This window comes from Simochromis diagramma, unplaced genomic scaffold (assembly GCF_900408965.1).
Source record: "Simochromis diagramma unplaced genomic scaffold, fSimDia1.1 OVJJ01000636.1, whole genome shotgun sequence".
NCBI classification, from domain to species: Eukaryota; Metazoa; Chordata; class Actinopteri; order Cichliformes; family Cichlidae; genus Simochromis; species Simochromis diagramma.
In genome coordinates, this window is record NW_024387022.1 from 24,196 (window position 1) to 96,284 (window position 72,089).

Sequence of the window (72,089 nt, forward strand, 5' to 3'; positions counted from 1 at the left end):
TCATAGACGCAAATGGAAAAAAATTACCCTTTGTACAATGCGATAAATGCCTCAAAGTTTTACCCTTTTGCAGTCACAAGACTGGAACCTCAGGTTTAAGGCGGCACTCATGTCCCATCCCATATTTTTGCAACACGTTTTCCATGTTAAAAGATAAATGTTGCATGTTGACAGATAAATGCATCTTGTTTAAGAAAAATAAATACAATCATTGCACAACCTGCAGTTTTATCTGTTATCTCTATTTTTTGGTGGTACCCCATTTAAATGTGAGATTTTGGAAACCAGATCTAAATTTAGCGGGAACGGTCGGGTCGGGTAGAAAATTATTCTAAGCGGGCAGCGGGTGAACAAAGACTGAATATACAGCGGGAGCGGTCGGGTGCGGTACAAAACCTTGCGGGAGCGGGCGGGAGCGGGACTAAAAAAACATTCCCGCGCAGACCTCTACTCTCCACCTCGTGGCACATGGTCACCTGCTCATCCTAGTGAGCTCCACCAGCAGCCCTTTCACACACTTTACACTGTCAAACACTGTGTGTGGACCTCAGCTAACAACAGGCTACATTTAAGTCTGGACTACATGCTTTTATATTGAGGAGATTTTTCACTGTTTTTATTCCATCAGCAGCTCAACATCATGAGCAGCTTTGACATAAAGACATCAAACTCAAGCTGACTTTAAACTACTTTTAATACAGGGGCACAAAAACAACTAACAGATTTATTATATATCAGGACAGAAAGTCATTTCATCTCAAAGGGAAACAGCTTTATTTGGAATAATCAGCACTATCAACTGGTTTGGGATCTCCACCAGTTTCATGTCTTTACAGCTTCTCCAACAAAGTTCCTGTAAAATCAGCATGTTTGTCTTTATTGGTTTGGTAGTGATTGATTATTCAGTCCCAATCTGCTGTCATCTAAAGAACAAAATGATGTTTCTATGAGTCAAAAAGCTCCAGATGTTGTCGGCTTCACAAAGAAAACAAAGATTAGGAACTTAAACACAAAGTGTTTGGAGCCAAAATGTTCCCAAGCTGCTCTTTTTGAAATGGCAGAGGTACAGTGGTGTCTAACAGCACACTGTGGAAGGCAAACATGTTATTGTTGGATGAAACTTCATGAATCCTTTGTAGATTTGAGCTGTTGGAGCCTTTCTTTTCTCTTCAGGTGTACAGATGCTGAGGAGGCAGGTGAAGCAGGTGGAGCTGTTGTGATGCTGGCAGAGGGTGTGTCTTAGTAACTCTGTGAGGCAGAACTGGATCCAACATTGTGGATGTGTTGATGTTGGAGCCATTAAGAGTCTCTGGCCACACTGTAGGATTTCCCTTTGATTCACTGCGGGGGCATTTTGGAGTCTGTCAGTGAAACTCTTCATATTTGTGTTTGACACCAGTTTATAGAAACAGAGAAATGTGTCATGCTTTTGTTCGGCCTCCACAAATACACACATTTGTTCATTGGTTGGACTTTTTGTAAGGAGACACATTGAAAACCATGTTAATAAGATCTTGTTGTTTCCTGTGGATCCGACACAGAGAGTGGACTTCAGACAGAAACCGTGGAAGAGATTTTAGAGGCCGTGTGTGGCAACAGGAGGTTTCTGTATGTTTGCTGATCTTACATGTGGAAAACAACACGTGATGTTTATGAAGTTCTACAATGATTGCAGCTGCCGTCATAGGTAACTCTCGCATTTAAGCTCATTTTATTAGATAGTTAAGTTTGAAACAATAAGTAGTTGAAATATTAAGAAATAATACATAAGAAATAAATAGTAATTCATGTTTGTTGATTAGATTTATATGTTTAAATGTGTTATTTATGCTAATTGTGCAATTATAGAGGAACCTTTTCTAAAGTTGTGTTGTGGCTAAGAGGGCATTTTTTGGCTGTCGCACTCAGCAAGCTAATTAAGAGACGAGCCACGAGGTTTGCACGTCTGCAGAAAGATAAATAAAGAGTGCCTTTTTTGGACGTCCCCACCACGTAAAAATGAAAGTTTATTCCCTTTGAGTGAGGCCAGTGAGGTAAATGTTTTGTTTATTATCGTTGTATGTAAATGCACGAGTGTTGCGTGGTATTCAAGTGCAATAGCCGCAGTGTGAGGTGTAACGTGTACTTTATTGATCATTTTGTTGGAATGTTTCGTTGTATATAATGCTTAAGGACTTTAGTAAGAATATTCATTTAAGTTTGTATTTCCTTTTAGTTCTGACGGCATTGTATCGGCTGTGGTTGGACATCATTACATGTTAAGACATGTGGAAGAATCCTCCTGTCCGAAATAAATGTCAGTTTAAACACAAAGAACAAGTTGAGCTTTATTAAGACTCGAGGGGAGTAACAATGATCATTGTTCTGACAGCATTTTGAGTGGGAACAGTTCAAAGTTATTTACTGATTGAAACAAGCTGAATGTTTCTGTGCACGATGAAGAAGATCAGCAGCAGCAGCTCAGCTGATCAATGAATTGACATCTATCAGTCGTTTCATGAGATGAAGTCATCAGCAGACATTTGTTCTAACTGTGTGATGAATGTCAGAACGTCAGGGCTCTGCTTTAGTCACTACTTGATGATCATTGGCTCATTGTTGAATCCAGTGGCCCAGTCTGACCTCTGACCCTTTGCTGCATGTCTTCTGTGTTATCTCCACTTTCATGTCTGATCTTCTGCTGTATCGTCCAAAATAAACATCTGAATCATTTCCAACACTTCAGCAGATCTTTAGTTTGGGCAGTACAGTACAAAATAACACATATTGTACTATACTGCCCACTTCCTGATCTTATTGGATCTGTGTGTGAGGTTGGTGAAGGAAACACATGTTTACTGAGTGAATCGCTGCCATTAGGAACTAGTTTTTCATATCACAGCCTACAAATCACACAGGACCATTTCTGCAAGTGAAAAGTCGTGATTGGAGGAAAATAATTGTATCGTTTGTGCGACTGTTGTTTGTAAATGAAGAATTGTCCCAACTACATGTGCTGCTGACCTTTGACCTTTTCTTTAGGTGCACAGAGGCCAGAGGAGTCTGTGGAAACATCCAGAACTGAGGCAGTGCTACAGATGTCTTCAAATAAAGTGGTGTATTATCCATGGATGCGTTCCATTCCTGTTTAGACCTGCTCGCTGTCAATGGGCTTCATTCCCAGTGTTGGGGAGTAACGGAGTACATGTACCGCCGTTACATATTTAAAATACAAAATATGAGTAACTGTATTCCGTTACAGTTACCGTCTAAAAAGGTGGTATTTAGAATACAGTTACTTTGTTGAAATAAATGGATTACGCAGCGTTACTTCCCTGTTTCATATTGTGGTGGGTCAGGACTGTTTGGGTTTTGTTTGACAGCTCTGTTCTGTTGTTCCGGGCGGCAGCATTACGGTTACCATGGTTACAGGGTGAGGCTCTCTCTCTGCGACTGTGTGTTTCCTGGGTGAGAGAGCGCCTTTTTGTTGTTGTTGTTGTGCTAAGCTAACAGGCAGGATGCTACAGGCATAGCCCTAACGAATGTAGCCTCATGGGCAGTGTAGTCCGTGCTGCAGGGAGAATGGACTGCCATACCCGTCTGTGAGCGCGAGGAGGGAGAAAAAGGAGAGTGGAAAACTACGAGTTGTCATCGAGCAGAAACGGGAGCAGGAAGCATGTAAATATAATAATAACCACTGCAGCCAAGAAGAGTGCCTGACGAGCCCAGTTGTAATGAGCTATTAAGACTCGACTGTACGCTGTGTTCGTGTTTTCCTCCGAAACAATAAGCTCCGTTGGAGCAGCCTTTCAACGCCTCTCTCTGTCTCTCGCTAGCAAACTTGACCCAGACAAAAAAGTAATTTTTCGGCTACGAGCCCGACACGGAACCTGACGTATTAGCCAGAGGTCCCTTTACTACGGTTCGGAGCTGCGGACCTTCAGTAATAGTAATAAATCACATTCATGTAGTTGTAAACAGCATGATAATATATTAAGTAATCCAAAGTATTCAGAATACATTACTCTCATTGAGTAACGTAACGGAATACGTTACAAAATACATTTTGGGGCATGTATTCTGTAATCTGTAGTGGAATACATTTTAAAAGTAACCTTCCCAACACTGTTCATTCCATTTCAGACTGCCGGTGGTCGGCTGGAATCTAAACTCAACATGGCTCCTGTGTTAGAAGAGCCTCTGATTTTAAAATATGCACATTTAATAGTTTCTTTCCAACACTATGGAGCTACCAGCCCAGTATATGTAGCCCACAGTAGATGGAGTTATCAAGCTGGACTGACAAACATCATGACTCATGTAATCCCTACATGTGGACCTTTCACAGATGGATCCAAGTGCAGATTCAACTCTGCATTACATTTGACTTCAGCTGTTACACACTTTCATTTTCTAGCTGTGTCACTTCTTGCTTTTTGGATCAGATAGTTTATCCATGTCCGCAAATGTTTGGCTGCATATTTTTATCATCTATATTTTCCAGTCTTCATACAGCCGATATTTCATGTGAACTCCAATATGCCACCTGCCATCACGTTTTCAGGGTTCATTCAGTGTTGGAAATGTAGGACAAACAGCAGCACATGTTCTCTAAATGTTTGCAGTCATTTTAAATGAAGCTGATACTACATGAGACATTTTCCACAGTTATGTCTTTGAACAGAACATGACGTTCTACTAGTCAAGGCCTCACCTTCACCCACTGATGCTGATCACACAGACCCACTAATAGAACTGCTTTACCAGGGTTTATGCAGCGTCACCATCAATGTCACATTTAATCAGACCACATTTACATTACAAGCCCACTACAACCATTATCAACATGTTAAATTACATTATACATCTGCACTGATTTAAAGCACCACTATTTTAACCTGATTCATTTCTCCACCTTAACAGTTCATTCCTCAAATGCAGCAAAATATTTGACCCTCAAAACAATGTACCAACAAATAATTTAATATTTATTTTCCAACTTTTACAAGTGAAATCAAACAAGTGTATTTAACAATGAAAACCAGAGTGGAAGCAGCTCATATAGAGTCCAACCCAGGCTAAAAGTAAGTTGAGTAGAGCAGCACCATCAAAGTGTCGGCTCTCTGAACACGGTGCAAGATCGCCATCTGCAGGACAAAACTAGTTTTTCTCGTCCTCCCCGTCAAAACTGACGCTGGAACATCATCATTGCATTATACAGTTTCCTCTCTAACTGGATGATGCTGTGAACAAGAACAGCTGTGGAACCATTGGCCATTTGCCGTAGTGTAGCTGAGTCAAAACAGCCCAAGTGCTGAGAGGGAAAACATGATGATTTATGTAAAGTCATAACTGGGTGCAGCAGCTGAGCTTTGACCTGTGAGCTGCAGCTTAAGCTTCTTTTATGGTTCAGTGTTTAATGTTTAAACTGTTTATGGCTGCACACACACCCACAGTCAGGTTGTATACATATTGAAATGTTATATGCAGTGTGGCAGCTGACCTTTGACCTTTAACCTGCGAGCTTCAGACTCATTGCTGGTGTGAGGTGTTTAATACTATTGAAGCTTGCAAACACACCCACATCCTCTGATTTGTTCTCAGGGTTGTTCAGTGTGTTGGAGTTGGAGCAGAAACCTGCTGCAGGTTAATTATTGATCAAACAATATCACACAAGGTGCAGCAGCTGACCTTTGAGCTGTGAGCTTCAGACTCTTTGCTGGTCTGAAGTGTTTAATGTGACTTCACCCTGCAGACACAGAGGACTGATGAAGCAGAAGATTGTCTCTGTTTCTACACAGACCTGGTCCAGACAGCAGAGCTGCAGAGTGAAGACATTCATGGGAAGAAGCTGAGTAAGTGCAACGTCCTCTTTGAATCCTGGATCAGGAAGTGAAGCCGGTGAATATTTGGTGTTTAAATAAGGTTTCTGTCTTTGACTCAGTCTGCTGTCACTTTGTTTCAGAGAGAAAAAGAGATTTCAGATTAACTGCATTATATGCTGAGTAACTAAATGCTGCTAGTCTGTGGTGTCACTCCCAGCAGCATCACATCATTTCTTTACTCTGACCTTTAACATCAGTTAACTTAGCTAGCAGAGCAGCTAGCAGTTAGAGTATGAACTCTGTGTCAGCAGTCAGCTTGGTGCTGGTGGTCACCTGGTTTCATGTTTGCTGATGATCCAGATGTGTCCACATAATTATTTATTTCTGTAAATTGAAAGACTTTACAGATAAACAACAGCAGCCCTCTGGCTGGACTCTAACCTGTGAGTTTCCTGTGACTGAAACCACAAGCTGACATTTTCCTTCTGAAGCAGCTGAATGGATGTTTGAGTTTACCTGCATACATGGTGCAAATAAACCCGCTTTAGATGGTTTGGAGGTGGAGCCCAAAGCAGCACAGGATTTTAATGTGATTGGTCACTTTGATGAGGTGGCTGTAACTCAGGTGGTCGAGCAGATCACCTGCTAACCAGAAGGTTGGTGGTTTAATGCCAGTCTGCATGATGTCCTTGGGCAAGATACTAACCCCATGTTGCTCTCCGATGCATCCATTACAGTGTGAATGTTAGACAGGAAGCACTTAGAAACATGGAAAAAGTGCTTGTGTGAACGTACAAGTTGTGTAAAGCTTGTGTTTGAAAAATAAAGTTTATTTATTATTATTTATTTTATAATAAAGTTATTTGCTGTGCAGCAGTGGAAATACTGACAACTATAGCTGGATTATTTCTTTTAACTATTTTAAACCAGAGGCTTCAGAGGCAGGTTCAGCAGCCTCTGCACTGCTGTGCCATCAGTCTGTTGGACAGTATTTGATAGATTTCATCAGGGAAAATGAAGGAACGTCAACAACTGGTCAGAAACACTTATGCTTTATACATCATGCTTTTCTTATGCAACATCCTCACATGAATCATGAAACTTGGACAACATTTAAAGTATCGTAGCTCTGTTGTTACATTTACTTACTGTTGTTTTAATGGTAATAGTCAAAGTGTGATCGGTGAATTGTGAACAGCAGAAAGGAGGAAAGCACTAATGCTGGCACAAGGGGCCACATGCCAGTGTACTCCAAGTGCCAGCCTGGGTAAATGGGGAGTGTTGCATTAGTAAGGGCATTCTGAACTAAAGCTTTACCAAATAAAATGCGTGGATCATAATGAATAAGACTGTCATGCTACTGATGGCTGAAAGAAAAGGAAGAGGAGGAAGGAGGCATGTTAGGAGTAGGGATGGGTATCGTTTAGGTTTTATCCGATACCGGTGCCAAACCGGTACTTTTGAAACGTGTCTGTGCTTAATCGGTGCTTGAACCGGTGCTTAAAGAATGGAGAACACAAACTTTGTCCTAAAACCTCTCATGTTTAGCTGTTTTTTTTGTAAAAAGACAACAATGTTAGCCTTTGTTGCAGCTATAGGGCATAAATGGTTTCACTCTATCAAACAAGAAGACAGACACATGTAACTACGACGGTGTTTGCTAGTTCACCTTACGTGCATTATTGTAATAACGTGGTTAGCCTACTCAACATAAATTACACACGAACAACATTAAGCTACTCACCCAGAGAAGAACGGCTGCTGCTGCCATCATCATCCTCATCATTTCTGCTACACTGGCAGGGCTAGGGGCCAGGACTCTCCTCTTCGGGTTCTTGGGGGATGTTGCTAACTCCGGGTCCGATAACAGGCACCACACCCGCAGTAGATGCGCTCGGTGTGAGGTCTCACAGCAAGCTATGAAATACGGTGCATTTCTCGGCTTTTAAAGAAACGCTATGTGTCGCCGGGTGTTTCATGGTAAACGGACTGATTCTTATATAGCGCTTTTCTACTCTCCCGGAGTGCTCAAAGCACTCTATACAACATGCCATATTCACCCAATCACACCCATTCTCACAAGCACTTTATCTTCACTCAGTGCTTTCTAAGTACATTCACACTCCGATGGATGCATCGGAGAGCAAGTTGGGGTTAGTATCTTGCCCAAGGATACTTGACACGCAAACTGGAGGAGCTTTGGATCGAACCATTAACCTTCCAAACAGTAGGTGACCAGCTCTATCTCCTGAGCTACAGCCTCCCTGTTTCATCAGATTTGAGGTGCTACCACCTTTGCACAGTATCACAGTATCACCTTAAAGCACTTGTTGCAGGCTGCTGAGTTTGCATCTTTTGCTGTGAAGTACAGCCAGACTTTGACCGCTTCGCCTTGGGCATTTTTAATCTGTAGCTCTGCTCTAAAAGAACATACGTACCTGGGCCCGCCAACTATCCTTGGAAAGGTAAAATGATTGGCTAGAGTCCAAAGTGTATGACATCTCAGGAAAAAAAAGCACCGAAATAAAGCACCGAAATGTGCACTGCTTTTCGGTCTGGTTACTACCGTTTATGACAGAAACGGTGCCATCATGGCACCGGATACCGGTACCCATCCCTAATAACGTCTTTAGAAAGGGATTAATGAGAATATTAATGGTGTGCAAAACTGTGCGGCCTTTAACAAGATTTCCTGTGTATTTAGCAGGTGAAGTTATGTCAGTTGACCACAGACTGTTTTCTTATTTCAGTAGAGGGAGTTTTACTAAACATGGACATGGTTAGAATTGGGACCTTAAAAATTGTAACAGTGCACTTAAGAGAAAACCTGTCAGGTGATGATGTTTTGTGTTTTGATGAGCTAATAATCAGCTCTCTTTTTCTCATTTTTGTTCTAAGAAGGCCTGCAAAATTGAATTAACAGCGCTGTAAATATTTTCGGGAGAACAAATATAAGGTGAGCTTTTCCAGATTACAATGGGCTGACCTGTGGGGACCTGATCAGGTTGTAAGTCCCTGTCTAAAATGAATGCAGCGAGTCAATCCAGTCCAAGAGCATAAAGAACTCTTTTCCTAAAAAACAAAAAACTAAAGAAAATAAAACAAATGAATGAGCTCATGTTGCTGAGGGTGGAGAATCTGATTATTTGCGCAGGAGTCTCCACTATCAGCAATATCTGGTGTGAATGCGTGTGATTGGACTGACGACGTGGACTAAAGGTTGGACTGACTGGACACTGAGATAAAGACTGGACCAAGGGTAGGATGAATAAATGTTGACAAACAATTCCCCACACTGGCAAGAGAAAGGGGATGCTTTGCTTTGCTTTGCTTTGCTTTTGCCATGAGCAGGAGGAGCGGAAGACTTAATTCTGGGGCTGCTGATGTTTGCTTTGAGAAAATTCTGTTTTATTGACTGGGTTTAGATTATGGTAGTACATTATATAGTGGGGAAAATACCAAATGCTAAAGGGGAGAAAATGTTGGATGTTACTCATGTTACTATTAACAAAAGCAGGCCACTGTAGAAGTCAATTAAATTTGATAGAGGAAAATAATTACAACCAAAGTAATATTTATGAGTCAAATAGGGGATCGCTAGACTTTTCATATAAAAATGCAGTTATAGAATAACAAAGACTGACCAAGTGACCAAGGTTTTTTTCCCTTTTAAACAGTAAATTATTAAAAGAGCTGGTACTGGAGGGAGACAGGAGCAAAGTAACGAAAGCATATATATTTTGGGTAAGTCTGAAAAAGTAAAATAAAATGTACCATTACATTAAGAGGAGCAGGAAACAAAAGGGAGAAAAGTCCTGACGGTGGATTACACTAGGTTGAAGCCTGAGAACCTGATTGAGCGTGTCACCAGCTTCAGTGACAGTAACCTCTGGCTGGACTGGGTGGCTCAAAATGCTAAAGAACAACATGTATCTGATTGTGTTGCCTGTGCTTCAGCTAGACCACGTTTGTTCAAGGAGCCCGCACCACTGTATCCAGAGGACAAGTGGGGCTATGACTGCATGTTGCGGTTGACTAGAGAAGCAGTGAGCACTGGCAACTGGACTATCTTGTCCAGCTTATTTCCCCTAATTCACAAGCAAACGCAAGTAGGACCATTCATGCCCAAGCGAAACAACTACACATGCTTTAAATTCTCAACGGATACGGTAAAGTACAAGTTGGGAGAAATTGACCCAAGTTGGTGCTCTGTCACAGTCACGGGGAGAACCACAAACAATGTAAGCCAAACGAACACTTTAATTGGAACATGGGCAAGAAGTGGGCTCTATTATTATTGTGGACGTAACACCCTTTTGGTTTGTGCCCATATGGGAAGTGAAGGGATGTGCGCAATGGTGCGACTCGGAGCTCCACTCATGCTAATTGGGAACAAAGTAAAAGCCATACCACAACGCAACACGGCCAGACGTAAGAGACACATTTTGTTAAAGAGAGGGACACAGGGGATACATGCTTATGACCCTAGAATGAACTCGCCTACCTGGACTGACTCAATAGGAGTGCCCAGGGGAGTTCCAGATGAGTATAAACTAGTGGACCAAATAGCTTCAGGATTTGAAAGTATGTTCATATGGATAACTCCAAATAAGAATGTTGATTGCATAAACTATGCCCATTATAATGTGCTGAGACTCTCTAACCTGACCAGAGATGCCATGGAGGGGTTCGCCGAACAGTTGGGTCCGACCTCGCTGATGGGAGTGCAAAATCGAATGGCCCTAGACATGTTGTTGGTGGAGAAAGGGGGCGTGTGTGCCATGTTTGGAGCAGTGTGTTGTACCTTTATCCCCAACAACACTGCTCCAGATGGCTCAGTAACCCGAGCTCTGGAGGGGCTGAAAACTCTGTCTAACACCATGCATGAGCACTCGGGAATTGACAATCCACTGGACAGCTGGATGACCTCAGTGTTTGGGAAATGGAAGGGGTTTTTCATGTCTGCAATGTTTTCCACTGACGCTTTTTAGGGATACTGGTCACCTGCGGTTGTTGTCTCATTCCTTGCGCCAGAGGACTGCTGGAAAAGGTAATAACGAGGGCAGTGGACCCCGGAACGGTGGTTCCGGTGGCCATGATGCCATTGATGGACTTAGAAGTGGCCAAATGGGCCGAGGAGTGACACAACACGAAGTGTGGTGACCTTTCTTTTTGAAAGGTCAAGAGAGGGAATGTGGGAATAAAGAAAATACTTTACTGCTACAATATAGCCTTCATCATTAACATTGCATTAAAATATTTATTAAAGCTACTGGCATTAGCCTAAAACTTTTATTAAAGGTGCAGCTATAATCATTGTATACACACATTGCATATTGTGATCATGAAAGAGTTGATGCTCAGTATATTCAAGGTCTTAAGCTTCGTTGGGCGCGATGTCCCGATGATCTATTGTGTAAGTGACTTGGATCAGCAGAAGGTTAAACTGCATACACGCTTACAAACACAAATGATTTAAACATAGGCCAGGCCGAGGCCTGGAATTCATTTAGCTTCTAACTGCAGTTGAGCTGCCTAGTAACAAGTGACAGAAGAAGAGTCAAGAAATTGTAAGTCCCCAGGAATCATCTGGAGATAGGGTTGGGCAATTGAAAGGTTTTATTTTGTTTAGCATAATCTCTTTTGTTATATTTTAGCCTTTTAACATGCAAGTAAACTTAATGGGATAAATTACGAATTATGTTGTGTTTTTTAGGAAACACGAAAAGGGGGAGAACTGTCATGTAATTATTATATTCTTAGTGCTTATTTTCTGATTATATTGTTTTATGTACTTTAATAATGAAGCTTTGTAAAGCAAGGCCACTTTTGACTCACAAACTAAGTGCTCAGCCAGACTGAAAAACAGGAAGTTAGTGTAGAAATATACAAGCATATTAATAAATACGGGAAGCCAGAAAGAAAAGAGGAACTTGTGCCATATAAGGAGTTGTTGAAACTGTGTGATGTGTAAAGTACCAAAATAACACCTATATGAGACACATCTTTAGATTCTAATGTTAGAGATCCTGCAACTGCCGAGACCTCTTCCCTCTGACCCCTCCCCAAACCCTCAAACCCTCCTACCCACCTCGACATACAAACTCTGTGTGGCTTCACGTGTTCTGTTGATGTTTACATGATCAAAATAACTTGAACACAAACACAAACAAACAAAGAGGAAGACCGCACTGGAAGGAAAAAACTACAAGTCCCAGCATCCTCTGTGTTTAGGGAGCAGCAGTGAAAGTGAAAGTATTGAGCCTCCGTTCAGAGCAGCAGCAGGAGGAGGAAGGTGGAGCTGAGGCAGGTGAGTGTTAACATGAATATGTTTCTTCTTATGACATAAAATAATTCCACGCTGTTTGTGTCTGTGGGTGAAATGTGAGGCCGGTCGGCTCCTCTGAGCGCTGGTTTCCTGTAAGCAGAGAGGAAGTGAGTTTAGCTGAGCCTCCGTTTAGTGTGAGAGAGCAGGAGGAGAGTGAGAGCTGTGCTGAGGCAGGGTGAGTGTTAACACCGCTCTGACATTACTGTGTCTCTGTGGCGGGAACAACAGGCTCCGTCAGTGGAGGCAAAAATAATCAGACTTTGGTTTTTCAAAGGAAACAACTTTATGTCGGAAGTTCCCGCACGCTCATTGGATAACGATGTGTCAATCTCAAGTTATTAGCCAATGAGCGTGCGCATTCACAGAAAGACCCGCCTTTATCACGGGACTTTAAAAACTACAATGGCGACAGAAACTCCGTGAGTGGAGTTCAGGGTGACGTTATGAAACTGTGACGTTTGAGCCACTTCCTGTTCTCAGTCCCAGCGTCCTGATCACCGAGGTTTCTGTTGCTCTGATATCTGATATTGATTATATTGGTAAACAGGCTGTAGCATAAACATCAGGTCTGTTCTGAAAACTGGCTTTATTTTTTCAAAGTAAGGGAATATCTGTGGTCTGATACCGCGGGCTCATGGGCTAAGGACTTGGACTGACAACACAGATGATTGTGTTGTTTCTTATAAAGGCTTGTGTGTGTGTGCCTTCCTGTGTGTGTCCTTGTGTCAGTGGAACTGAATCAGTGTGTTAGAGAAAGTGCTCCTCTGCTGTGCCGTCATCGTGTGGATGCTTCTTTTAAAGTTGGAACTCATGTTTTTATGATCTGCTTCATTTCATTGAACCTTTATTTCTAACCATGAAGTCCCTTTGAGGTTACAGCCTCCTGGTTAGGTTTAGGCTGTTATTGTGCTTCAGGCTGAAATATGAGGAGTAAGGAGTGGGGCTGGTTAGCCCTCATGACCCTCACCATAACACATACGTCACAGGACAGTGTTTACCACAGAAACTCCATGAAATGATCAATGAGAACTTTAGAAACCCGTCAGTGTGATGCTTCCAGTACAACAGCACCTCTGAGTGTTTGTGTTTACCTCTCAGACTAACTCCACCCTGACATCAAGAAGATGGAGGAAGAGGATGGAGCAGGATCTGCAGCATCCAGCTGTGTGTCTGTGAGGAGTGACCGGTCCAAAGAAAACCCTCCACTGTTCAGTAATGAACCTGCAGCAACAATGTAAGAGAGCTGCTGACTCATTTATTCAGTGTAAATAATGATTTTTGATGCAATGGGAGAAGAAAAATGACAAAAACAGTTTTAAAAATAAGGATTAAAATATTAAAAACTATATTTTTGAGTTTCCTGATGTAGTACAAAAATATATGAACATAACTGTATATAGGACAGATATTTTACGGTTCTTTTAGGCAGCACCAAAAAACAAAAAGACTATTTTTAAGCTGTCTGAGGTAGTGAGTCAACATGTCACACTGGGTCAAAGGTCAGGGAGTAAAAGTGTGTTTTAAAGGAGGTTTAAAAGCAGCGAGTGAAGGAGCCTGTCGAGGTAAATCGTTCCATAACTGATCAAATTCAGTTGGTGGACCTCTGTGTGAAATCAAGCATCTGGTTCACAGAGAGGATAACCCTCAAATGGGCTGTACAACATTATATAGGGAGACAAAAACAGAGATTATCGTAGCCATCGCTCTCTCGCATGGACGTGGCGGTCTTGCTGTCTGCTGCGAATCCTCCCCGTACCTCCGTGACCTCGTCTGGTATCTGCTCCCTCCTCTGTAAGAGACAGTAAAGGAAAACACGTCTCTGCCTAGTCTTGAAAATCTAATCTTATCATCCATTGTTCTTCTAGGGCCTCTTCTTCTTGTGGCCTCAGCTAACTGCTAATGTTTAAATGGCTAACATTAACATGTGTACCAGCCAGGTTAACATTTATGATGAACTATGATTAATTAACTGATGTTGAAACTGGAGCTTTACTGACCTCTGAAATTCCTCCTAAAGTGTTATTCAGTGTTGTGACAGTCAGCTGCTTCAGCTGCTGCTGGGATGGGCTGTGGCAAAGAGAACAGAGAAAATCAAAATCAGAGTTTTTCTCTGAATTAAAAGCAAGGAAACAACAATATATTCTACATGGTGAAACTGATGGTTTCTGGTGTTTGGGTCTGTTTTTCTGTATTTATGCAGATAAAGTGTAAACTCAGATGAATTATACCATCAAATGTTAAAGGAAAATATGAGGATGAGTGTCTGTGAGCTGAGAAGGACGTGAAGCGAGCAGTTTATCCCAGAGCTGAAGCTGCTCTGTGTGCAGAGATGAGCTCAGATTCCTGCTGTGATTGATCAACAGTCACAGAAATGTAAACTTGTAGTTATTACTGCAGTATGGTCACAGCAGATACTGATAAACATGTATTATGAGGATGGATGATCAAGTTTCTCACTCTCTCCTTTAAATCTCAGTTTTTTTCTTCTTCACAGTTTATCTGTTAATTTATTAATGAATAACACTGAAAGAGTTTCTGTTATATTTCCCCTTGAACATCACCTTATTAGGGCGGCATTAGGAAATAGCCCCCCTCCAAAGAATGAATAAATGAATGATGATAATAATAAAAGGATTAAAAAGCAGAGCTCAGAGTGGTAGAATGGTCAAACATGGATCCACGGGTGGTTCAACTGCATTTGGTGACGTGACTAAAGCAAATCTTTCAAATAATCCCACCATCAACGGGATGTTGTCTCCTTTACTACGGTTACTTTACTTGGTCACCGTGTGAATTTCTTTGAAATGAACCAAATTCTTTTATTTGTTGGTTGTTGCATATTTAACCTCTACAGTCAGGAAAGGAGGAGATGAGGCCTCAACAATGTTGGGTTGTAGCTGTGGTTCAGGTTAGAGTGAGTGTCCATGGAATAAATGTAAGTCAGTGAACTGGAAACATGACTGTGTTAAAACTTTGTTTTCCTTTTTGTAATGAGTCTAATCAAAGGTGGACAGAAGTATCTCCACTTTGACTTTTCTGTGTCACCATCAGAGCTTCTGCACAGTGTCGTCAAATCTGGATGTTTTTCACTAACAGTCAATGTTTTTAGTGATAAAGAAATGTGTTCACAGAGGGAGGAAGAGGAAAAGGAGTGGTGTTTGTGAGGAGGAGCAGCTGTCCTGCTGTGCTTTGTGTCAGGACGTCCTGAAGGATCCACTCTCTACCAGCTGTGGACACTGGTTCTGCAGACAGTGCATCTCCTCATACTGGGACCAGTCTGCTTCATCAGGAGACTCCTCCTGTCCCCAGTGTGGAGAAAGATCCAGAAGCAGAGCTGGACTGCAGACAGCCAGTCAGAGCAGCTGTGTACAAAGTAAGACTGAACATCTGTCTGTTGATGGACTCATTTCTGAAAACTGGACTTCTTGTGTTGTTCAGACATTGAAGAGTTTTCTTTCTCTTTAGTCTCATTGTTTTTCTTTCTTTCAGCAGATGTTGGTCTGCAGGAGGTTTTAGATGAACATAAGATCAGTCTGAGGAGGAGATGTGAACGTGTGACTGAAGGAAGTGATGAAACAGGAAGTAGAACCCTCCTCAACAGGATCTACACTGAGCTCTACATCACAGAGGGACAGAGTGAAGAGGTTCATACCCAACATGAGGTGAGGCAGCTGGAGACAGCTTCCAAGATGGACGCCCTCCATGACGCTCCAATCAGGTGCCAGGACATCTTTAAAGCCTTACCTGACCAACAGAGACCCATCAGAGTGGTTCTGACCAACGGCGTGGCTGGTGTTGGAAAAACCTTCTCAGTGCAGAAGTTCACTCTGGACTGGGCAGAGGGCTTGGAGAACCAACATGTCAGTGTGGTGGTTCTGCTTTCATTCAGGGAGCTGAACCTGATCAGAGATGAGCAGTACAGTCTTCTGGAGCTGCTCCATGTTTTCCATCCAACATTACAGAAGGTCACAGCAGAGAAGCTGGCTGTCTCTCAGCTTTTGTTCATCTTTGACGGCCTGGATGAAAGCAGACTTTCATTGGATTTCACCAACAGGAAGCTGCTGTCTGATGTCACACAGAAGTCATCAGTCAGCCAGCTGCTGACAAACCTCATCCAGGGGAATCTGCTTCCCTCGGCTCTCGTCTGGATAACTTCCTGACCTGCAGCAGCCAATCAGATCCCTCCTACATGTGTTGACAGGCTAACAGAAGTACGAGGCTTCACTGACGCCCAGAAGGAGGAGTACTTCAGGAGGAGATTCAGTGATGAAGAGCTGTCCAGCAGAATCATCTCCCACATGAAGACATCCAGGAGCCTCCACATCATGTGTAGTATCCCAGTCTTCTGCTGGATCACTGCTACAGTTCTGGAGCACATGTTGACTACAGAGCAGAGTGGAGAGCTGCCCAAGACCCTGACTGACATGTACTCACACTTCCTGCTGGTTCAGACAAAGAGGAAGAAGAACAAGTACCATGAGGGACATGAGATGAGTCCACAGGAGCTGACGAAGGCTGACAGGGAAGTTCTTCTGAAGCTGGGGAGGCTGACATTTGAACATCTGGAGAAAGGAAACATCATGTTCTACCAAGAAGACCTGAAGCAGTGTGGTCTGGATGTGACAGAGGCCTTGGTGTACTCAGGAGTTTGTACAGAGATCTTCAAACGAGAGTTTGTAATCTTCCAGAAACCAGTCTACTGCTTTGTTCATCTGAGCATTCAGGAGTTTCTGGCTGCTGTCTACATGTTCCACTGTTTCACCAACAGGAAGACAGAGGTGTTTGAGGACTTCCTGGGACAAAAGTACAGTGGGTCATCTCTGGATGATTTCCTAAAACAAGCCATGGAAAAGTCCCTCCAGAGTAAAAATGGCCACCTGGACCTGTTTGTCCGCTTCCTTCATGGCCTCTGTCTGGAGTCCAACCAGAGACTCTTAGAAGGTCTGCTGGGTCAGACAGAGAACAGTCCAGGAACCATCCAGAGAGTCATCGAGAACCTGAAGAAGATGAACAGTGATAAAATCTCTCCTGACAGAAGCATCAACATCTTCCACTGTCTGATGGAGATGAACGACCTCTCAGTACATCAGGAGATCCAAGAGTTCCTGAAGTCAGAGAACAGATCAGAGAGACTTTCTGAGATCCAGTGCTCAGCTCTGGCCCACATATTGCAGATGTCAGAGGAGGTTCTGGATGAGTTGGACCTAAAGAAGTACAACACATCATTGGAGGGACGACGCAGACTTATTCCGGTTGTGAGGAACTGCAGAAAAGCTCGGTGAGTCCAGATCTGATCATTAGCATTATTGATCAGTGCTAATTAGTAGTTTAGTTAGTGTCAGGTTTCATGTTTCACCTGTCAGAGGGGAAGTCCAGATGCTTTTCTATCCAAGCTCCTTAGACAACTACAGATGGACTATGAAGTGAGCATTGAAAACTGCATTTCTCCGTAAATTTTCTGCAAAGTCAAAACTTATTGATACTTTAGTCTTTAATAATTTAATTTCAGGGCCTCTTTAGTACCAGGTTTTAGTACTCAATTCTACTCAGAAAAATAATTAGAAGTTTGCATCTCCAGCCTCTACCAAACCAAAAAAAAAAAAAAATTACTGCTAGAGTTGCAGTGCTGAAAACAAACATATTCCAAGCCCGAGATGTGGATCTTTTACACGCCCTCTCCTTTAGAATCTTTGATCATCATCCACAAAGAGAACAAATGAGGGCCATAACGATCAATAGCACTGGCTAAAAGTTGATAAAAAAAGTTGGAACAATAACACCTGTCCATTGTTGGCCTGTAGCCCATGGCCAGGTCTGACTGCATTCAGTCTTGATCTTCCAGTAGCTACAGGTCCCAGTAAATTCCCTCTGTACTCTATCTGTAGGCTGATCAGCTCCAAGTCCACAACATTTCACCAATGCCAGGTTATGACTGTTATCATTGGCAGGCCAATCATTTGAAATAGTAAATCAGCTATAACCCATTGTTTCCAGGTGGCTAATTTTTGAGGCATAGATGATAAAGCTAAATTTAAAAGGTATAAATCTCCTGATCCATCCACCTGTTCCAATTATGCACTCACTCCTCGTTTCAATTAAATGAACACTTTTGGTGTCACAGCAGCACAGCTGACTATGTGGTTTGCATCCATGAAACACTTGTTAGATTTTCTCTGCCAATGCCAAACAGCTTACTCTGGTATTTACTTTTTCCGCTGTCATTTCCTGGATTGAATGTTTGAAGAAACAATTGGCCCATTTCTGGGAAATTTAAAGCTCATTAGCATGCAGAAGAACCAAACACAGCCACAACAGCCTGGCTCCACCTTATCCTGGTCACCAATTTGGTCACACACTACTGTGGCATAGCATTTGTTACAAGTCAGCCAATGTGGTTGTATTGGTTACTGACATGGACAGCACACCCAAGCTGATTCCACATGTGTTCAATGAAGTTAAGGTTAGGACTGCGGACAGGTCTTCCTCTCCACTCCCAAACGTAGTCGCTGATAAACCCCACTCTGTGCGTGCAAGTGTTGTCATCTGGAGGATAGAGTCCAGGCCCAGACTGTGGAGATATGGGATTGCCACTGGTTACAGTATCTCAGTATCTCTCTGCATTGAGATTTCCTCCAATAATGCAAAGCCTTATTTTTCCAGTGAGTAAGATTCTGCCCCACACCATCACACTGCTTCCACCGAAAGCTGTTACCCGATTGGTGCAGCAGTCAGCATAGTTTCTCCTTAACCAAATCATTTAAATATGGTATACTTGGAGCAGACATCAACTGACCACCGTAGCAGGGTTCATGCTCACAGGCACCAATCAAGAACCTGATTAGCAGCACCTGGGCTACTAGAAGCTCAAAAGAAGAGTCAATAACAGAATAAGCTGTTTGGCACTGGCATAGATTTGGCAAGATTTTTTCATGGTTGCAACCGACATACTCAAATCTGCTGCTCAACCCACAAATGGATTTTCCTTCTTTTCCTTAGAAATGGGCCACATTTAGGGGAAGATAATCAGGATTTTCATGGTATAAGATGCCAAAAAGCATTGTTATAGCAAAGGAATATTCTACCAACCCAAATTTCCTTTTCTTTTGTGCTAAGTTTATATCCTATATGTTACTTTTTCTTTAGTCGGACATTTGTAATAAAGTGCTATTTTGTATTTTATCAGAATTTTAGAGCTCAGTCGTCAAATTGTTCACACACAATCACAGATGAGATGTTGGCTTATTATGATGTTACCCTCTTTTACCTTCATATACATTCAGTCTGTGTTTATAATGGAGAGTTTCTGCTTTTATACTAACACATTTTATATTTTCTCTAATTGAAGACTGAATTCTTGTGGTCTCTCAGAGACTCACTGTGAAGTTGTGGCCTCAGCTCTCAAGTCAAACCCCTTCCATCTGATAGAGCTTGACATGAGTTACAATGACCTGCCGTGTCCAGGAGTCAAGCTTCTGTGTGCTGGTCTGGAGAGTCCAAACTGTCGACTGGAGACTCTGAGGTGAGTTCACTGACTGCAGCTGCTGTTATTTTTCTATAGTTCAGATATTTGGTGGAAAGTTTGAAACTTATTTCTGTTCATATACAGAGATGGGCAGTAACGCGTTACTGTAATCCGATTACTTTTTTCAAGTAACGAGTAAAGTAAGGGATTACTATTGCAAAAACGGTAATTAGATTACCGTTACTTTCCCGTAGGAACGCTGCGTTACTAAAACCGTGATTTTTTTGCGAGAATGTCTCATGACAGTGACGTTAGCAAGTGCGACGTTTGTGAAAACAGCTGTGTACAGAGCAACAATGGATAATATATCCAGTGTGGGAGAGAGTATGAGCGTGCAGCGTTTAAAGCGTGGAAGTACTGACCTTACTTTGAGTTTGATTCCATAAAAAGTGACAAAAACATTAGTGTCCGTTGTGCGTGGAAAGGAAACTTCTTTTTACAGCGAAAAAAACCCCTAAACTTCTGAGCAAGCACCGAGTGCTACGACATAATGGGAAATTCACAGAGAAACTCGCGGATTCTTCCACTGACCGCTGCGGCACACCTGCACCAGGGTAAACCTCCGCCTACCCTGCTCCTGCTTTACAGGTGAAAATAGAGCAAAAGGGCCGCTGAGTCTTTGACTTTATTTATTTTCTGCTGTGTTTTACTTGCATTTATTTGAAAGAGTGAGTGTAAACACACAAAAAAACAATTGTTTTATGTGCTGGAATGTGCAGAAAATAGGTTTAAATATTAAACAACTTTCTTTCAGTCAGAGAATGTTGCATATAATTAAATTTTTGCTTGATGCATAAAGTTAAAAGATTAAAACTAATAAAACAAGTTTTAAAAAAGGAGACTTTTCCATTTTGTATGATGGATTATGTAGAAAAAGTAGAATTGGGCTGAAAGATCTATTGCTTTTATCACCCATTCAGGTTGTAAATCGTGTTTTTAAAAAGTAACTAAGTAACTAAGTAATTAATTACTTTTGAAAATAAGTAATCAGTAAAGTAACGGGATTACTTTTTGGGGGAAGTAATCAATAATTAGTTACTGATTACTTTTTTCAAGCAACTTGACCAACACTGTTCATATATGTTCAGGATGTGTCTGCTTTGGAAATTCTTCCTTACCAAAAGTAACTACGACCTGCAGAATCCAAAAGACCAACTGTTTTTTTCTTTTGGCTCATTGTCAGAATGTAGCAGGATTCATTTAATTACTGAGAGTCTTTAAAATCAGGTTTCTAAATAATCCTCACACACAGCTTGAACCCCAGACTAAGGTACGGATTAGGATTGAGCCTGTAGTATAGATAGCTTTAGTAAATGCTATTGTGTGGAAAAATATGTGATGATAATGTTACAGATACTTGAAAGAATAACATCGCTAATTAGATTTTAATTTACATGATTTATTCTTTCAAATTTACTCAAACTGCTTTGGTTGTTACATTTGAGACAAAGTGAAACACATTCAGATAACTGTAATATTTATGATTTTAGTGCTCTGCACTTACAAAGATGAAGTCATATATTGCAGTTGCTTGAGGTGTGGTTAGTGTCTGACCTGCATGGTGTTTGAGAAAATCACATTGATGAGAACATATCTTAATAGCTAATCGATGATTTACTAGTGTGTGTGTGTGTTTTTTCTCTTCACTCAGACTGAAGGACTGCTGGTTGTCAGAGATCAGCTGTGCTACTCTGCTGTCAGCTCTGATGTCGAACCCCTCCCATCTGAAGCATCTGGACCTGAGTGACAATATCAGTCTGCAGGATTCAGGAGTGAAGCTGCTGTGTGCTTTTCTGGAGAGTCCACACTGTTGACTGGAAACTCTGAGGTCAGACACCAAATTTTAGTTGGGTGCTAAGATGCATATGATTTGGAAGTTGTAGTGACACTAAACTGCAGATATAAAACAATGATCAGTATACAATGAAAGTATGTCTCATGCGTGTTTTCAAAAAGACAAGCATCATTGTCAATTCAGTTCTGGATTTAACAGGGAGCCAATGAAGGGAAGCCAATATAGGAGAAATATGCTCTCTCTTTCTAGTCCCTGTCAGGACTCTTGCTGCAGCATTTTGGATTAACTGAAGGCTTTTCAGGGAGTTTTTAGGACTTCCTGATAATAATCCTGATAAAAACAAACTCATTCGAATACCTCTGTAAGGTTCATACTCCAATTATTGGTCACCTCAGAGAGATGAGGTCATGTGGTCAGGTTTGTTTGGAGTCTGACCTTCTTCCTGTTTGTGTCTAAAGTTTGATTCAATCTTAATGTTAACAGAAGGCTTGATGATGATTCATGATAATAAGTCTGTTGATTAAAAAAAAATAACCTCACTGATGAGGACATCAAAAAATGAAACTTAAGTGAAACTTAAATATCTACATCTTTTTTTCTTCATTCAGAATGACAAATTGCAGATTGTCAGAGGTCAGCTGTGATTACCTGAACTCAGCTCTGAAGTCCAGCCCCTCCCATCTGAGAGAACTGGACCTGAGCAGCAACTACGACCTGCAGGATTCAGGACTGAAGCAGTTGTGTGTTTTTTTTTGGAGAGTCCACGCTGTATACTGGAGACTTTAAGGTCAGCACCATGTTTTAGTTGTGCTGAGATAAACATGTGAAGAAGAAGAAGTCCAAATTAAGTTTGTTTCAAAGCTGAATATCTGAGCTTCAATGAGGTTTGAATTTCAGTGTGTGTTTATGGGTCTTTAACATAATTTAATGGATTCTCATAAATTTAGTATTTGTAATTCAGATAATTCTTGCAAAGAATTACTGCAATCTAAGAATGGCCAGAAAGTGCAGGTTTCTTTCTGCATCTTATTTCTAACATTAATTCAAATCTTCATTATCTCACTTTCACTTGACACTATACACAGTACAGCTGTGCGTCATTTAATTTAATACAGTAGTACTGTGTCATGTTTAACCGCCAATCAGAGCCAAGGATCAGACACTGACAGCCATTGACAGGTTTAACAGGTTTCTTGAACAGGTAGACAGTCCTCTGCTTGTTCTCCATGCGCCAATTCTTATCTACCAATCTGAAAAACACAGCCTTTTTTTCCAGGCGCAATGCCAGTGTCGCAGATGGTGTTGCAGCAGATGGGACCACTTCACCATCTTGACTGGAAATTACAGTCAAGATGGTAATTTAAAGAAACTTCAAATGTAAAGAAACTGTTAGCAGAAGAGCTGAGGGTGTTGTGTGCATACTCAATCCAAGTTAGATGGGAGCTCAAGGTGACTGAGTTTGCAGATACTTCACATCGTAAGACTGTTTCTACCTACTGGTTTGGCCAGGACTCACTCCAACAATTTATTTACCAGGATGCAAACCTGACGTTAAGCTCACCTTTGCCCCTAAAGCTTCACATGTCAAACACAGTAAGAGAAGCTGAAACACAGATGTGAAGAGCAGATGTTCATCAAATTATGATGTCACTCTGTTTTGTCTTCATATACATTCAGTCTGTGTTTCTAATGCAGATTTTCTGCTGTTATAAAAACACATTTTATATTTTCTCTAACCACAGACTGGCTGGTTGTGGACTCTCAGAAGCTCACTGTGACAATGTGGCTTCAGCTCTGAAGTCCAAATCCTCCCATCTGACAGAGCTGGACATGAGTTACAATAAGCTGCAGGATTCAGGAGTGAAGTGTTTGTCTGCTGGACTGGAGAGTCCAAACTGTCGACTGGAGAATCTGAGGTCAGTTCACTGACTGGTTTTTACTGTATTTCAAATCTTTATGTTTGAAACCTTTTTTTACATGTTTTATTCTTAAATTAGGTTGGAGTACTGCTGGTTGTCAGAGGTCAGCTGTGCTTCTCTAGTCTCAGCCTTAAAGTCCAGCCTGTCCCATCTGAGACAGCTGGACCTGAGTAACAACACTGATGTGCAGGATTCAGGAGTGAAGCATATGTGTGGTTTCCTGGAGAGTCCAGGATGTAAACTTGAAACTCTGAGGTCAGTCAGTATGTTTTAGTTCTGCTGAGATGAATATGATGTGAAAGTTGTGCTGACACTAAACTGCAGACATCAGGCTGATATTATACTGATCCACACTGAGGATCTTCATGGTAAAGTCTGTTTTCTTCTTTAGTCCATTGACTGTAGCAGGACAATATTCACATTTCAAACCTTCAAAGAAGAAGAAAAATCCTCCACTGCACAATTCACTCTGAAACGCTAAGATACTCCATTCCACCTTAAAATCTAGCTGACATTTAAATAAAAAGCAAAATCTTTTGTACAAAATCTGAGTGAAACAAATAAAAGTTCAGTAGTATGGCATCATGTGACAATTATATAGTTCTAGATTTTTAACCTTCTTCATCTTTCAACAGATGATGAAACACTGAATGACTTCAAGCTGAAACTTACTAATGAACAATTTTTTTCTTCTTCAGATTGGAAAACTGTGGTTTGTCAAAGATTGCCTGTGATTATCTGGTATCAGCTTTGAAATCCTCCTATCTGAGACAGCTGTACATGAGAAGAAACAACCTTCAGGATTCAGATGTGAAGCAGCTGTCTGATCTGGTGGAGAGCCCACACTGTAGACTGTAGACTCTGAGGTAAATAAATTGTTGGAGTGAGTCCATGGTACTTTCAGCAGTACTATAATTAACACAGTGAAGAATGAAAGCAAAACTCTGGTGTTTCCTGTAAATTTACAGCTTTCTCAGTACCTCTTTTCTCAGTGAAGCCTATGAGACAAGAACACAAAGAGAACAATGACTGTTTTTATTGTGTTCATGTCTACACGAAATACATTTGAAATCCAACTGACATCACAGATTTATAGAGACGTTGGTCCTCACTCATCAAACTGTGGGAGCATTAAATCTGATCTCACACTTTGTTTTCTCATTTCAAAACTAAACACCTGGTCAGTTTCATTTTTGTCACAGCCCTGAAATCAGAGAACTGTCATTAAATTTATTATCCATGTGATATTTACAGACCAGAAGCTCCGACATTCACGAATCACATTTGTACATGTGTCTTTCTTTCAGTACATTCGGTCATGTTTATTAGTCCAATGATATTTCAGAAACAGACGACCATCTTAAGTCTTTGTCTTTATCTGATGAGCATTAGTAAAAATCATAGTCTTGTGTCCTGTTACATATCACAGAGGCTGCGACTGAAAACTGTGATATTAATCTAATAGAATAATAATTACACTGCCATGACTTGATGATAAAGACATGATACTGAGTTAAATGTTGATTTACATAGTTAACATTTCAGCCAGAATTTTTCCAGCTTCAAATAGGTTGAACTTGAATGATGAAGGCTGGGGTAGATTTTTAAGCTAATACTCCAAAAGAAGTCAGGTTAAGTAAAGACAGATAATGGAAAAATATCCTGCGTATGCTGAACTTAATTCATAGTGCAAACCTGAGCCACTTGTTGCCCTGAATGGGACTAAAGTCCCTGCTGCTCTTTATACTGGATGTAACTCCCTCCAAGTAGAATGACAGACACAAGGTGTTCTTGATTCCTACTGGCATTTATTAGATGCCATGAGAACTGTACAAAACTGTACAAAGCAACATAAAATAATAAATTTTCACATTAAGCCGTTGTCATAGCGATGAACATTAAAACATATTATTCACTAACACAAAACATCCACAATCAGTTCATTTGACCTTTACAAAATGACGACTGTCTTACACATAAATAACATAAACTCGACAGGTCTGTCACAAATAAACATCTTATTTTCATACCAGCACATAAAATACTAATTACATGCTCTATTGGCCGCATTAACTTGAAGAGGTTAATAAAAACACCCTCTGTACCCAAACCTTGCTGCACACATCCCCAAATGTCTATCCACAGACTGAGAAAGGAAAGATGCTGCCCTCTACCGAGTGTGGCATGTAAAATATTGTCAAACCTAAACAACAGATTGAACATTGGTTCCATCCTGGACACATTATGTAGAACCTTTAAATGCGTGTTTAAAAACAACAATGGATTTATTAAACATAAATTGTTTTAAATTGTAAGTCAAAACTATGAAATTAACTTAAACTGCATAACTGCCACTTGTTATCCCCTCTGCTCTTTCGCTTCTCTCTGCAGGTGGAAATGATAAATAAGGTGGTGCATGTGCAGAGTGAGGATGGGCAGTGTCCTGATGGTGCAGAGAGGCTGAATCAGCTGCAGCATGTGTATAGAAACACTCTGGACTGGGCCAGGTGTTTAAGAGGTGGAGTAGAGACGAAGGTGATTAGAGCAGCTTTTAGTCTGTGTTTAATGACGCTAACAGAGATGAAGAGTCAGGCTGAAGAGAGCTGTTAAATTCACAAACCCTCCAATCTCACTGTACTGTTGGGGGGAGGTGACTATTATCACTGCACTTTCATGGTCTCACTGAGGTCTTGGTTCATTTCTGTCTCACTGTTCTAGAGTTTTTCAGGTTTTGTTTGTGAACCTTTGGTTTCCTGTTTTTATTTCTTGTATTATTTTCATATATTGTGAGAAGTAGTTAATGTGATTTGGGGACTATAATAACGATAATGTGATCATTTTATTTTATGGGTATTCTAATGATTGTCCAGTTCTGTAACCTAGTGTTTTGGTTCATGTGTTGTCTTTTATTATTACTCCCTCTTTGATGTTGCTGCTTGTATTCTGTGTAGTTTCCAAGCTGTTCAGTTGGATCTCCATTTAGCAGGTTTTTTGCTAAGCTTTTTAATCTCTATGAAACAAATTTGACTTTGAACAGAATATTTCATCAGTCATCATCATCACACTGTAATGATCATAGTGTTTGTATGTTCCCTGTCTCTTCCACAGACGAGTGGATCAAACTTTGCCTAGGGCTCCGTGCCTGCAAACATCTATATTTAGTATACAAATATTTTATACAAACCCCACAATCACGTGTGTGTGTATGTGTGTGAGCACTGAATAAAGTCTAACACTGTATGTTCTTTTTACTTGAGTTTTGCTCTTTAAAGAAAAAAGACTGAACTTTGAGCAGGTTACAGTCTCTTTCTTTGATTCCCGTCAAAAGTTCCTCGGAGGATATTGAAGCTGGACTTCAGTGAAGTTTAATGCGAGATGGAACGACTTCAGAGAGAATGGTGACCCCACACATAATAATAATAATAACGGCACTTGAGATTCTTTGATGAATACATATGACAGCACAGATCCAGTTTCACTCAAGTTTTTTTTTTTTGCTTAAACATCCTTTATTGTAAATATCCATGTTTTTACAGTTAGACTGTAGTAGTGTTGAATGGTAATATTAGCTAATTTAATTTTGCTGATCATTATCATGGACCTGCTTTGAGCGAGTGTCCAGATGTTCTTCAGTGTCTCATTAGTTTGAGACCCTAGGTGTCAAACTTATAGAACCATATCACCCATTAGAGCTCTTCTTTCTCACACTGCCAACTTACTTGTAGTTATTAGACGTTTTAGAGCTTTCAGACACCGCTCATGTGGAACGAGCTGCCAGGATGGATTCAGGGGATGGTTAGAGATTCGACTTTAAACTTTCTTTCAGGATGAGTGATAACACAAAATAATTATCTTCCAAACACATGCAGTTAGTGAGGTTAGGTTCACTGGTGGTTCTTGCCCATAGCTGTGAATGGTTAGCCCTGCATCAGAGTGACGACATGTCCAGGATGTACCCGCCTCTCACCCTGTGGAAGCTGGGATGTCTTCACTCAGGAAGCCATTGAAGTGGTGCGGGCCACAGCGTTCACAGTCACAAGGCTTTTATTTCTCACAACAAAGCTACTCAAATAAGGTTTGATCATTGCAGGAGAGAATCCTTCTGCCACTGTCTCTTTTTACTCGCAGGGAGAGGTTCCCTGAAGACCAGGATGCAAAGGAAGTGTGTTCCAGAAGGAAGAGGACCAGCTCTGAGGAAGCAGGTAAGCTGTAAAGGTGAGTAACTTCCTCCTCAGGTAGGGGAGGTGATGCTGGGAACAGGGAGACAAAAGCATTAGCAGGAGCAGACTATCAGGTTTAGACTGGATGCTCGAGCTGGTCCTTAACTACCTGTGTTTAATGAGGATGATGAAGGGCAGGAATCATGACTCCACCCCTGGATGATGGAGGAAACGCCTGCTCTGGACTCAGAGGGGGTCACAGAATCCACAACAAACCAGCACAGAACACGACAGAGACAACGTCCCCATTCATCAGCCGGATCATTTACATGGATGTTCATGCAGGGACATATGCTGTGCCAGTGTCTCTGAAGTGAAAATAATATAACTGATAATCGAGTGACTGTTAGAGTGGAGACACAACATGGCAGCTGTCATCACACTCCATAAATGATCAAAAACTGAAATTAAACTTTGAAAAATCAATGTCATGAAAAGCCCATATTTTACATGTAGGTCTTTGCGATGTAGTAAATAAAGTTTTAGTTTACATTTTTTATGAAAACCCAGCAATGTTTACTCAGTGAACCCTGATCTGCGAGAGGCAAAGAACACCACTCACTCAATATTGGCTGAAATAGCAGTGAGGTTAATCACATAGAAGCAACATGTACTGGAATGGTTTGGTTTCTGTTCTCTTCTTATGAATCTTTTAGTTTGAAGTTTTCTCAGAGTCTTTCCTGTCCATCCATCATATTCATCATGGTTACTAGTGTTGTGCGGATCGATCCTGAAATATAGATTCCTCCGATACCAATCATTGATGTTCTAGAATCGATTCTCACATTAAAATATCGATATTTTAGTAATTTAGGGTAAATTTGCAGTTTATCATTAACAGGAACACAGTGGAAAGAAACTATAACATTCGGATTGTCTACATTCAAAGGAACTACTTCCTCTTCCGCCTTTCATAGTCAAGTGCAAAATACGGCTGTGTAAAAGTCTCACAGCCTCTTGGCGTGCGCACTCACAACAATGGCTGAGCGAAATTGGAGTCATGTGCGGACGTATTTTACCTCCACAAACAGCTGAGACGTGGTTTGCGATACATGTGGCAAAAAAGTGCTCCAAGAGTGAGGTGTTGTGGCCACACTTGCCAACCTTGAGACCTCAGAATTAGGGAGACATTCAAAATACATTTTACAGTGTTTATTTATCGGGTAAAATACGTTAAATGTCACCGTTATAAACTCTGCCGTCTGCTCCTTGCTATCTAAAATATAACTGTGTGAAAACCCCAGAGGAACCCTCCCGAGGGATTAATAAAGTTAAATTTAATCTAATCTAATAACTTTAATCTCAGCCAAACCGATTTACTCACGAACAAATAAAACACTGAAAAAGCCAAACAATAACATTTTTAAGTTATCAAAGTGACTTATATATCATGTTTAACCCGAGTAGTGAAAGACCGCGGGGGTTTGAAGACGATGTGTCGGTCGGCTCAGATATTTGAGGTTTACACAGCTACATTCTCACCTGAAAATATGTTAAAAGTCTTTTTGCGACCCAGAAAGAGAAATAAGAGTAATATTAAAACTAAGTAGCTACCGCCATTGTTGGAAACTGGAATTGGCTGGGCCGCGCTATGAATTCTGCGATATGGTTTTTCAATTTTGTTGTCCGGTTGGAAAATCGGGAGAAATTCGGGAGAATGGTGGCTCCGGGAGATTTTCGGGAGGGGCACTGAAATTCGGAATTCTCCCGGAAAAATCGGGAGGGTTGGCCTGTATGGTTGTGGCAACATCACTAACCTTGTCAAACACCTCAGAGTAAATCATATCACAGAATATGATGAGCGTATGTTGAGGCGAACTGAAGAGGAGGACAGGGACAGGTGCTGCTAGGGCGAGACAGACGTCTCTCATGGAGTCCTTTAGTGCTGCAGGCAGGCAAGGTGTTCAAATAGGCACAACTTCAGTTTTTTTATTTCTATATGATGAACTCTGCATCATTAAGTGATAAGAACAAGTAATCTAATGTCCTGTAATCATTATGACGCTATAATTTGAGATACAATAAATAAAATAAGTTTTTGTACAAAGTATCGGTATCGGATCAGTATCCTCGATACCGCCCTGAATATTACTTGGTATCGGATCGGAAAGGAAATCAGTGGTATCGCACATCACTAATGGTTACATTCCTCCATCCATCCACTTTCCACTGCTTGTCAGCATCCAGATGTTGGGGCAGCAGTCTCAGCAGACATGCCCAGACCTCCCTCTCCATTTCCACCACTTCCAGCTCTTCCACAGGAATAATGATGTATTCCTAATCCAGCCAAGAGACTCCCCACTGCTTCCTGGGTAGAAACAGTCAGATGACACAAGCACGTCTGGATCCTTCCAATATGGAGTAGTAGCTGCTCAGGTTGTTATTTTATCTCTTAAGTGGTGAACATACTCTGACACTCTGACGATCACACAGTCACAGAGCTGGCAGGCATGAGGATATCCGCTCAGATCCATAAGTCACTTGGACTTCAGGAGACTCTGGCAGATGTTGGGGAAACTAACACCCACATTAGGCTGAGCCTCGACTCCCTTATTATTGTGATACCCAAAGTTTGTGCCCATAGGTGAGGGCAGGAATATATTTATATCATCTCTTTGTATTAAGGTCTCGACCTTACACTACAAAATAATAATGGATTGGATTTATATAGCGCTTTTCAAGGCACCCAAAGCGCTTTACAATACCACTACTCATTCACTCTCACATTCATACACTGGTGGAGGCAAGCTACAGTTGTAGCCACAGCTGCCCTGGGGCAGACTGACAGAAGCGAGGCTGCCATATCGCGCCATCGGCCCCTCTGGCCAACACCAGTAGGCAAGTAGGGTAAAGTGTCTTGCCCAAGGACACAACGACCAGTACAGAGAGGCCAGGGATTGAACCGGCAACCTTCCGGTTACAGATGCGATTCCCAACCCCCTGAGCCACGATCGCCCCGCGACAAAACACCTTCCACCTGAGGCAACACCTTATTCTGAGACCACACTGAGCATTCCCACGTTTTCCACCTACGAACTCTAAAAGATTGGTGCCAACATTCGTGGCATTTTGCTCTAAATAAACCTTAGATAAATATCCTGCAGATATTTAACTTCATTCAGTGTCAAACAAGAAAACAGTGAATGTAATCTGTTAGCAGGTCAGCTAAAGAAAACTGAATTCACACCTGAGTTCACATCTAACCACAGTTAAAGCCAAACCGAGTCAAATCACATATACAGACAGTCAGTGTGGTTCTCCATGGAGGCTGAAGGCTGTCAAAGGTCATAATTTACATGATTTGTCTCCAAATGAGTTCAAGCACAGAGAAATTAGCTGATTAATTCTAAACACTACTGCCTTAAAAAGCAGTTGTTGTTTTTTTTAACTCAAAGCCTTCTACGCTACAAGCCACATTCATATAGTACTTTATGCTTTCCACCACTACAGCCAGTTTACATCTATGTCACAGAGAGGCTCCAGCCGAACAGGGACTCGAACATCAAGCCATCATTATGAGGGGCCCTCAGTAACCAATGCACCACAACAATGACAATAACTCAGCATTGTCGATAAAACTTGGGTTGATTTTTTGGAATATTCAAACTAAAAACAACCAGTTCAGCACTGTGAGCTGTAAAAGTTGGATCTAAATTTGATAGATTGAAAAGTTGTTCTGTCTGGACTCTCGAGACTCACTCCAAACTGCTCCCACTCTGGTCAGATGCTCTTTATTGTTTGTTGTTGGGCACATCTTCATCATCCATGTTCCTCTAACACATTAAAGTCCTGATCATCATCGTTTCCATAAATATGAAAACTATTTATTCTCTTGAAAAGGAAAAGCTGACAAAGGTTCAGTACCTGCAGACAGCCTCTCAACTTCCATAAATTTACACTATCAACAGTGATACACAGACACGAGCAGTAGTGGTTAACAGGAAATCATGATTTGGCTCATTCTTGTCAAGTAAAGCAAAGAATTCATAACTTTATACACTTTATACAATAAAAGTTCATTCAGAGTATTTCAAGTCAAACAGAAGGTTTTAGTCAGACTGAGACTGTTAAAGAAACTCGTTCAGGAGCTGCAGAGCTTAAACCAAGTCTTTTGGTCCTACCAGTCAAACAAACTTGCAAAGATCAATTGTGAGTCTGAGGCTGTCGGTCTGGATGAAGTGCTGCCTCTGCTCCAGTCAGTGTTTCCTGAAGATCTGACTGTAAAACAATTAATTCCTGTGGGCAGCTTGAATGAAAGTAGAGCACAGCTTCAGTCTGACAGCCCGAGTGCTGCTGCCCCCTAGCGGACAGGAGCATGTAGAGCGCCGCCCACACCCAGATACTCGAGGTTCTCTGCTGCTTTCTTTTGAACCGCTTCTTTCTACACACCACACCGAAACTTTACATTTCCTGTTAGTTCTGTGCAGTTAATAAATACTAATATTATTTCATTATAACAGTGTACTCATCTATATTCACCATGTGAGTATGAGTTAGAACACATGTTGATCCCAAACTTAATTCTCTAATAAACAGGAAGTAAAGAGATGAACTGATGATATGTTTGTCGTGTCTAATAATTAAACTATATTCATGTGTTTTTATAAAAAAAGATCTCAGCTGTAGATATTTCTAAAATACTTTTTCTCCTGGATTAAATTTATTCCTGTTTTGTGTCTGAATGATCCAGATCGTGACATATTCTCCACGTGCACCCCATACTGGACTGTGATCAAAATTTGGTTCTTTACATTTAAAAAATGAATTGTATCATACTTTAATTCATCATATGCCAGCGCAATCAAGAGGAAACAAAAAGAAAAGACGATGGACGGTTTTCCATATGAAAACAAAATTGTTTTATTTTTCTACCATCTTCATTTTCAAAACAGGAAAAACTGAGTTAAATGTGAGCATTAGAAGTAGAAATGCTTTATCTTTTTTCTAATCAGTTAACTTATTAATTAGGTTAATTAGGTTAAGCGTCAGCTTCAGCTTCAGCTTCCTTCTTTCATTTTCAGTATGAAGGTTTTGGTTTATTCCTGTAGTTTTTTGATTACTATAAAAGTAGATTATTGTCTCTAATACAATATAAAAATTAAAGGTTAAAATGTAAATATTTATCGATTGTTAATAATAGAGCTGATTGCTGACCAAGTGATTTACCTTCATACAGAAACACTGAGTCCTATGAGTGTAAATGATTTCTTACAAATGTCACAAATATTCGACTGATCAGACCATTAGCTTGTTTAACAACAGTCCCCCTGATGTGTGTGGTGAGTCAAGAGTTCACGTTCAGCACAGCTTTTGAATGAACAAATGTCTGAGAAATAAGACAATATTAATATAATATAATAATATAATATTAATATTATTACATGTAGAAAATATATGGACAGTCAGACGGTAAAGGATCTCCATATTACCAACCCTCAGTGAAGAAAATCTTTTTATAAGTGTTATTATACAAATAAATTACTTGAAATCCCTGGTTTACCAAATCAAAGAAAGGACAAAGAGAAGGAAATTACTGAGCATTTTACTGGATTTATTTGAATCAAAGATAACAAGAAGAATTAAATTTTCTGAGTCAATAGAATTAGAGAAGTAGAAACAAATAAACACAAAGCTAGAACCCACCCAGAAAGACAGAGAGAGCAAGAAACTGATTCCAGCAGGTGATTTACTTCCTGTTTTACTTCTAAGCTCCACCCACACAGGACAGTCCAAACAAGAAGTGTTGGAGCTGTCACACCTCACATGGTGAAAATCAGATGACCACTAAAAGTGGTATCATGAAATTGACTGTCATGTACCCTTGTTTTTTCCCATTGACGTACAGACACCTGATCTCCAACCTCTAGAAACAGTGAGGCTGCATTAGAGCTGGTCACCCACCCAGATGTTTGTTGTTCATATGCAACAAAAATGAGCTCTTCATTCCTGAACAACGCACCACCTGTAGGAATGTCTCCATATCCCTTCATGGTCCAGTCAAAGTGGTAGACTCCTCTCACTGGTGCAGTGAAAATACCTGTGGGGCATTTGTTATTGTTAAATGGAAAAATCAGCTGTTAGAACATGTGGAAAATCAGCCTGACATCAACATAGCTGAGAAATGACATTCAGTATTATTACCTGTGGATGAGTTGTAGGCATTTCCAATGTTTGTGATAACACGTTTGAAGATCAGAATAATCTTAGTGTCAAAGGGTCCAATATCTCCAGGACCTTGATCCCGCAGAGAGGCTGAGAAAGCCACCTGTTTGACTGAGAGAGAGAGAGAATGTGATTATTTTAAACTTTCTGTTTTAGAGTTAGACTCTTCCCAGAAAAGTGACCATGACAAAAACTTTGATCTCCAATGAAAGAAATGTTTGACAGTTTAAGGCATTTCATTGTCAAAGAAGAAATCAAACTCTGTGATTGGAGACTGAAATTTGATTGAATCTATTTTTGAGGATCCCAAATTCGTCCTTTAGATCAGACAGGAAGTTATTTTATAGCTTCTGCCAAGACAACAAACTGTGTTATTCAGTGTTTTAGTTGCTTCTTGGTTTGTGCTTCAGACAAACTCAGTTTAATGTAAGTCAGTAAATTAGATCCAGTAATGAGCTTAATGTGTGTTCTGAAGCTTAAAGAGTGCTTTCACTTTAATTACCCGCACAGTGTGGGGACACACCGGTAAACAACACCTCTGTTAATCACAGATAACAATCTAACTAATCCTCTAATCACTCTCGTGCTACAACTAAAAACATGGCTGCAGTTATTATTTATTGCGTTATTTGAGAGTGACTATTTTATCAATAAGTTTGGACTGGCTGCAGTTTCAAATACTAAACATGCTCCGGAAATCACATTTGGTAAATAAATGATCTTTGGATATTTTCATGTTTTTAATTCATGATGAATCAGCAACTCCAAGTCTGAGGCCATGATCCCCAGCCAGAAAAGGGTGGGGTGCACATGCTGGGTCAATGACGAGTTGTTGCCCAAAGTGGAGGAGTTTAAAGTGGAGATGAAACACTTCATGTGCAAAGGCCAATTTACATCATGAAGCCCTGTCTCAAAAACTGACATAGATGTTAGTCTGTCTGTGAAGACGGATCTAACAAATAAGTGCTTTAAATTAAAGTTTTTGGATCATATTTAGCACCATCTTCTGTCAGTAGGAAACTTATGTCACCAGGTTGATTGGTTGGATGTGGTCAATAGAATTACATTACTTTATGCTAGCTAACTAGCAAGAAACCAATAACTCAGTGGAAAACGATAGGACCTAAACTAAAATCAGATCACATTTGCAACAATGAGTTTTATGTTAAAAAACTGAGGACACTGTGCACTTTCATTGTTTTTTTAAGCAGTTGGTGATTCCCTGGTCATTGTTTTCTGCAATGACAAGGGACAGGTATGAATTTGATTTAAAATATATGCCAACCTGGTAAATAAATGAAATGCAGCCTTTACAGCTCAACTTCACTCACATAAAGATACAGATATATCAACAAGGTTTTATGGTGTTGTTACTTCTCTCACTACCTGATATAATACAGTACCTTGCTTCTCTTTTTGTAGCTTTTTCATCTCCTCTTTCAGCTCTTTCACCACATTATGGATGTCCTGTGGACAGGTTTGATGGCCTACATTCTTCTGGTCAAGACTTTCCATATCTGTCACAGTCTTATCTGTAGAAACAGAGCAGGCCAGATGCCACATAGAAGAAAATATGCTGCATAAATGCAAACCTGAGCTTCCGTAACATAGCTAAAATAAATGAAATAATTTAAAAAAAAGAAAAAAAAGAAAATGTGAGGCAGAGTTTAGTACTGTGACTTCTTTTGCCCTCGCAATGTGTGTCCATCTATCCTTTAAGTCTATAGTACATACCCTCAATGTAAATCAAACAAACCAAAAAAAAAAAAAAAAATAGACAAAACCAGTATTATAATTAGTATCACCATTCTTTTGAGTATTTTTTTTTAATTTTAATTTTATGTCAGGACCACAAGAAGTAAGAATTTCACTGATCAGTGTAACCACTGTGTTCTTCAGTGTCTATGGCATTAAATTTCATGATTTTACTGCATTCCAGCAAGAAAGTCTTGGTTTTAAATGCACCATCTTTCTGTGTGGAGTTCTCATGTTCTCCCCATAGGTGTGAATCTGTCTTTATAGCTCTTTTTTCATTAGTACCTACTTGGATCGGCTTGATGCAATTACACCCGAGTACTATCTAATCTGCCTGGGGTCGTTATAGCAATGCAGTCGAGCTGCCTGTGACATAATAAGTATGCGACACGAACTCCACAGCAAAAGTGGACACTGAGGCAATGATATACCTGCTCCTCAGTCTGTGGCTGTGTGTGTGTGCAGTCTGGCTTGCAAACCCGGCAGACTAGTTACTAAAAAAACAAAACAAGTACCTGGTTCCAGGTACTGTGACCTAATGGAAAACCATTAAGACCATGGCGAGCCGACCTGAGTGGGTTTTAATGGAAAAGGGGCTTATGTGTTAGACATGGCTGGCGACCTGTCTAGGGTTTACGTTGCCTTTTGCCTTATGGTAAAAGGTAGGCTCAGTACAATTAGTACAAAATTACCTACAGCACTCGTACCCCACACCATAACTACGAGTGAACCGTGAAAACTAGCCGTACACAGAATGGTGGTCTTTTCCATGCCCCCCTCATCCTCCACCTTATATACTGTGGAGACACAGGACCACACCTGCTACAGGTGCTGGGTGGCGAATGATTAAATAATCACTGAACTAGGTTATGTAAAAGTAGAAAGAATGAGATTATTTAATAGTGATCGCTCTTCCTATATATTCGGTATGCATAATTTATTAGACCACCTGTCATGACAATTTTAAAGAATTAAGTGAGGAAATTGAATTCATGTATTCATACCTACATTTGAAGTGGTACACTTAAGAAATCAATCAAGCATAACATTAAACCACCAAACTAACATTTCTATTCAAGAATGCAATATCTGCAATTTGGCTTCTATATCAAAAAAATAATAACATGATTTACTAGCTTTCCATTTTTTGTCAAACTAAATTAAAAAATTAATGGATAATAATATTAATTATATTTTATTATGAAAAATGTTTTTGGATTTTGGTTACATTTTTCAGCATTTTTGTTCTCAAACATCTGCAGCTTCTGAATCGTTGCCACAAAAAAAAAATAATAATAAAAAAAATCTGCCTTGGCAGAGGGAAATCATGACACTGAAATGAACAATTACCATGCAGTGCAGCAATTTTACATTTTTCACTTTTTAATAATCACCTTTAAATTTAGAGGACAGTGAATATGATTAAAAAACATTAGCCCATCATGTATTTAGGGAGCAAATATTAATATTCATATGAAACATAAGTCACAAAGTGATTTGTTTTTAAATAAACAGACATGATGATTTACACAAAACACTTGTAGCTCTCGTTGCGACTGATCAATTTCAGTCTTCTGGCTCTCCAGCTTTCCTTAATGCTCTGAAGCAAGTGCAAACTGATCTTTGTAAGTTTTTGTTCCCTGAGCCATCAATTTCCCTATAGATTGCAGCAATATTTTTTTCTATATTGTATATTAAATAATATTGTGTATTTTAATATTAATACACATTTGGCAAAAATACCTGCCTAGTACCCGACCAAACACTTTACCTTGGATCTTCTTTGCAGACGTTCAGCTGGGTTTCTCTCAGTACAGCATCAACAAAGGATGTGTGTCTGTGCAAACCTGAGCTTTTTATAACATAACAGAAAGAGGTGTAAATGAGGAGGTTACTTCAACACCTCACAAACAAAAGTGTGCACTCCCCCAAGACAAAAAGCTGTTTTGAGTGGTGCTACTACGTTGCGAATTCTTCAATAATCAGACTTTTGTCTGAATTATAAAATGTGATTTGAATTCACATTCACATTTAAACATTCAGTCATATATGAAAATAATTAACTTCATGTTTCTTTTCAGTTTATGTAATTCTATTTCAGTTAGAAGTGTCTTCATCACATTTTCATACGAACATTTATTGTAACATAATCCCTTTTCAATTCAAATACAGAGGAATGCATTTTGTTTATCTATTAAAACTGTGATTGTTACTGACCATTTTTATTTTTGTTTATTTTATGAAACTTCTTGCATTAAATCACTCATTTTGTAAGCCAGTCATTTTCCCCTCTTAGCTGTGATGTAGAGGTGCCCAGGAGGGGACTTCAATCTCTTTCTACCCAGGTCACATTAGTCAGTGCTGCTACGGTGGTTTTTGTGTGATTACGATGTTGACACCTGCACAAGCAAACCGTTTCAAAGGGAAAAACAAAACCAGAGCTTGTTTTCAATTGACTAAACTGGACATTCTACTGAAGAAAACTACATGTATTTACATCATATGCATCTAAGTGTTTCTCAGGGTACCTGTAGTGTGCCAAGGACAAGTGGAGGCACATTTGAACAGGAAAATATTTTTCTTTTCATATCAGCACGGCAGACATGGTCATGGGTTTTAGTGTTTTCAAATGTACCTGCTCACTGTTGGAAAATAATAAAATATTGACAATAAGTTTGACAGAATCTTGTCAACATTCAAATTTCATTTTTTTTCTTCTCAGTATCCTTATTTCTCCATCTTTTCAACAGCAATCTCTTGGTAGCGGACTAACGGACTAAACACATCTAAAATTGTGTTAAAATTTCTTCAGGAGAATTTCTAAGGCACTATGGGTTTTGTGGGCAGTTTATTTACGTAACAAAAACAAGTCACATGTTCTCATTGTTCTCAACAGCTATCTGTTGGTATTGGAGCTGTGACAGTACATTAGTCAGCCTGTCAGAGTGCATGAAACATGAGGAAATGATAATAATCTTCTGCCCACACAAAAATGCTGGGTGGTTCCAGATGTTACAAAAGGCCTTTGTCAGAACTGCAGAATAATTTTATTTTCTTTTTTTTTGTGTCCCGTTTGGATCTTTAGCCATCAGAATTGTTGTCTTAAGGCCAAGAACGATGCCAAGCGGATTTATTTTACCAAGTGGATCATCATGGCCTTGCCATATTGGTCCATTTGATTGACCTTTATTATAATTATGAATTTATTTTATTTTTGGTTGCTACAAACGGGACAGACATGACTGGGGGATAGGACAGGGAGAAAGAATGAAAGAAAGAGAGGGAGAGAAAGAAAAACAGAGGTGAGAAGAGACAGTGAGAAAGGGGGAAGAAAGAAAGAAAAACAAGCAAAACACCTGGATCACCTGTATGGAGAAAAAAAAACAGAAGAGAAAGCAAACAAAAAAAGAGCAACATAATAAAAACAGCACCATCACAATAAACTAGCTAGCAGTAGATAACAGTAGATACTAAATATTAAACGATATTGTGCAGCACGCAAGATAGACAGCGCACAATGTGCTTTGAGGCAGCAGCCAAGAAGGGTGTAGTCCGCGTCTGTGAACACCTGTGTGGATCAGCATGCTTGTATTCCAAAGGTTTCTCCATGTAACGATCTGCTAGGGAGTGAGGGGAGCCATAGCCCCGTCCCCCAGGGTATGAAGCAGGTATGGAGGAGATCCAGGCCCCAGACATCCGGAGGCCCCAGAGTACGAGGACCACCAAAAGGGGGGGAACCGTGCCACCCTCCTGGGAAGAGCTGAGTAGAGCCCCAAACGAGAGGTCACCCAGCAGCTACAGAGCAGAGGCCAGAGGGGGTTGCAGTGGCGTGCCCGCGGGCTCTGCCGGCAGCCAGCTGTGCCAGAGAGGACCGAGCTTCAGGCCCAGAGGCCAGAGGTCTGAGGGCATCCCACCCCCCGGAAGGAGCCCAGCCGTGCCACAGGCACCAGGCCCCGCCAATCGGCCACCAGGAGTGAGCCGGTACATACATGAGCGCCCAGCCCCAGACAACAAGGATCACCAACACAGGGCCTGAGATGTACCCAGAGAGGTTGAGTCTAAGACCCAACCTGACATATAGACACAGACGAACAGGCACACACGGACACAGACGTGCATTCCCACCCCCATATGCACAACCAAATACTCGGCACTCACCCAATGTGTAGACAGACACAAATAGACACTGCACAGACAGTCGCCCTCCCCAAACATACTCTATATCCCAGGTCCAGGTACCCCCACCCTCAGAGGGGCAAGCCGCACCTAGACCCAGGAGATGTAACCCTTCTCTCTGGGGTGGAGGCAAGCGGACCACCTCCTTATCTGCAGTAGCAGGGAGGCCCCGCATCCCAGACCCCAGTCTGACGGCCAGCACCTCCTCCCAGCCCTGACGGCTAACAGAACCGGGGTGAGTGAAGACCCCAAACCTCCCTACACCCGCTCATATGTAGTGTTGCTGTGTGCTGTTCTAAAGTGCATTTAAAACACCAGAGAGCAGCACGGCTCTTCCCGAAAACCCTCAGTGTCTATATGCATTTAAAATTGAGGGTAGGGCACCAGCGCCAGAGGTGGGTTGGAGTACACCGACCATCCTCTGGATGCTGTAAAACGTGCCCACCCCCAAGGCCCTGTATGTATGTGTTATGTGAGAGTGTGAGTAATGTGGATGTCTAGGTTGCAGAATAAAATTGAGGCACAGGCGGCCAGAAGGGGACAGAGGGGGAGTGCCTCCCCTGCACCCTGGTGACATACCTGCACCCCAAGCCCTGCGTGTGTGGGTGGGTGTGGTAGAGCGGGAATAGGGAGGCAGCTGAGGATGGGGAGGGAAGAAAGGGAGGGGCAAGCGGCCCCTCCCTGGGGCCAGCTCCCCCGCTGACCCCAGTAGGCACCCCCACACTCTGGAACCCACCAGGGCAAGGGGGCCCAGGCCCATCTGGACCGGGGCCCGCAGCAGCACCGCCCAGCCCCACAGAGTCCGGGGCAGCCCACCCGACTCCACCCCAGAGAAAACTGCACCCACCCTATCATCCAATCATCTCCCAAACTACACAAGACAATAGACACCCAGGTTGAGTTCATTCTCCACCTCTCCTATATCTCTCCCCCCACCTGCAGAGTAAGCTCCTGTAGTGAGGAGACCACCTGCAAAGATATAACAACCTCCCCACCAGTTAGAGAGCCCCCTAGTTGGGCCGATGCACCAGAGGTCCCCTGCACTGGGGCTGAGCCCCCCTGCACCCACCCGCCCACTGCTCCGGCGACACAACAGCCAGGACCCAAGCCCCCAAGGCCCGGCCAGCACCCCAGACCGGGGGGCGGAGCACCCCCAGACCCCTAAGCCTCCACGCCCGTCCTGGACCCTCCCAGGGGCAGCCAGGCTACCAGGCCAGTAAACTAGCTGTGTTTGATTGACTCCTTTGACTATATGAAAGGTCAGTGTGTGTCTGTACACAGACTGTTGTGTTGTACTGTTATTCAGTTGTCTGCTGTGTGCTGAATGTTTTCAAATGTCTGCATCTCAGTGTAGATGAGGCTGGGGGTAATGGGAGGCCACCATAGCAGTCTCTTCAAAATCATGACATCATCATAAATGCTGCTGGACTGTCTGATGGGCTGACAGTGAAAAAGCCGTTGGCCTCTGGAAGGAAACAGAAGACATTTCAGAGGCTGCAGCAGATTTCTTTGATTTGGGGCCTTTTTCAGCTTTATTGGACAGAGCAGTGAAGATAAGTGACAGCAAAGCAGAGGGAGAGAGAAAGGGGGCGTGGCCCGGGTCAGAATCAAACCAGGCCAGCTGCTCTCCACCTCGTGGCACATGGTCACCTGCTCATCCTAGTGAGCTCCACCAGCAGCCCTTTCACACAGTTTACATTGTCAAACACTGTGTGTGGACCTCAGCTAACAACAGGCTACATTTAAGTCTGGACTACATGCTTTTATATTGAGGCAGATTTTTCACTGTTTTTATTCCATCAGCAGCTCAACATCATGAGCAGCTTTGACATAAAGACATCAAACTCAAGCTGACTTTAAACTACTTTTAATACAGGGGCTCAAAAACAACTAACATCTTTATTATATATCAGGACAGAAAGTCATTTCATCTCAAATGGAAAACAGCTTTATTTGGAATAATCAGCACTATCAACTGGTTTGGGATCTCCACCAGTTTCATGTCTTTACAGCTTCTCCAACAAAGTTCCTGTAAAATCAGCATTTTTGTCTTTATTGGTTTGATAGTGATTGATTATTCAGTCCCAATCTGCTGTCATCTAAAGAACAAAATGATGTTTCTATGAGTCAAAAAGCTCCAGATGTTGTCGGCTTCACAAAGAAAACAAAGATTAGGAACTTAAACACAAAGTGTTTGGAGCCAAAATGTTACCAAGCTGCTCTTTTTGAAATGGCAGAGGTACAGTGGTGTCCCTCTCTGTTCCTCTCTCCCCCTCTCTGTTCCTCTCTCCCCCTCTCTGTTCCTCTCTCTCGCTCTTTACAATTGAAACCAGACATTTACATACTCTTCAGATAAAAACACAAAAACTTTTTTTAATTGTACACTGTTAGACTTTTCATCGCCACTTTACGGTAACATACTGGCGTCACTGTTGCCAGCGTCATACTGTGACGCCGTGTTACGGTAGCTTACCGTTCTGCAGGATGATACCGTTTTTTGCTGGTGTGGTATAATGCTCTTGGACAAATTATGGTAACGCACCGTAACCTTTTTTACGGTATCTCACTGGCGACAGTGATGCCAGTGAGATACCGTTATGTCGTAAATTACGTCAACAAAGTAACAGCATACTGTGATTAAGAAATTGGTATACTACCGTTTATTCACGGTATGTCACTGTAAGCCCGCTGCAAGGTAATAAACTGCAATATATTTACCAGTAACTTACCGTTATCACGCATCATCAGTACCAAAAATATTCATCTCTGCTAGAGCAGCGGTCTCCAACCTTTTTTGCGCCATGGACCGGTTTATACCCGACAATATTTTCACGGACCGGCCTTTAAGGTGTCGTGGATAAATACAACAAAATAAAACTAGCACCGGTACCGGAAAAAAGAAGATTTATTCATAACACACGTGAAAAGACCCAGGAAAACTGAGTAAAGGATAAAAATGATAACAAAATAACGCTGAAAACCGATAAAAACCCTGAAAACTATACATTTCACACCTGAGCCTCAACTCTCGCAGCCCGGTACCAAACGACTCACCGGTCCGAGGCCCGGGGGTTGGGGACCGCTGTGCTAGAGCTGTGCAACAGGCGGTCATTTACTGTTTAACAGGTCGTAATTTACCGTAATTTAAAGAAACAGTAACATACTGTAAGAGACTGGAGGGTTCCAAAAAAAATTGTATTGTATTAAAAAAAAAAAAGAACCATATATTTATTTATATATATTTTTATATAAAAACATATATATATACCCACTATCGATCGATTGAGATAGGTAGATAGATACATACACACAAAATATAATTCATGTGCTTCACACCACTTTTTATTTCTGTTCTGATTTTCCTCTGCAGAAATACACATTTCCAAAATCAAAAACCGAAAAGAACTGAAAACATATTTTCATTGAGGAAGCACTTGTTTTTACTAAACCATGTAATCCATTATTTTCCAGATGGGTGTACAAACAATAACGATATTATGTCATATCCATATCATGGCAGACAACATATAAATATAATATGAATATAATATCAAGCCCCACACGTCTGCCTTTATATACACTTTGTCCAAAATACTGGCTCACACCACCAAATCAATGCACAAAACAGGGTCCACAAGGACATGGATGAGCGTGTGTGGTGTGAAGGAACTTGACTGACCTGCACTGAACCCTGATCTTGCCTTGTGGACTGAGTTCATTGATTTGTAGGGTGAGCCAATACATGTGACAATTAAAGTGTAATTAGCTGAAATAATTTTTAACAAACGGGTAAAAGAAGGAAAAAAAATCAAAACTGTTGCACTCAAAAAAACCTATTGGACAGAGACAGCGTCTTGCAAGATGGCGAGAGAGCTTGTCTTCATTGTTGCTTGTCTTGTGTAAATGTCCAGAAAGCATGGGCCATGGATCATCTGTGGAGACACAGGTGACAACACATTGGTCACTTAAATTATACAAGAAATTCACTAAAAATGGCAAAAACAGTTACCTAATTTGAAGTTTTCCACTCAAATTCAGTAAGGCGCTGGAGGAAAGTTGTGACATGAGGGTTAATGTGAACAACCTTTCGCTTCACAGTGGTCCCAGTCTTCCTGCTTGTCCCAACCTTGGAGGTACATTTTGTTCCCTCTTCAGGGTTTATCCTTACAAAAAACCTTAAAACATGCCATAATAAATAGTAGCATACAGTAACATTGAGTTGTGATTTGAAATAATGACTTACTTAGGGATAATTTATTCATCATCTATCACTATTAGCTAACTGTTCAAAAATACCTCTGAATTAGTTCCAACGTTGCGCACGCTGACTCCTGGTATTCCAGGTTCAATACCAAAGAAGACTGACATTACATCAGCACAGGTGTTCTCTCTGTCCAGCTCAACAATTACACGCCCTTCTGCACTCACCATCCAGCAGGTGGCGGTCATTGAACTTTGTCCTTAAATGTATAGGGGCAACATGTTGTCATTATGCAACATAAAATAATTTCAATGCTTCACTTCTTCACACTGTCTAGATAGTCATAAAGCAAATACCTACGTACAGTTAATTATTAATGGCCTTATGTACATAAGTCTGTTTTAACATATTATAATTGTACATAATTGGGAATTATTCTGCCCATTAAACACACCTAACAAAGAGTCAGCCCAGTTAAATTACCGGAGATGAATCAACTGTATGGTTATTTTGGAGTTTATAGTTTGTGCTGCTGTTAGACTTTACAGTATTGACTTCAGTATTTCTGCTGTTGGTGTAGCTAGACTACTATGTTGATCAGTAATATGTAATGTGAAATTTGATATTGTTACTTTGCTTGATTCACTGAGACACATGTCCAACAACCTTGGTTTATAAAGGAAATTACAGAAATTTGAGCTAACAAAACAGAGACTGGATACCTGTGTCCACGAAAAGCTCCTGTGCCAAACAGAAATTTTAATATGGTCTAATCAGCTCCATTTCATGAATGACTTCTTACCAAGCATAATCAGCCTTGGGGTGCTTGGTAGGTTGCTCTCTGCTTCAAGGAACATCCTGGTAGATGTTTCCTGCCAGAAAAAGGACCAAGACATTTTATGTAACAAAAAAACAACAACAACAACAACAACAACAACAAAAACAGGACAGGACAGCAAGCAAAAGCATCAAACATAGAGCTGTGTGAAAAAAGCTTACATCTGCCAAGACAAAGAGGGAGTCTTCATCTTCCTTGTAATACTTCATCATGAGAAGTATGGCTGCTGTGCCAACCTTGTTGTTGGTCAAAACTCCCTCACTTTCTATCTGCTGGATGAGTGCCCTTATACCAAGGTTCCATTTGAGCTTCTGGCTGGAGAAATAGTTAATAATCCTTCTGCCTTTGGTTATGAGGGCCTGACCTAAGCGCTCACTGATATCGATGCCTGTGAGTTTGTAAAAGTGGTTCGAAAGACCTTTCCGAGTAAACAAGAATGGCCACTGCTCCTGAATTTCAGCTACTGAAGGTGAGGGACAACTGTTGATAAGCTGCCGCTGAGAAATATATGTGAGGCACATGAAGTCATCCACATCAGGTCTCTCCACAGCTCCAGGTCCTTGTGAATTGAAAATTGTTAACAAGATGTGTTTCTTTTCTTCTAAAGAAGTTGGCGTTTCCCCCTCAGGAAGTTCAACTGGCTGCCAATTTATACAACCATAGCTATCAACAAGGCATCTAACTTTTTTAGGTGGGGTTGCACTACTGTTGGGACTGCAGTCTTCCTCATTCCTGGTTCTCTTTGTTTGACGAAGACGATTTGATGCTTCTTAGTAGTGAATAATGTCCACAACCCAGTCTTTCTCCCTTTTCAGTAAGATCTGCAGATGTTTGAGGGTATCTGTTTACAATGATTTTAGCAACTTCTTCACATGATGCACGTTTAGGGTTTCTGCAGTGAACTTGCATGGCCGCCACAACAATTCTGACCATACTTCTCCTGTCCTCTGGATGAGCTCTGTCTCCTCTTGTGATTGCATGCGACAGTCGGAGTGGAAATCTTTCCCAAGGAATCTGTAAGTGTGAGATGCAAGAGCTGGAGTAATGGTTGTACATAGTGGTGGACGTGGAGGAGGAGGGGTGAGGAGGATGGCTTGATGTTTCAGCTGATGCAGCAGGGCAAGGCTCCAGAGTAATGGTGTCATTCAGGTTCTCTGGTCTGTTGCCATCTAAAAAAATAAATAAATAAAGATCATTGGAAAAGCTACCTTAAAAAGTTATTATGTCAACAAATATGTCCTCACTAAAAGATGAACCCTTCAATTAGGATTGAGTAGTAACGGCATGGCAGTTTTGGGGACTTTGTCTGAAGATGAAAAGAAGCAATCCCAGGACTGCAAAAGAACTACAAACTCAAGGTCTTGCATTGAAAAGACCTTGAGTCAATATATTTTACAGTATGTCACAATTTCAAACCCAGTTGTACCACTACCAATGAAAGGTTAATGGTGTTAGATTTAGTGTCTACTTTTGTTTATGTTTTCCGTGTTAATTATCTACCGGACAATGTGAGCCCCAAAAACGCTCTTCAATATTATACTGTCAAAGTACATGTGTAGTATGGTGAAGAGAAAAAAAAAAGCTAATCAAGCTAATCAGTGACATATGAGTCTATGAGTGACCTTCAAATCATAGACTCAAGTCTAAGATTTATACAGAACCTACACAAACCTCCTTTAAATGCAAGAAGTAGTTTACGTATTTGAATTGGTGTGAGAAAGGGTTTGAGATCTTCTGCCTCCACAAACAAAAGATCACTTTTTTGTTGTACACCAATAACGTCCGTCAGATGTTCTACAATGCAGATTATTTTCTCTCTGTCTAGTGCCGGCAGGAGCCTTGTGAGTTCCTCTTCAATTTCCATCCCTGAAAAAGAATTAAGAGGAAACTGAATGGTGTAGGGAGACAACAAAAAGGCCTGCCATGTTATAAAGTGGTAGTGGGTAATAATCCATCAGACTGTCAGCATTTACACACACACTTCTTTCTGTAGGGCAACGCAAGCAGTGAAGTCCAAGGACAATGAGAAGTACTGAGTGATGCAACTCGAGCACAAAGTACAATCCAGAATCGTTAACAAGTATAACAGCTATCTTCCCAAAAAACCAAGCCATCATCAGTGTCATCTACAATGGAAACATAGCCTTTCACATACTTGGTACCTTTGTGGACAACTGCTGACACATCCAAAGTGGTCTGATTAGTGCAGCCGGCTTTTGCCACAGCTTCTTGAATGACAGCGTTGTAAAGATGATGATTGTAATCACTTGCTTCTCCAATGATTTGAACTGTAGGTGGAAACAATTGGCCCACTGAGAGGTAGGACTGCAGTAACTGATGCCGTTCTCTCAGAGTCTTGCATAAGTTGACGAAGTTGTGCACTGTTCTTGTACATGCTTTGAAATACGAGTGCTTGCTCTCAAACCTAAGGGTCCACAAATGAATGAGTGGTCCAAAGTGAAGGATAAGCTCTGCATAATGTAACAAATAGTGATGTTTAGCTTTTAAAGCTTTGTCAGGAAACCTACTGTGTCTCAGATGTATATAGTCCTCTATCAGTATCTTTAGGTAGGCAATGTCATTGTGACTTATTTTGGGGGCACATACAATATCAACAATGTCTCTAAGTTTAAGGCATAACTGCCAAACCTCACTATCCACAGGATGTTTTATCTTTTCACCAATGTACAGAGGCAGAAGTCGTAGAAGACACCATTTCTGTGCTGCCACTTCCTACGTGTTTGAACTGTACAATTGCTCTGTTTAACTGGTTGTATGTGAAATGCCCTTCCACTTGCACAAGAGTATCAATATATAGCGACAAGTCACTGGAAACCACTCCTTCAAATAAATCATGGCCCAAACATGGAGGTAACCCAGAGCACACATGGAAATACTTCAGTGAATTAAACACAGAGTCAAATTTAATGCCGTTCACAACCGAGTGGTCACTTGTAGAGAGGACCTCAACACTGTCTTTATAGTTATCAGCTGTTCTTTTTTGTCCAAGTGATAGTGGATCATTGATAAAGCTTTCCCTGTCAATTAAGCAGTATCTGCAAAAATGTTTGCTGCAGCTGAAATTCTCAGTGAAACCACCTATGCAGTGGGAGCCCAGATTGTCTCCTAAGATGGCTATCAAAGCTGCCTTCATTATGGTTCCAACCTCTACCAGAACACCTGTCTCTTCCATATCTTTAAGGTCTGCAATAAGACTGGAAAAAACTTTGTTATGGCCAAAAGGTTTGAAGTCAGTGTTCCTGCAAAGCAGAACAAGTTGCATTGCATCAACAGAGGACCGGTTGTGTGGCAAGATCTCACCTAGAGTCATGTACACTGCCAGGATTTTATGTTTCTTTTTGCCAGACCCTAATGGATTAACCACTTCAAATGCATCTTGGTAGAGAATGAGTGAAAGAGATGATGGATAGTGCTGTAAAAGTGCATTATCCTTGACATTTTGACCATCTGAGACATCCTCTAAAACCATGTCTGGTGATCGGTGTAGTTTTGACTGTTTGTACTGTTCCCGTATTGTGGGTTGTCTCAAGAGAGACTTCAGTGTTTCTTTAATTGGCATATACTGAAAATAACGCTGTTTGCCTGTACTGTCAGATCCTAAAAAAAATTGAGTGGGTTCCACATAACTGAAATTTTCTTTGAAAAATGTCTTCCTTGTTTTGTCAGATCTCAACACACCTTTATTGTACAGTGTTAAGAGATCATTCTGTGAAAGTTCTTGAATGATGTTATCCACTTCTGCCTGTGGAATATTAAATGCAGACAGTTTGTCAGACAGTTTTGCCACAACATCGTGCATTGCACAGCTGTGAAGATCCTGAAATTCCTCTATGATGCACTGTATAGTGCTGGTTGGCAAGAGCATTTTAGCCTGCATTTTTAAATAAAATAAAGCCAATCGATCTAGAAATAAATCTTCATCAGTAGTATTGTGTTGTGAATCCCTGTCTTCTAATAGATTAACTGTGTCCTGTCCTTGTATTATGGCAATTTCACCAATTTCTTGTTGCCTTGACTGCTGAACTGTCTGCTTATGTTTTCGAGAAATATGGCTGGAAAATGATGTTCGGACACTGAAGTATTTAGAGCAACCTTCAAATGGACATAATACTTTTTTCCTGTCTTTGATGTGAAATCTGAGATGGGCACAAAGAGTTGTGAAGTTTTGTGCAGCATACCCACATCCAGGAACTTGACAGCTGAGGTCACCAGTGAACTTACAGGACTCCTCCTCAGTGGCCTCCCTTCTGGTTCTGTGATTCCTATGCATATGTGAACGAAAGGCAGGAAATGTTCTGAAAGTGGCAGGGCAGTTCTCAGTTCCACAGGAAAACCTATAGTTAGCTACATGTTTGTGGCTTTTAACATGCAAACTGAACAATATAAATTTCCGTGCACGGAAGCCACAAAATTTACAAATAAACATAGTTGCAAAAACTTCAATGACAAATTACCTATCCAAAAGACATATGCAATGCAAAAAAAAACCAACCCAAAACAAAATAAGAGTATTGTCAATAGGGACCAATTCCCAGTTTTGACATGATCAAAATGATTCACAAAAGGCTTCAATGAACACAAAATGTGTGCCGACAAAAAGCACAGTAAAGACAAGTGAGCAGTCCACAAAAATGAAAAAATATTTGAGCTCGACGCTTGAATGAGTTTAGCCTGACTTAGTCAGCACCCCGCACTGTACAGGTAGTACAAGTACACCTGAAAACACCGACCATTTACCACCTTTAAGCATGGTAAATGGGCGTAACCTCGTTAGTTCGCCCATTTACCTGTTGCAAGCATCCATGTTTCTATCATCTATTGACATTTTGTCTTAGCATTTGATTGGAAAATAACCTGGCACGGTAACTGAAAAATCAAACCAAACAGTAATGAGAACACATTTCTGACTTCTCTCGAATAAGTGAAAAAACACTTACCTTCAGACTGATTCGCTGATTCCAATTCAACTTCAATGTTTCCCATGTCAGTCAGTCTTAGGGAAAAAGTGTTAAGTTTAGATGTTTCATTTACTTTGAGATACTCCCGCATTAATTGGATGAGAAATTTGGAGTCTAGCAGAGTTAGCACGAATAGCATACGATCTTCAGATATAATCCAACCAACTGTGCATTTGACCTGATTGAACTCCATAATACTGTCGATACATGTTTGCTGTTAGCCATTTACTGTTTGCTTGTGAGCTTTTACATCTTTTTCCTATTTCTGTTGTGTTTTACTCAACTTCTATTGTATTTTGTGTGCTTTTGATGCATGTTTCTATTTTCTGGTGTTTCCTTAAGTTGTAGAGCTTTTGAACTCTTACAGCCGCTGTACAAGAAGCCTTTTCCACACGTGTAGAACAGACTGAGTTTCCTTTACAGTTTAAGTGTTGACAAGAACTGAATAGCAGCCAGTTTGCAAATGCTATAGAAACAGCATTAATAATCCACACTGAAAAGTAAGAACAGGCATAAGAAGAAGGAAAATAGAGGAAAAACCTGGCAAGACACAGCATGGCCGAGGCACATGCAGCTGTAGATGCATGTGGATCTGTCTCAACTGGTTGTCTGGCTATTTTCCTATGATGGAGAAAACAAAAGCTGGGCAGCCGCTGGGACAATACCTCCGCTGTCTACGTGTCATCTCTGTCTGCCTCCGGGTAAAAGACTATGATAACAGCACTGTGAACCTCAATATCCTCCACCCACAGTCTGTTCAATTAGAACAATGCTGAACCACACTTGGGAGAAACAGGAAGGAAAGTTTATTTTTCTTGTCACATCTTTATTCCCCTCAAATGATCAAAAAGTTACTTCTTTAGCCTCATTGCTTGTTGTTTGGCGCTCACATATTTAAGATAAGATAACCTTTATTAGTCCCACACGTGGGAAATTTGTTTTGTCACAGCAGGAAGTGGACAGTGCAAAAGTTATGAAGCAAAAATTAGGATACAATAAGAATAAATACAGTACACAACTGTACAGAATAAAATAAAATACTATATACAGTAGAATAAAATAAAATAAATATACAATAAGATAAAAATAGAATACAAATACAAATGCTATATACAACTGAGTAAAAATACAACGATGACAGAAAGGATTATTGCACTTAGTATTATTGCATATGTATGGATGTGTGTGTTTGATCAGTTAAAGTTTTTATTATGGAGTCTGACAGCAGTGGGGAGGAAAGACCTGCGAAATCTCTCCGTCCCACACCGTGGGTGCCGCATTCTCCCACTGAAGGAGCTGCTCAGTGCTGTCACAGTCTGCTGCATGGGGTGGGAGATGTTGTCCAACAGGGATGACAGCTTAGCCACCATTCTCCTGTCACTCACCACCTCCACTGGGTCCAGAGGGCATCCAAGAACAGAGCTGGCCCTTCGGATCACCCTGTTCAGTCTCTTCCTGTCCCCAGCAGAGATGCTGCCGCCCCAGCAGACCACACCATAAAAGATAGCAGAAGCCACAACAGAGTCATAGAAGGTCTTCAGGAGTGGGCCCTCCACTCCAAATGACCTGAGTCTCCGCAGCAGGTACAGCCTGCTCTGCCCTTTCCTGTAGAGGGCGTCTGAGTTATGAGTCCAGTCCAGTCTGTTGTTCAGATGAACACCAAGGTACCTGTAGCTGTCCACAGCCTCAATGTCCATACCTTGGATGTTCAGTGGTTGAAGTGGAGAATGCTTGTGCCTGCGGAAGTCTACAAAAACATTAGATTTAATGTTTTTGGTATGGATCATGCTTTTGTCATTCCCTAAAGATATCTTTTTGAACAACACGATGCGAAAATGTAAAAGGTTAACATCTGTGTTTAAGTTGAAATGTGTGGCTGGTAAATCTGGATTACACTAATAGTTAAAAAGTTAAGAGATAAAAAGACTTATAGGGATGTTAGTTCAGTTTATGTCTTCATACAAGGAAAAAAGGGAACACCCCAGTTATAATTTGGTCTTTGTTATATCGTTCAGTGTTAAATCAGTATTTTTTCTAATTACACTTTACATCTTCCATGGCATTACTTGAAAAATACCACTAGGTGGCGCATAGCGGCCAGGAGGAGCGTAAACCCCCTCTGGGAGGCAAATCTGCAGAATAAATCCTGCAGTTGAAACGTAAACAAGTTCATGATCTGTGCCTCTTTATTTCAATACACAGGTGAGTTACTAGTCCTCAAAATGACTAATAGGTAACACAGTAGAAGCAATAAGACTGTTGTGAACTCGTGAATGAAAGTATACCGTTATAAGTTAAGTACTGTTTAAGTATTGTGTTTTGAATGAGATCGTGATGTGAACGTGATCGTGCTAGGCTAATGGACTGGCTAGCGGGGGAAGTGAGCTTCAAGTACCGTAGCGATGCTAAGGCACGTTCTCAGTTGTGTGTTCTCTATATGTCTTGTTGAAGTAAGACAGGATGCAAAGGCTGTAATTAATGCTTGCATAGCTGCTCATGTGCTGTATATGAATGGTTATTTGCTATTCACGGGCTGTGAGTTACAGTACATTGTATTTCTTGATGCAGTGATATGTATGTGTAACCGGAACAAAGGCTGAGGCAACCTGGTCACTGCGAGCCAATGTTATCTATATTTATGATGGTTAATGTATACTCGCCAAGGTTATTCCTGTACTTTTGACAATGCACTGACAGCTGTTATGCCACACGTTACAAAGAATTGCTGGTTCTTATGAGAGGCGATTAATGATTTGTTCCACTGTTGATGAGCAGAATAAATCCTGCAGTTGAAACGTAAACAAGTTCATGATCTGTGCCTCTTTATTTCAATACACAGCTATAGGATCTAGGATCGCACCCCTCCCGGGCACCTGTCACACCAGGGGGGCAACAATCGTGGGGGCTCGTCCGGGATTAGTGCCTCCTCTTGACGGCAGCTAATCATAAAGTAATAAACCAAGACCAACGTGCTACGTCTGCTCCATCTGTGGTACCAGAATGGCGGCTGTGCAGGAGCTGCGACGAGGAATACAGAGAAAGCTTCATGAGCTTATTAACACTGCTAAGACAGAGGTGTTGTACAAGCTTGTAGACACCATCAAGGATGAGGTGGAAGATGACCTACCAGGAGATGATGCAACAGAGGTGGAACTCTATGACTTCATTGTGGACTTTTTGAAAAGTGACCGGCTGGCAAGTCAGGAGGACCAAGGCATGTCTCGCCTGCTAGTATTCAACGACTTCATCACTGACCTGCAACGACCTCCGGTGGCTGCAGATGAGGACTGTGAGCTGGGTGCAGAAACAGACTCTGTGGTAACACCTTCAGTAGTTAGTGTGAAGGCAGATAGAACCTGCATGGTAACCAGTCAAGTAACTGATGTTATAAAACTGGCAGATGTTGCAGCGCTCCTGCCTCGTAGAGAATTCAAGCTCCACAGTGGACAGATTTCTGACTCAGATTCAGATGTTAGTTATAGCTCTCTGTGTAGACAGATTGATGAAGGGCTAGCTGAGAATTTTACAGAAGCAGAGATAATCCGAACTGTCCTAAAGATAATTAAACCAGGTACATTTAAGGATATGCTAATGACCAAACCTGGATTAACGGTGGCTGAGCTCAAACGGTTCCTCAGAGCACACCTGAGAGACAAGAGCAGTGCAGAGCTATTTCAGGAGCTTAGCAATGCTAAACAACAGGACAGAGAAAGTCCACATCAGTACATGTACCGGCTAATGGGGCTAAAACAGCGTGTGATGTTTGCTTCTCAGCAGAGTAGCTCAGAGTTCCAATATACCAGTCAACTGATTCAAGGAGTATTTCTTCACTCATTGTATCAGGGAATGAGTGAGAAATACGCTCATGTCCGAAGAGACCTAAGGCCTCTCATTTCTAACATGAGTTGTGCTGATGACTTTATCCTAGAGATAATGACCAAGTCAGTTAGTGAAGAAGTTGAGAGACAGACTCGCCTAGGTCAGACACAGAAAGCAAAAGCAGTCACAGTTAGTGCCATGCAGCAGGGTGAAAGACAACCCGCAGCTCAGCCTCCAGCCGAGGTCCAAGCCACCGTCCTGCAAACCCAAGCTGAAGTCCAGGCACAACGAGCAGCCCTGCATGAACTAACAGCACAGGTGTCTGTTTTGGCCAAGGCTATTGAGAAGGCTCTCACTTCAGAGGGAAGTCCCTCTGGGTCCACACAGGTCAGCTCACTTAGTACTGCCCAACCATCCAAGTCCTCTGTGAAAGGAAAATGCAGGCCCTGTATAACCCAAGGGATTGCCAGTTGTAACCACTGTTTCCGGTGTGGCCAGGAGGGACACCGGGCGGTGGGCTGTCTGTCCAAGAACAAATCGGGAAACATCAGAGGGTCACTGGGGAGGGACCACCAGTGATCAGACAAGAGCCAGGGTCCCAAACCATTGTAACAAACCATGAGAGCAGGACTCCAACTGATAATCAGCCACTCCTAAGGAAGAGAGCGGGGAAAGGAAACCGTGTAGCTCGACTGATAGGCAAAAGGTGTATGCTTACCTGTCACCTTAATGGGGTACCAACTGAGGTGCTACTGGACAGTGGTGCTCAGGTCATGATAATGGCAAAGTCGTGGCTAGAGAAGCACCTACCAGACACAAAAGTCAGGTCGCTTGAAGAGTTTTTGCCAAATGATCCACTCAGAATAACAGCAGCTAATGGGACGGATGTCCCCTTTGAGGGTTGGGCTGAGGTACTTGTGGAAATCAGAAGTGAAAAACATGGCCATATAGCCATACATGTACCCATGCTAGTGAGTCAGAGCTGTGTGAATGGTCTGTTATTAGGTTTCAATGTGATAGAGGAGCTCATCCTTGAAAGTCTGGAAAGATCAGGGAGTGTCATGTTAAGTGATTTGCTAGCAGAGGCATTAAAACTCCATCGAGATACTGCTGAAACAATTGTTTCTGTTGTCAGCGAAACCCCAACGGGCCAACAAACTAGGAATGAGATGATCAGATTAGGAAAGAGAGGTCTCACAGTTCCTAGTGGCCAAATATGTCAAGTGAAATGCCACATCAGGGGTTGGCCTGAGGAGGGGACAATGTTATTTGAACCAGCATTAAAAGGAGATGTCCCAGATGGACTGGATTTATTTCCTGCTTTAGTTAATGTGCCTCCTGGTGCATCTAAGACTGTAAAAATCCCAGTCTGCAATTCAACCAAACATGATATCTTCTTGCCACCAAGGATGGCCTTGGGCTGCATAGAAGGAATCATAGACAGCAGGCCAATAGATTTTGGTCCCCCTTATCAGCAGTCAGGGCAGTCAAGTACTGATACATATATACGTACCACGCAGGGTAGCCAAGCCAGTCACAACAGTATCCCAGAGACTTATACATCAAAAAAATGGCATCCTCCTGTTAACTTGGAGCATCTTGATCAGCAGCAGCAGGAAGTTGTGCGTCAGATGCTCTTTGAGGAATCTGATGTGTTTGCTAGAGGGGAGGGAGACATAGGTTGCATACCCAACTTGCAGCTGAAGATTAATGTAACCGACAACAATCCAGTACAAAAGTGCTATAACTCTATCCCTAAGCCTTTGTACCAGGAGGTTAAAGACTATGTAAAGAATCTCCTAGACAGAGGTTGGATCCGCAAATCTGTGTCCTCTTACTCCTCTCCAGTTGTCTGTGCCCGTAAGAAGGACCATAGTTTGCGGCTATGTGTGGACTTTATGGGACTGAACAAAAAAAACACTTGCAGATCGTCATCCCTTGCCACGCATACAGGACTTACTTGGCAACGTGGGTGGCAACACATGGTTCTCAATATTAGATCAAGGAAGCGCATATCACCAAGGGTTTGTAAGTGAGGAATCCAGACAGCTCACAGCTTTAAATAAACCGTGGGGGCTTTATGAATGGATTCGAATCCCATTTGGTTTGACAAATGCACCTGCAGCATTCCAAAGGTATATGGAGGGAGTGCTCTACGGAATTAGAGATGAGTGCTGTGCTCCATATCTTGATGATGTGTTGTGTTATTCTACATCTTTTGAGGCACATGTCAACCACCTCAGATAAGTTCTGGGCCGCATGAGAGAACATCGGCTCAAACTGAGACCTGCGAAGTGTGAGTTGTTCAAAAGAGAGGTTCGTCATCTTGGACGTTTAGTATCAGGAGATGGAGTTAAGATTGATCCACAGGACTTGGAGGCCGTCATGGCTCTGAAAGATAAAGTGCCTCACACTGTTGGAGATGTTAAGTCCTTGCTGGGATTCCTGGGGTACTATCGCTCCTTCATTCAAGACTTTTCCCAGTTGGCCAAGCCGCTGTTTGAACTTCTCCAGAAACCTAGCAATCCTGACAAAGGTAAAAACAACAATCAACATGAGACAAATGGAAACAAAAGCAGAGCTAAGAAGGAAGAAAAAGGACAGCTGCCATCAAAAACACCCATCAGATGGGCAGCAGAGCACCAGGCTGTTTTGGCTAAACTTGTGGATGTGCTGACGACTCCACCCACCCTAGCATACCCAAACTTCAACCTTCCATTCATTCTACACACAGACGCATCAGGTGACGGATTAGGTGCAGTGCTGTACCAGAGTCAGGAAAACAAGTTACGTGTCATCGGATATGGCTCAAGAACACTGACATCGGCTGAGAGAAACTATCACCTTCACTCTGGTAAGCTCGAGTTCTTAGCACTCAAGTGGGCCATCTGTGATAAGTTTCGAGACTACTTGTATTATGCCCCGACATTCACAGTCTACACTGATAACAACCCCTTAACATACGTTCTGAGCACTGCCAGACTAAACGCCGTTGGACATAGGTGGGTTGGTGAGCTAGCTGACTTCCACTTTGACATCAAATACAGACCGGGGAAGCTGAATATAGATGCAGACACCCTGTCAAGGTACCCAGTAAAACTCCAAGACAGAATGGCAGATCACACAGAGACTATGTCATCAGAGGTTGTATCCACAGCATGGCAAGGAAGCAAAGCAAGGCAGGGAGATGAGGTGCCCGGGGCAGCAGCTTTACAGGTGAATAGGGGAAATGCAGACACTGTGCCACCTGAGAGTATTTCCAATATTACATCTGCAGATATTCAGGCAGCACAGCAGGATGATACAGCCATAAAGGAGGTGCTTTCGCTAAAGCTCAGAAACTGGACTCCTAATGAAAGAGATAAGAGAAAAATGAGCAAACAAACGAAAAGGCTGCTTTATGAATGGAAGAAGCTAGTGGTGGAGGAAGCAATACTGTATCGACTGAATCGTCAGCATCGACAACTTGTGCTTCCTGAAAAGCTAAAGCCCCTGGTGCTGAAAACACTTCACAATGACATGGGTCATGTTGGCGCCGATAAAGTAACACACCTTGCCCGTGAACGGTTTTACTGGCCCAACATGCAGGATGACATAGAGGACTATGTAAACAAAAGGTGTGTCTGTATTAAACAGAAACGTCCTAATCTTCCCCAAAGAGCTCCGATGGAACATATAACCACCAGCAGTCCTCTCGAGTTGCTTTGTATTGACTACCTACACCTAGAGCAAAGTCAGGGCTATGAGTACATTCTTGTTCTTGTGGACCACTTTACACGCTTTGCCCAGGCGTATCCAACAAGGAATAAATCTGGGAAAACCGCAGCTGACAAAATATTCCATGACTTTATCCCTCGCTTTGGATACCCAGAGAAACTCCACCACGATCAGGGGAGGGAGTTTGAGAATACCTTGTTCAGCAGGTTAGAACGGCTGGCTGGTATTGGTCATTCACGAACAACGCCATATCACCCGCAAAGCAATCCAGTAGAGAGACTTAACCGGACCCTCCTTCAAATGTTGCGTACTCTGGAGGAGGAGAAAAAGATTCAGTGGAAAGACCATCTGGCTCATGTTATACATGCCTATAATTGTACAAGGCATGAGGCCACTGGGTTCTCCCCATTTTTTCTTCTATATGGCCGATCTCCACGTTTGCCTGTGGACTTGTTGTTTCCGCCCAAAAGAAATCCTGAAACATCGGATCGACAGTCATATGCACAGAAATGGGAAAAGAAGATGCGTTTTGCATATGAAATGGCAGCAAAAAACAGTGAGAAATCCTCTGCTAAGGGCAAGAGACAATATGACCGTGCAGTGAGAGGTGTTGTTCTCTGTCCAGGTGACCGAGTGCTCGTGAGAAACCTGTCAGAACGAGGTGGACCCGGCAAGCTGCGGGCTTACTGGGAGCAGGTAGTGCACCGTGTGGTGGAAAGAGTCGACAATGGACCGGTTTACCGAGTACAGCCTGAAAAGGGTCCCAAAACAGTGCGAGTACTCCACAGGAACCTACTGCTTCCAGTAAATGAACTGCCCCTGGAGGAAACTCCTCTTTCACAACCTGAAGAGAGACCGTACAAGGTAACAAAACAGAAAACGGCAGTTGTTGACACACATGACCAAAACACAGACAGTTCTGATGAAGAATACTCTTACCAAAAGATTCCATGTTACAGGCTGCGATTTAGAGAGAAAGAACAACCACCAACAGTGCACCATCCTCAGGTTGAGCAAAGACTAAGAGTCGCAGCTCATGAATTCCACCCTGCTGTCGTGGAGGAAACTAACATCCCAGAACAGGGCGATAATGTACCACAGAGACACTACAGAGCTTTGGAGGACGCCACCCTGGAAGACGAACATCACACTGAGCCAGACCTGTGTACCAAGCCACCAGTTAACCCAACAGTTGATGGGAATAAACAACCAGAAGAAATAGAGATTTCGAGGAGATCACAGCGGACTGCCAGGCCGAGAGAGATGTTCACCTATAACACCCTGGGACAACCATCATACCAGCAATGGAATGCAGGGGTGAACTCTCTCCTGCCCACATACCCTCTCCAGGGTATTCCTAGTACTCTTCCACTCCCATACTTCACATACCCACATCCATACCTGGACACCTGTTACCTTCAACCACAGTAACTAGAAACATACATCCCTTAACATGACAAAAGTCAGGAGACATATATATATAAAAAAAAAAGGGGAGAGTGTAAAAGGTTAACATCTGTGTTTAAGTTGAAATGTGTGGCTGGTAAATCTGGATTACACTAATAGTTAAAAAGTTAAGAGATAAAAAGACTTATGGGGATGTTAGTTCAGTTTATGTCTTCATACAAGGAAAAAAGGGAACACCCCAGTTATAATTTGGTCTGTGTTATATCGTTCAGTGTTAAATCAGTATTTTTTCTAATTACACTTTACATCTTCCATGGCATTACTTGAAAAATACCACTAGGTGGCGCATAGCGGCCAGGAGGAGCGTAAACCCCCTCTGGGAGGCAAATCTGCAGAATAAATCCTGCAGTTGAAACGTAAACAAGTTCATGATCTGTGCCTCTTTATTTCAATACACAGGTGGGTTACTAGTCCTCAAAATGACTAATAGGTAACACAGTAGAAGCAATAAGACTGTTGTGAACTCGTGAATGAAAGTATACCGTTATAAGTTAAGTACTGTTTAAGTATTGTGTTTTGAATGAGATCGTGATGTGAACGTGATCGTGCTAGGCTAATGGACTGGCTAGCGGGGGAAGTGAGCTTCAAGTACCGTAGCGATGCTAAGGCACGTTCTCAGTTGTGTGTTCTCTATATGTCTTGTTGAAGTAAGACAGGATGCAAAGGCTGTAATTAATGCTTGCATAGCTGCTCATGTGCTGTATATGAATGGTTATTTGCTATTCACGGGCTGTAAGTTACAGTACATTGTATTTCTTGATGCAGTGATATGTATGTGTAACCGGAACAAAGGCTGAGGCAACCTGGTCACTGCGAGCCAATGTTATCTATATTTATGATGGTTAATGTATACTCGCCAAGGTTATTCCTGTACTTTTGACAATGCGCTGACAGCTGTTATGCCACACGTTACAAAGAATTGCTGGTTCTTATGAGAGGCGATTAATGATTTGTTCCACTGTTGATGAGCAGAATAAATCCTGCAGTTGAAACGTAAACAAGTTCATGATCTGTGCCTCTTTATTTCAATACACAGCTATAGGATCTAGGATCGCACCCCTCCCGGGCACCTGTCACACCAGGGGGGCAACAAAAACACCATTTTCCAGCAGAAGGTTTTATCTGATACTCAGGCGGTTTAAACATGGGAAACATTAATGTTTTCTGACAGCGCTGAAATTTGACACCAACGAGGCAGTTTTGGTCCAGTTGGTGCTATCGAAGGGAAGAGGCGGTTCTAATTAAAACTAACGAGCTGCATGTGTTGTCTGTGTAGCTTTCAAATTAGTTAGCTTGTTGTCAGATTGAGTTATTTCACCCTTTCCACCCGCAGTTGTAGCTTGCTCTTTCTCTCTCAGCCTGTAAATGAAAAATGTCAGTGGGTGGCCACAGTAATGTCACATGTGACTTTGTGAAGTCTTGATTTTGACATTTGGACCGGAGGGTGAGGCGTGGTTAGCAAGACACATTTATTCTGTTTGTATTTTTACACATTTGGGCGGATTAGGGGACGGTTACCTCCTCAGTTACCGCATGAATATAGGATGAGGTTCATTCATTTGGCTCGCTGAGGAAGCACAACAACTTTTGATGGCAGCAGTGACAATGTTTAGTTAGACTTCACAACCAACTCTCAACTTGAGTTGTGGGCAGGAACTGCATGTTACGGATGTTAAATAATAATGAAGAAACAGACAAAGATGTTTGGACTGGTTCTGAGCATACAGGTGTGCAGCATGCATGTTTAGACTTAACATTTAGATTTAATGTTTAAAATTGTGTTTTAAATATAAAAAGTTACAAATATTTTAGTAAATGTTGTAAAAAATGACTCGAAAAAAACGTGTTTTTGTGAGGTTTTGAGCTAAATGTGGAAAAATGTCGTCATTAAACACTTCAGGGTGTTTCAGTTTACAAACGGCGCCACATAGAATACGTTACTCTGATTGGGTAACGTAACGGCATGTATTCTGTAACTAGAGCTGCGCAAATTTATACTGTATAGGAATTTCTTTTACTTGTGTATTAATCACATTATTTTATTGTATGATGCCTTGGTGCCACTGGATTTTAACATGTCTCACACTCATACAGTAAGACAAATGGTGGGGGTCTAGTAAGGAAGTTGGGGGAAGCAGACAACTCCACAGGAAGAGCCTTTTGTGTCTTCGAGGACTCTGGGAGGTAGCAAGGGAGTGTGAACCTTAAGGTGTGAAACAGCTGTGTACTGCCTTTTGTTCCTGGAGAAGGTATTTAACTGAGAGCCATGCTAGGCTCAGGGAGACTCTGCTGACCGTCTGTCCCGCGGTCATGCAGGGACTTCATCAAGCTTGGTTGTCTGTTCTTTGTGTGTTTGATTAAAGAATGTTAGCTACCGCTCACCACTCGTCTGCAGGCTTGATTTAATGGAAAACTTCCACAACAATACCAAGATAAATCATTTGTTCTGACATCAACACAATTGGTTAGTATTAAAAAAAAGAAACTAAATAAAATAATAGTTTCTAACCGTGAAGAATAATTCTGCACACTGATGAGAAAGATGTCCTGTACCTGGTGCTGGTTGATAAGCTTGTTTCTGTAGATATTGCTGTCATGTAAAGACATCTATCTGAAAATCGGCTGAGATTTGGGATCAAAAAAAAGAATCCCTTTGAACGTGGACATAAATTTTCCATGTTTCTTGGTCTCTCACTGGGCTGCTTACAGACTCCTCTTCCTCATTAAGAAAGTAAAGCACCAGGAGTCTTACCCTGACCCTCTATTCTAGTCTCTGAAGCATCACTTTAGTTAGCAATAACTCAGAAATCTGAATTCCAGTCAATTATATTTCTTCTCCACTTAGAGTGTGAGGGAAAAGTTTCTGCATTTCTTCCCTGGATACTTCTAAGACAGCTTGTTAGTGCCAGTACTTCTCAATCAGTCCAGCAATCCTCCCCTAGACAGAAACCAATGAGCCAGCGTGCTACTGGCAGTGCCCACTGCTTTCCACTTAGGAATGCTAACATTACAGCAGTTGCCATTTTCAGCTCAACCCATCATAGAAACTCCCACATTAAAACAAGTAGGAGCAGAGGTATCCCTTTAATGACCTGCACGTCCAATCCCCTCTGTGGACCGGGTCGTGAGAGAGCCACAGATTCCAGGAGGGATTTGAGAGCTTCTGTCTAAAGTTTCATAATATATTGTCAGTGCGTGAACATGAGGCCCTAGTGTATTATGTTCAGCATTTATATAATCCCATATGTAACATAATAGCCTGTGCTAAGGCAGGGAAACAAAAGCACAAAGCAGGCAGGAGCTTGAACACAGTGCATTGGATTCCGTCACATTTATCTGTTGCTTTCAGGACTGTGTGTTTGAAAGGTATTCCACACAGAAAGGGGAGAACCAGCATTCGACTGCGAACTACAGTCAGCCCCTGACATCAGGTCACGAACATAAGCAACATGTAAGATAATACGACGAAGGGTGTGACGATGGAGCTCACAGAAACCAGGTATGTGAGCTCTGGGGGTGAAAAATATTGCCCCAAACTGCAGTTCCTATAGTGGCCACTAAGGGTGTAAAAGTAAAATAATCAACTTTACATCAGAAAATGTTTGGCTTTGGTCTCTATGGATCAGCGGTCCCCAGCCTTTTTTTCAAGTCTTTAAGGTGTCGAAGATAAATCCAACTAAATAAAACCAGTACGGCCCAGTACCAAACGACCCACGGAGCAGTACCGGTCCACGGCCCGGGGGTTGGGGACCGCTGCTTTCATAACCACTCTCTGGGGATGAATATTTTTATTACTCCTCCATGTGGACTGGCAGGTGTCCACACCTCCACCTCTGTGGGATTCATGACCCTGACAGTATTTAACCTCAACCATTATTATTGGTTTTTATTTGTTTTACACTAGTCAAATAGTCATTTTTACTCCTGTTTAATTGACCAGTAAATTGGTCAGCAGGAACTAATATTACTCTCCTTGTATTGGTGCGCATGCATGCCAGTATCTGCACACCTACTGTCTCTCTTAAGTGATGGTATAACAGGTAAGTGACAGAGATGAGTTTAAGGAGTAATGTAAGCAGATGATGTTATGAGTACATCATATTAAACTGGATTTATTTATAGCAGAGAGAGAAATTACTGGTCCTATACTTGTACTAAGTACTATTGGGAATATAGTGTGCAAATATGGAGCAGCACTTATATTTATAGACTTCATAGCATTTCATTTTAAATGGTAAAGCCTCCTCGTGGCCAAGGCGCAAGGAAGTGAACTGGTAAAGCCTTTTCTCTGTGCTGCTCTGAAACTCCTCTCATCAACGTACAGCTACAAAGATTACAGTGCTGTTTATTGACACAAATACCACGTGTCATGTAGTGGAGGCTGACGGCTCTCCCTACATGTACACTTTGGGCTGTGGTAGCCTTTAAATTTGTAGCTTTGGAATTCCATTATCAGAGTCCAAAACTTGCACAGTTTGAGGCATGAGTGCATTTTTTCCCTGTTTTGTTTTGCTCATATGTTAGTCACAACCTAAAATATGAGCCTACATCGTTTCATAAGGTCCGTCACGTAGTGTAGCCTCACTCCACCACTTGCCTCTTCACATTCTGCGACATAAAACACTGCAGTGTGTGAAAGCACGCACAGGAGCATCTGACTTGCAGTGAAAGTGGCAGTTACAGCCATTAGGTCACGTCCTCCTCCGGAAACAGGTGTGTAAAGCCTGCACATGGCCTGAACACTGCAAGGGGCCCCTTGCTGGGGTCAGGTCAGGAGCCCCTAACATACTGGCCTCCCTCCATCTCCCACAGGCCACTTCTAAAGCTGTGTACTGTCATTGTGATGCTGTGCACCACCTCCACACAGCCTGGAGACTCAGAGACCTTTTAGCGTGTTCTGCTCCGTTGCAGAGTAATTCCAACCCAGAGATTTGCCTCTCTCATTTTACACCATTTTAATTCCCACTCAGCATTTTAAGTTGTGACAGGCAGACTGGTTGGCTTGCAACACCCGCTTGATGATTGATTCCCCATTAATGGCTAACTGCTCTGTTAGCAAAAAGCTTTAATGCACGGCTGATAAGCTCCACTGCTGAAGATGTTAAGCAGTCTAATGTTGTTAGAGCACACTGCAGGGATGTCACGCACCACGAGCTGTTCGTGTCAGATTTTCATCTGGGTTTTTTCTCTTCTTTTTTGTGATTTCTGCCACAGAAACTAAATCCTCAAAATGCAAATTCAGACAAAAGGCACAATTTGGAATATCAGACAAAATTCTTTCACTTTCCATGTAGAAGATTTTTTCAGTCTCTGCATGTGTGCAGTCAAGATGAAGATGTTTGGTCAGACAAGGAGTGTTCAGGATATCTACAGAGAGCAGAGAGGCTCAGTGCAACCAAGCTTCCCTCATCCTGATCCAGACGACACTGCTTATTTGAATCAACATGAGAAAGCAACCAAAACAGTGCAGTTCACCTCGTATGCCTTTAACTTATTCACATGTAATTATATTCCACTGTGGGTTTGTGGTAAAATCTAGAACAAATGCAGACTCCCCATTTTCATTAATGACGTCTAATTGCAGAGATGGTTGAAAACAATCTAAGTGGCATTTTTAAATACATACTGAATATTTAAAATACAGTGAAAGGCTGGTGAACGCAGTGAGTTCCCACTGTCACTCCAACTGCAGCAAGGAACAGAAACTCCTATTTCTCCTGTTTATTTGTATCATATGTTCATAAAGTTTGGAGACAAATGCACCATCCTGACTTTTAATCAAGACATTAAACATATTAGAGGGGAACAGAAATGCAAAACACACCTAATAGTCCCACCTGTGTCAGCTGTTTATTCACTCTATACTGGAAAGAATAAAACATATCAACACTCCGTGTCCTCAGCATCATGCTAAAGACATCTGTTTCAATCATGTTTGTGCCTAACATGTATCTTTAGGTGCTCCTAAAGTCTCTCAGTTGTATTCAGCCATGGTCATTTTCACGTCTTTCTCACAGGTCGTCTGTGGCCCAAAAACTGCTCTTTTCTCTTACAGTTTTCTTCTTTGAAATTTCCACGATGAGCATGAAGAGAAATAATCTTAAAGGGAATTTTAGTCTTGCAGAAAGTTTTTCGCAAAACTCAATCTCTGAAATATCTTATAGTCTGGTTTTCAGAGTAAACTCTCAGTAGGCAGTCTGAACTGTGCCCATTTGACCCCCAAAGTCCAGTTTGATTGACGAGTGTGTTCACTGAATGCTTTGCCTGGTACAGTTGAAATGGTTGCTGTGCTTCAGTGGGATTCGAGCATAGGATGGATGACGTGTGATCAAGCACAGAACCCCAACACTTGCTCTACAGCAGCAGCCTCCAATAAAATCACACTTTTAAGTAATAAACAAATCTATGAGGCATGTGACAGGATGGAGGATCACCCCTTTAAAAATGTTCCAGTCAAAACACAAAAATGCATAAAATCATGGCGTTCATTCTGCTCTGCAAGAGTGTTTTCCAAAAGCTTTTGTGTGCATGAAAGACGAGTGAGTGCAAGAGAAGAGCTGCTGCTGAGACAAACTGAAGCGTGCTTGGGTCTGGATCATTAAGTGCAGACTAGTGGGATGGTGCCGAGAGGGAACAGGTCTGCTTGGGAAAGGTATAAGGAAACTTCACTGTCTTAAGTATTACAGTCTCTCCAAAGTCTACAACTGTATGGCAGGTGTGACCTTCTGTACTTGGAAAAGATATCTGCTGCAACTTGCTCTATGGTGCCATCTGGGTTATTCTCAGGAATGACAAACCTACTTACAGGACACATTTCCAGTATTTACAGGTTGACTAATACGCTATCTGGTGTGAGCAATCAAATGTTTGTGTATTGAACTGGTGGATCATGTGTACTTGCCAGTCACGAGTTCATGTTGAGGACCATGTAAACTATAATAAATACAGATACTTGACAAAAATGTCAAAGCTCAACTTAGAGATAGACATAACATCATTAATTACCCGACTTTAAGTTTGCATCAGTTAAGTTCCTCCCCACAGATGATGTTTTCTCCACATCTGGATAAATAAAAAACCCATTTGTGTTCTAACATTTCCCTTAGAACCAGTCAGTGAAATTTATGCTAGTAAGTCAGACTATTTTCATGCCCACGTCATTTTCTGGAAACAGCCAAAACTTCAAAGAAACTCCAGTTGATCAAACTGTGAATGATAACACATCTACGGACCAACAGAAAGACTCGGAGCTTCCAATGTAAACGTTGCTGTCATATAAAAGATTTAAGACTCCTGGGAAAGTGTAAAATCCAGCTGTGTTAGCAAAGTTATCAGTCAAGAAGCCATTTTTTTGGCTTTCAGCAGGGCAAACATCCAACAGGAGGATTATACCAGGCACTGTCATTTGCTTCGTATTCATATTTAGCTCCTGATCAGAGAATTATAAAATGTTTATGGTTGACAAGTTATCGGCCGTGAACTTGATACCTCTGAGAGTCATTTCTCTATCAGCTGTAGTCGCCTACTAAGACCAACCATGATCAGACAACTACAAAAGTCTCGTTTACACCTGGAAATTGTGAAGTTGTGATCCATGCAGATGTAGTGCAAGCTATTGGTCAGTCTTCCCAAAGTAATCATCAGCATAGAAAATTTAAAAATACAATTTGAACTGCTGCATGACAGAAAAACGAACTGTGGGATGCTACTTAGCTCAAAACATGATCTTTCCTAACTGCAACCAAGTAAGAAATGAAAGTAAAAGAAGAACTAAAACAAAAAATCCAAACATAGAGGTCCCAAAGTCTCCTGGATGATAAGTCTGTGATTTATACTACCACGAACACTGCAGCCTTTAAATGTGCAACTTGCAAATCTCTAAAATGGGATATGTAGAGCCTACGAGGAAGCCTGTACAAGCGGCTGATGTTGTTACCAGCATTTATACCTGTGCAGGCTGGGCTCATGCAAATGTTTAGTAACATTTTCAGGGCATATTTTGTGGATGTTAATGTGCTCATCTTGTGTCAAAATGGCATCCTCAGTTCTGCTGTTCAGAAATAGGACTAAGGGCCTCCTCACATGTTTACCACACTTTGCTGTATGTTTTGCATGAATTGATTGAATGTCAGTTCAGGTTTTTAGAAATGTTGGTAGGCAGAGAATCTGGTGCAAAGATATCTCCTCTACTGGAGTTCTGCTTCATCTCACTGAATACTGTATGTTTGTGAACATTTTGTCATCATTTTGACTGGTTTAACTTTATCCCTTTTGTGTTCGTGCAGATCCTTTTGGAACGGCACTTGGCTTTCCACACCTCGCCAGTCAAAAGTAATTTAATTACCAGGTCTTACAATGCTAAGTTGGAGATTTCTGACATTTTCAGAGCAACCTTCCCTAAGATGCTGATGATGACACTGATGCTCCATGATTATCCCTGCTTGAGTCATGGTGTAACAATCCCTGCAGGTCAAAGGCTCAGTTTTATAAACTTGCTGGGTGTGTAGCAGCAGTGCAGCTATCATTCATCTTTCATAATGTGTCATTTATCACTGCTAATCCAGCTCAGACAGCTCTCTCCCTCTGTCTCGCTCTCTCTGCCGTCTTAATGCCTTTTTAAATGGCCGAAACGACGGTGGACTCGCACACAGGAAATGGAGAGTGCTAGAGCAGGAACAGGACTATAAAGAAACTAATTAGCCATATCACGTCCTGAGGCTGCAACATGGACTCTTGGTTGGTGATGTCATCCTGGGTTCAATGTACCATGAGGTCAAATTTGTCCTTGAGCAAAAATATTTAACCCAACCCAACCTACCCTGCACAGTACAGAGAAGTCCCAAAAATAAGCACCAAAACAATTCCCATGCAGGCACCAACTAATCAGCTAAGGCTTTGTTTGATGGTTAACGGCATTTTCAGTTGACCTGGAAGCAGCTGAAAGTAAAAGCCAATCAACATTACGGCACAACACCATGAAAGTGGCAGTACATGAATAAGAAGCCTACTCCCGGACTTTACCATTGTTGTATGTCATTAAATGTCATATAATGAGCTGCTAAAAGCTACTTGAGTGCAGTTTCCTGCTTTAGCCTTGGAAATAATTAGAGATGTGGTTAGTTACTCAGAGTAATGACCTTCATGGTTAAATCCAAGCACGAGCCATTGAAACATGCAGTATAAATGAAGACAGATTCAGAGAGACAGATGTGAGAACACAAACTAAATCCAGCTGAGGATAATTAGACCAAATCCAAATGCAGCTGAACAAACTCAAACAGAAAGACAACAGCAGCACTGACGGAGGCACGATGATCCAGCGATTACAGTTTTTCCACAATAGATAAGAAACATTTCTTGACACCCTCAACAAATCGACGCACTGCCAAAGTCCCGTCCGAGGTCCTCGCAAATCCCTGTTGGCTAATTATGCTCCTGCCTCTCCTCGTCCTCTGTGAGACTGAACCCGGGTTCATCCAAACAATGGATTCATGTGTTCGTTCTACAGAATCCAGACCAAACAGTCTCTGCATAGAAATACAAACATTTCTCCAGAAAGAGAGCGAGACCTATAATATAGTATGATTACATCGTGTGTCACAGCACAGTACAGGCTGAATGTTGTGCTATATTGTGTATTGACACATATTTTAATCCTAGATATTCTCTGTGTACTTTCTCTGTGTTCACTTGTGCGCTGGAGAATTGGCCGATGCTGTTAATCGATTAAAGTTTGATATGTTCTTCTACCTCAATAACTGTCTTCTGACAGTTCATCAGAGTACTGTAGCTGAAAATGCAGCATCTAGTTTTGTTTTGATGAAAATTCTCTCTTCAAACCACCGATTACATATGAGAGAGTTTTGTCTTCTTCCCTCTACTTAACTTGTAGCACGGTGGTAAAAATGCAGAGGAATGATGCAGAAGTGTAAAAACTGCAGTTCCTCTAATGGAAAGTTAAGATTGAGTCTAAAATGAAGAAGATTAAAATGTTCAACTTTAAAGCATAAATAAACATGTGCAAAATCAGCCTTGGTCTCTGTCGGGACGCCACTTTAGCTCACCGGGGGAGCAACCACAGGCCACATGGCCCGAGTGAAGCGGGACGGGTTTGGATCTGCGTGTCTTCCCCTCTCTCTCTCCCCAGTGTCCTGTCCATCTTCTCTGCTGTACTATCATACGAAGGCAAAAATGCAAAACAAATAATCTTTAAAAAAAGTTGTGTGGATGCTTTGATTCACTGCTGTGATCACAGAAATCTGTATCCATGCACCGTCTTCTAGGCTTCACCTTTGACATTATGAGTCACTGAACTGGATGTTTCAACCAGGGTGATGGTAAATCTGGCAGAGCCCGCTCTGTAGTCAGGATGGACACAGCCATGGAACATCACGCCACCAGACTGGTTAAGTTCATCTTTTATATACAGTTTATGTTCAGCGCCTGCTTCATTTTTCGTGCCTGGGAGAACTTGAGCATCTCTGCTCCTCGTTATGACCTGGATGTCCTCAAACTTCATTTTAAGTGAACAACCCTGTGCTATATTTCATGAAGTCTAAATTGCATTGTTTGGCTGTCTTGCAATTACATGTGGCAATTTCTCCTGATTATGCTGCTCCCAGAGAACCTGCTGAGATTGGGTCGCACTCTCTGCTCCTCCTTTCATTCCATGAAGAACAACATGGTTTAGTCACCAAAATTTCAGCTGAAAATGAGGTTTTACATCCTACCTGTTAAAATTACACTTCATTTTATCATTAGCAACAATCCATATTCCACAGTTAGCCTGGGTCTGGGACATGGGCGAAGCAGTCCATGTGGAGTTTCCCAGACCTCGTCCTCGGCCACTGCCTCTAGGTCTTCTGAGGGGACACGGAGGCCAGCTGAGAGACAAAATTTCTACAGATCCTTGGTCAAGAGGATTTCCTCGCAGCAGGACATGTCAGAGCTGCTTCCACCCAGAAGCATCCAAGTGTGATGTCTGAAACTCTCTCTATAGTTTCCTGACACGTTGGTGGAGAGCTCTGTCATTTGACAGGGGGAGGAATAGAGCCACGGCTCCTTATTATTAGTAACCAGTGTGACCGAACGTTGTATTCATTGTAACCAGTGACATCTGCGCTCAACTTATGCCATCTCTGGTTAGCATTACGCATCATGGTGCAAAAATGTGCTTCAGGGGGAATGTGTTTAGAATTTTGGAAAAAGAATAAATGAGATTTGCAAATTGCGTGTGTGGAACCTGTTTAAGGTTTTGCCAAGGGAGTGATTGAGTAAATGAATGTCTCCAGGCCACTGAGCATTTGGTTCAGAGAATACGAATTAGAGTTTCAGCATTTCAGAAAATCTCTAAAAGTTCTGCACATGGCCATTTATAGCGAGACACATAAATATAAATTCTGCCAGAGCACAAAGAGAACTCTAGCACTGTTATATCTACACAAGCCACCTTTACTGTCAAAGTGCCCTTAGGCAGGGCATCTCAGAGGGGAAAAACACTTCACAGAGATTGGTTATTACAGACGGAGAGCGAGCAGCAGAAGACAGGAAAACAGTAAGACAGGAAATCTAGCACTTTAAAAGACACTGATGTTGATTCAGTGCCTATCAGTGCAACCAGCAGTTCCACTCGGGGCCATAACAAGTGCAGGAAGCCTGTTTGGAGTGATGTGCATTTGCTCCTCCTGAGTGTCACAATCAAGCAAAAGAGAAAAGTATATGATGTTTTTGTGCGGGAAGGAATACAACTCCCACGCGTGAGAAGCACCTCTTCCTCTCCGTCTGCATTGTACTGGCTTCAGCTCCTGCTGTCTTCACCGTCTCCCTCCCTTCATCCCCTTAAGCTCTCTATCGGTTCGCTTCATGACTAATGCTGCACTCTCATTACCCAGAGTCCTGCTGTCGACTCGCCCGCGTCTTCATCCTCTCCCTCGCTCATTGCTAGCGTTCTCAGTTATTGCTTTTGCTGTTTTGTATTTCCATTCTTTCTTCAGCTGTCACTCTCTCAGAGACTGACACTCACACACAGACTGAGATGCTGAGAGCAGCATCACTTTTTTTTCCAGAAAATACAAACCCAGTGTTTGAAAACAAAAAAAATGGAGCCTGGAATGAAGTAGGTCTCATTATGATGTATTCTTCCGCTTTGAGAGGACAGTCATGAGCAGTTGTGAAATATTGAGATGGATATGCAGCCTTCTGAAGCACATTGATACCATTAACTCAGATTTATGTAGCCCACTAAAAGCTCTTGAATTTGACTACTGACAGAATGTATTGTTCAGTCAAACAGCTGAACAATGTCGCTCTTAGATTCTCTTAGAGACCGCCGTAAATGGAACAGACGCAGTGTTCAGGAGACTTAATTAAAACAAAGACAAACTGAATTGTTTTAAGGAAATACGATCGGGTTGGAATTAAACCCTGTGTGTTTGTATTTGGTCCATTTGACGTGATCCTAACCTCAAGCACAAAAAACTATTTTTTTAAAAGTTTTGATGCAAGTTAAGATTATTAGAATTAGAGATTGAAACTTTGAAATGTAAACTGACATCATAATCACAGGCTGAACACATGGTTGTCTCTTGGAAGTAGCTGTGAAGTATTTGGTATTCTTGGAAAGTCATTGAAGAAAACAAAGATGAACAAAGCTGTCAACATCTCTGCGGGTGTGACAGCGATGCCACTGGACAAGCTTTCTGTTATTTTCACAGCCTGACTTTATGAGGACATGATCTGATTGTACATGTTGACACTTGAGCCCATACAATATGGAAAATGAGAGGAAATCATAGAGTGCTTAAATAAATGGTTTCCCCGAGTGGGTTTGTAGTACCCAATTAATTTGAATCAGTGTTGATGTGTTGTTGTTTTTTTTCATTTTGCATATATTTTGCATTTTAAATACAGTACTCAGCAAAGCACAATTATGTCAGTAAAACAAAAAAAGTCATAATTGTGTGTGTAGTCATAATTAAACCTGTTAGAAATGATCATAGACAGAAGTAACTTAAAGCAAAGCTATAACTACATAAGCAAACACAGTGACACAATCATTGCACATTCAAAATCATAGATACAGGCAGTTTCAGTATAAAAGTTAGCACAGGGTCAACATTGCAATGAAATGCATTTGACAGCAGCAGACAGTCACTCAGCAGTACAGTGTAGTACAGTAGTTTCATTGAACCACCAAATAAACAGCTCTTTCTGGTCAAACACATGAAGCACTTTTGCTACAATTTTGTTTGTATTTAACAAAATAGAAACGCAGACGTAAGCGTGCACATTAGTTTTGACTGCAAGTGAAAATAGTTTTCTTTCCAAATAATCTGTCGCTGAACTAACACAGCCCTCAACACGTTTGCACTCTTGTTACCTCGGTCAG

At 41.6% G+C, this 72,089-nt stretch overlaps 3 protein-coding genes, 1 long non-coding RNA gene and 1 pseudogene across 5 annotated transcripts; 2 read left to right on the top strand and 3 right to left on the bottom strand.

Moving 5' to 3' along the window:
- Positions 1–16,501: 16,501 nt before the first annotated feature.
- LOC120739412 (NACHT, LRR and PYD domains-containing protein 12-like) lies at positions 16,502–26,608 on the top strand. 2 transcript variants are annotated; one of them, XR_005697206.1, is made up of 7 exons: positions 16,502–17,410; positions 19,478–19,651; positions 22,058–22,236; positions 23,192–23,365; positions 23,447–23,623; positions 24,067–24,234; positions 25,760–26,608. XR_005697206.1 is itself a non-coding variant. In XM_040041158.1 (4 exons), exons 1-3 carry the CDS (start codon positions 16,509–16,511, stop codon positions 21,466–21,468), a joined length of 1,239 nt encoding a protein of 412 aa, XP_039897092.1. In that variant the 5' UTR covers positions 16,502–16,508; the 3' UTR covers positions 21,469–21,482; positions 22,058–22,169. The 2 variants fall into 2 exon arrangements, 1 of the variants encoding a protein (XP_039897092.1); XM_040041158.1 differs by lacking the exons at positions 23,192–23,365; positions 23,447–23,623; positions 24,067–24,234; positions 25,760–26,608 and adding an exon at positions 21,306–21,482 and having other exon boundaries at positions 22,058–22,169.
- A 462-nt stretch (positions 26,609–27,070) lies between these two features.
- LOC120739416 lies at positions 27,071–28,302 on the bottom strand. The gene is made up of 2 exons (XR_005697209.1): positions 27,698–28,302; positions 27,071–27,618 (listed from the first exon to the last, which is right to left on the bottom strand). It is a non-coding gene; the product is annotated as an uncharacterized LOC120739416 (long non-coding RNA).
- A 4,820-nt stretch (positions 28,303–33,122) lies between these two features.
- Positions 33,123–37,388, bottom strand: LOC120739413 (complement C1q tumor necrosis factor-related protein 3-like). Its single transcript, XM_040041160.1, has 4 exons — positions 37,277–37,388; positions 35,154–35,282; positions 33,730–33,861; positions 33,123–33,625 (listed from the first exon to the last, which is right to left on the bottom strand). Exons 2-4 carry the CDS (start codon positions 35,263–35,265, stop codon positions 33,348–33,350), a joined length of 522 nt encoding a protein of 173 aa, XP_039897094.1. The 5' UTR covers positions 35,266–35,282; positions 37,277–37,388; the 3' UTR covers positions 33,123–33,347.
- Positions 37,389–44,530: 7,142 nt separating this feature from the next.
- Positions 44,531–45,948, bottom strand: LOC120739420 (annotated as a pseudogene).
- A 5,582-nt stretch (positions 45,949–51,530) lies between these two features.
- Positions 51,531–54,097, top strand: LOC120739409. Its single transcript, XM_040041157.1, has 2 exons — positions 51,531–51,901; positions 52,539–54,097. The coding sequence occupies exon 2, from the start codon at positions 52,700–52,702 to the stop codon at positions 54,095–54,097; it is 1,398 nt and encodes a 465-aa protein (XP_039897091.1). The 5' UTR covers positions 51,531–51,901; positions 52,539–52,699.
- Positions 54,098–72,089: the final 17,992 nt, after the last annotated feature.

Excerpts from the sequence above, each read along its gene's own strand:
- LOC120739412 (XM_040041158.1), top strand. The coding sequence starts at position 16,509 with ATGTTGACTACAGAGCAGAGTGGAGAGCTGCCCAAGACCCTGACTGAC. Across the intron at positions 17,411-19,477 it reads AGGAACTGCAGAAAAGCTCG|ACTGAATTCTTGTGGTCTCT; the intron begins GTGAGTCCAGAT and ends CTCTAATTGAAG. Across the intron at positions 19,652-21,305 it reads TGTCGACTGGAGACTCTGAG|ACTGAAGGACTGCTGGTTGT; the intron begins GTGAGTTCACTG and ends CTCTTCACTCAG.
- LOC120739413 (XM_040041160.1), bottom strand. The coding sequence starts at position 35,265 with ATGGAAAGTCTTGACCAGAAGAATGTAGGCCATCAAACCTGTCCACAG. Across the intron at positions 33,862-35,153 it reads GCTACAAAAAGAGAAGCAAG|TCAAACAGGTGGCTTTCTCA; the intron begins GTACTGTATTAT and ends TCTCTCTCTCAG. Across the intron at positions 33,626-33,729 it reads TGCCTACAACTCATCCACAG|GTATTTTCACTGCACCAGTG; the intron begins GTAATAATACTG and ends AATGCCCCACAG.
- LOC120739409 (XM_040041157.1), top strand. The coding sequence starts at position 52,700 with ATGGCGGCTGTGCAGGAGCTGCGACGAGGAATACAGAGAAAGCTTCAT.